Below are 72089 nucleotides of genomic sequence, written 5' to 3'. Positions count from 1 at the left end.
GTTGGTGGCGAAGTCTCCCGGGAGATCAGCCGCAAGTGCAGGCTGTGGAGTCCCGGCAGAGACGTCGCTGATGTGCGCTGAGGTTAGATGGTGTTTGTAACATTAGCATGAAAATAGATACACTCCAGCCACTTTAGATACAATGTAACAAAAACCCGTCCTCAGTGGCAGATAAGTGAAAGTTATAAGCGGATGATATGGGGTATAGCGATAGTTAGTTATACGGAGCAGGACTGGGACACTCAGTGAGTCCACGGTCTGCTCCAGTACCTTGACCTGCTTGTGCTCCGGCAGGTGGATGGCGTATCGTGGGAGAGGTGACGCTGGAAACTCCTCCGGCGGTGCGGGTGTTGGTGGCGAAGTCTCCCGGGAGATCAGCCGCAAGTGCAGGCTGTGGAGTCCCGGCAGAGACGTCGCTGATGTGCGCTGGTCAGTAGTAATCCCGGTGCTGGTTCTCTAGTGACGTGGGGGGCGGCTGGACACGTGTTTCGCCTACGACGGCTTCTTCATGGGCGCTGCATGAAGAAGCCGTCGTAGGCGAAACACGTGTCCAGCCGCCCCCCACGTCACTAGAGAACCAGCACCGGGATTACTACTGACCAGCGCACATCAGCGACGTCTCTGCCGGGACTCCACAGCCTGCACTTGCGGCTGATCTCCCGGGAGACTTCGCCACCAACACCCGCACCGCCGGAGGAGTTTCCAGCGTCACCTCTCCCACGATATGCCATCCACCTGCCGGAGCACAAGCAGGTCAAGGTACTGGAGCAGACCGTGGACTCACTGAGTGTCCCAGTCCTGCTCCGTATAACTAACTATCGCTATACCCCATATCATCCGCTTATAACTTTCACTTATCTGCCACTGAGGACGGGTTTTTGTTACATTGTATCTAAAGTGGCTGGAGTGTATCTATTTTCATGCTAATGTTACAAACACCATCTAACCTCAGCTTACATCAACCTGATTGCCACAGTATACTTAATCTTAATGTGTGATCAATAATTGACTGTGAGCTGCATACGTAAAACCACCACAGCTTACAGACAACTAAGAACAGTAATATCACTGGCATCTGGCAACATAAGAGAATTTAATTTCTAAACATCTGTACAATATATTGGATGACTTTCTGCTGTAATTTCAATTAGAAATTGTGCTGTAATTATTTATCTCTACAAAGTACCATCAGACATAACCACCACCCATAGTAAAATCTTGTGGAGACAACCCGGAGGTATCAAGGAGTACAGTGACTTTAGAGATCTATCTCTTTACTAATTAATAGCAATATTAATAATAATTTCTTGTGAGCATAGCAGTGACAGCAATAATCTCGGATACGCAAGCGGTTGACTGAGACCACTGGGGGTGACTGGGGTCCCCATACAGTATACCACCATACCTCACTGGCCTGCCCAACATCCTTCCGAACTTGGAAGCCAAGCAGTGAAGGGCCTGGACAGTACTCAGGTGGGTGACCCCTGGAGAAGTCCAGGTGTGGTATCTTGGTGTATCGGGTCAGGGTGTCACCATTCAGTGGTTTCAGAGCCGCCTACTGCTTGTGTTCCTTACTAATTAGCCAATTCAGGCCTATTATTGTATACTACATATTTGTTCGTGACGTGGGGCAGCAAATCCCCCCCATAAAAACAACTACCTTTGTGGGGATTCAACTCATTTTTGCAGCCTACGGTCACTCAGGCTCATGTACCTGAGATGACTATATGCACTGAATGATATATGAAAGTGTGACTGTAACCTATTTTTCTTTAGATATATTATACTAGAATATATCGCATACAATCACACAACAAAACCCAAGCAATTGAATACCAAATTCTTTTCAACGCGCCTATTATTTTAATCAAGAGTTTATAATAAAAGCTAAGTTTTAACTTAATCTCACTACATACCAAATTCATTTTTGTTTCAAGAGTGCGCCCACAAAGCGTTTACTGTCTTTTTCTTTGCACCTCTGCAAGGTAAAAAAATCCCCCATTTTCAGTTTAGTTACTGAACGCTGGGCGCACCACCAGCACCAGAATCACAAGCATCAGCCAAAGTGGTTTATTACGCTGGTACAAGATTATTTCTAAATTAATCTAATTTAAGCTGTAGCGGGTCCATCCCCCCTTGTTTTTCTGCGATTAAGATCTAGCCAAATCCCAGCACTAAGAAACTATGTTGACTTTCTTGAGGTTCTAGGATACTAGAAGAGGTTTATCCAGAACTTTGATTCAAGAGCTCTGCCCTTTACTTCCTCCCTGAAAAAGGCCTGTCCCAAGAAGATAGTATGGACTGTTTCACTTGAGAGGGCCTGGGAGGACCTAAGTACGGCCCTGTGTACTTATCCAGTTTTTCAAGCACCAGACTTCACTTGACTGTTCATCCTACAAACAGATGCTTCGACCACTGGACTTGGAGCCGTGTTGTCGCAAACAACAGACAATGAAGAAAAGCCTGTACTTTTCCTAAGCAGGAAGCTCTTGCCAAGAGAGACATGTTATGCCATAGTTGAGTGGAAATGCCTGGTCATAAAGTGGGCTGTTGAGGCTTTGAAGTATTACCTGTTGGGACGTGAGTTCATCCTAGTCACCAAGTACACCATTGAGATGGAAGCACCTCAATAAACAGGTTAATCCTAGGGTCACTTGATGGTTTTTGACCCTGCAACAATATAAATTCAGAGTGCAGCATCAACCCGGGGCTCAACATAAAAATGCTGATGCCCTCTCTGGAAAATTTGAAATACCACAATGACATCTGACCCGTCAAGGGAAGCAAAGCGCTTCTCCACTCATGGAGAAGTGAAGGGGGTGGGGGGGATATGTGGTGAAAGAGGGTTATTTTAACAATAAAGTGGTGTTTTTCTCTTGTCACAACTGCCATGTAAAGAGTTAAGAAGCCTTCCAGCCTCAGAGAGAGTGCTTTGCAGCCAGGTGAGAGATCCTGGTTCACTGCAAAGCCAGGAATGGGTCTCTGAGGTGTGTTTGGGGGATAGATGGGTGGGCTCCCAAACATATGGCTCCAGTCCAGGTTTTGAGACCTGCGCAGGCACAATTGGGACCTGGGCTAATTGCAGGAGAATGGAAAGAGATTTACACCTTGTTTAATTTGGTGCTGATGCCTGATAGGGGCAAGAAAGTAGCAATAAGTATTGTAGTGTCAGGGACTTGGACTGCCAGTCCCCAGAGCCGGAGGCACTGGGGCAAGGTGCACAAGGAATGTAGCATGGACAAATACCTTTCTTTGTTTGTTTATATGAAGCCTTGTTTGCTTTTTTTATACTGTTTTTATACTTTCCAAGTCCCCCGGCGTCCATGGCAGGCCTTCAGCATCGTCTCCAGAGTCTCCAGCGGTCCTAGGAGTGCTTAGCACGAATACACGCACGCGCCGGTGCCGTCACCGGCGTGCCTGGGAACTCGTGCAAAGCACTCCTGGGACCACTGGAGACTCCGGAGACGGTGTTGAAGGCCTGCCATGGATGAATTTTATTGCATATCCATATATGTTGCCTTATGTTAGATACTCATCTGGATATTATGGTGTCCAAAATACTTATTACTTTGTCTATGCATCATTTGCCTGTTCATGGACCCCTGTTTACTATATAGATTTTATATTTACATATTTGTTAAGGGCATGTGGGACCACATTTTGATGGTAGAGGCGTCGGGCATTTTGTCCAGTCCCTGTCCACATCATTTATATGTGTGTTCCTGTTATGCAGTTCTTGCGCTCCCCCCGTACTAGCGGTGAGTCCTGACAAATTGTTGGGATCGCTGCTCTCTATGGGGGTTTGATGTGCTAGTTTACTGCTTAGCAAGTGTTTCCATGGACACTGACGCCGTGTCTGGTTTCCTCCCAGTCCGGCGTCGTGTCCGTGATGTCTGCACTGCTTTTACATGCCCCCTCTATGTTACTATGGTGATGGATGCGGTGACCTGCTTTTTCCGGATCCTGCACCGCGTCACTTCCTGGAGATGCGTCTACGTGTCCTGCAATGCATACAGAGTATGTTTTTCATGTTTCCTACACAGCAGGGTCCTAATTACAGGCAAACAGGTGTGTTACATCTATATATATATATCCGGTCAGAGAGTAGGGTCACTTATGCTTCTGAGGACGGTGATAAAGCACCGAAACAGCCATCGGGCAACAGTGCCCCTGCTAATGGACCATCATGTATTCTTTGGTTGGATGTGGTAACCTCTTTACATATGGAATTTGTATTTTGCCTTTGGTGTGTCCACCACTACTTTTTTGATTTTTTTTTAAGTTTTCACTATATAAAAACACTTTTGTTTATTCTTTGATGTGCTGGCTTCTAATTTCTTCATATATGTATATATATATATATATATATATATATATATATATATATATATATATATATATATATATATATATATATATATATATATATATAGGAAGATAGGGCAACAGGGCGGCACTCCAAGGGCAAAGTCAGTTTGGTGCAGGGTCCATAAGAGAAATGCAAATACACTTACCCCCCCAGGATGAAGGAGTTCAGACCAGCACTCAGTAACGTAGTGAAGAAGAACAAAGGTTTATTTCAGGTACATCAGAAACAAACAGCAGCTGTCCCACTGGGACAGCTGCTGTTTGTTTCTGATGTACCTGAAATAAACCTTTGTTCTTCTTCACTACGTTACTGAGTGCTGGTCTGAACTCCTTCATCCTGGGGGGGTAAGTGTATTTATATATATATATATATATATATATATATATATATATATATATATATATATATATATATATATATATATATATATATATATAAAGGCAAGTACGGCGGCAACCGGAGGCTGACAAAAGAGACAAAAGCTGCAGAGTAGCGTGATCGAACGTTTTCGATGTTTAATACATCGTCATCCTGATTTGCTGGGGGTGAGCAAATTGGGGACCAGCTAGCATGAATTAATCTTGTTTAGTATGTTGTTATTGTGTATTATGCCCAGTTGATTTTAACATTTTTAGATCAAGCGATCTGATTTTATCTCTTGTTTTCTTCTTTTTCAGTTTTGTATACTTGGTTGTCATGGTGATGGGTCACTGATGACGCCCCACTGCCGACGAAGTCGTCTGAGCGGGACTCCGGGCGGGACGCCGGCACGGGTGAGGTATTTAAATTGTTTTGTTTACTGTATTCATTGTATCGCCTGAGGACAAAGCGGAGGCTTTGAAACGTCGCGTATTAAAGGATTTTTTGCATTGAAAGTGGAGTGCTGTGATTTTGAAAGTCTGCATTTACCCATCGACACGGGCACCCACGCAAGTATTATTGCAAGCGGCTGTGCTGGACATTACAAAACTTGTTTATTGGTTATCGACGGACTTGATCTGTGGATTTCCCGTCCTGAGCACCCCTATTTGTACTGACTCTCCAGGCTGGCTTACTTGGTGTAAGCGTGTGCCGTCACCTGACGACGCTTTTTATTTCATCTGGACATTTACTTTATCACATTCAACATGGATCCTGACCATGGGTCAGAGGCCACTGGTAGTGGCTTTAATCCGAGTCTATTTGCCATCGGTGATGTTTTTAGCTTCACTGACGCAGAAGCGGCAACTATTTTGTGTGACAGCAAGCTGGACGATCTTGCTGAGTCTGTAGCAGTTGAGGACTTATTTAGAGATTTGGCTAAGTTAAAGCGCCGTGAAAATGACTACAGATACCATAGCCTCTCTCTCAGCGACTACTATCGCTCAAAGAAAATCCCGAGGGGGCTACGGGTGAAAAATGCACCCACCATCGGCAAACATGATCCAATATTCTGCCGTAAATGGATATCGATTGTCAATAAATGTGCATTCGATTTAATGCTTCTTATAATCGAACATTCTTCCAAGGAGGTCACATTAACCCAACAAAAGGTTATTGACTTCGAAAGAATCCATAAATCAGCCCTGGAAGCAGATAAGGAGGTTGATTGGTATGCTAAGCTGAATGCACAGTTACAAACCTATAAGAGAGACCTTATTAAATTTAAAAATGAGAAAAAAAGCAAAGTCGACATGGATTATGAAACTCATTCTGTCTACCAATGGACTACACCCCATGGTAAAAGTTTCAAGAAACCATTCTTCCGTCGACACAAGTTTCAGAAAAAATCGACACAAGGCTCGTCGACTGAATTTAATTCATCTGAAAGTGATGGTTCAGTTCATAACATCAATTCTGCAAAATCCAAGGTCCCTTTAGGAGCGGCGACACGTGCCCGCACAGGCGGTCACGTAACTACACCCGAAGAGGTGGTCAAAAAAACCGCAAGAAGTCGTGGAAAAAAACCACCAATTCCGTAGATGGGGTGGTAGTGAACCTGTCCACATACGAGTTGTCGACTATTGAACTGAGTGTACTTTCCAAAGGGTTGAGTTTTATCCCATCCACCTCTTTTAACCAAAATGAGTGGGATGTTGAACACTTTAAACTATCACGCCAACTGCGTTTGAAAGAGTTCTTCGCAAGGCCAAAACCTGACAATGCTATTTCCATTCCAGTACAGAATGAATTTAAGGAGATCCCTCCTCAATTGCGCAAACTATTGCCTGCGTCTAAGTTTGATCCACAGTCTTTTAACGCTTCGGTGAAAACCTTTACCCGTCTTATCAACGAAGAAGTCATAGCAGAATCAAAGAAATTTACATCGGGTTATAATAATTTAAGCAGCTTGGAACGTACATCGCTGAAGGATCTGGCAGCTAACAAATCTTTACTCTTCCGTTCAGCGGATAAGGGGGGTGCCCTTGTTATCCAGGATAGTGACAAATATCACCAACAGGTCATGGTCCATTTAGAAGATCAGACTACCTACCGTACTTTAGATAAGGATCCTTCGAGTGACTTTTCTAAAGAATTAGGTAACATATTACAGCATGCAGTTAACACTGGTGTCATTTCTAGCGAAATCAAACAAGCCCTGCTTCCAGCGTATCCCCTAGTACCTGTTTTTTACTGTATCCCAAAGATACACAAATCGCTTGATAATCCTCCAGGTAGGCCGATTATTGCGGCCAGGGGTTCACTTATGCAATATTCATCAGTCTACTTGGACAGTATCTTACAACCCTATATCCGTAGACACCCCAGATACCTGTTGGATACAACTACATTGTTAATGAAGTTGAATGAACTGCCGCAATTTACCGATGATGTCACCTTTTTTTCTGTTGATGTAGTCAGTCTGTACACGGCTATCCCCCATTCAATGGGGCTAGCTGCTGTCAGACACTTTATTGCACAACAGAATGATTTTGATGGCCCTGATGTTAATTTTCTTTTACAGATTCTTGAGTTAATTTTGACCAGGAACTTCTTCCTGTACTGTAATAAGTTCTATATACAAACATCAGGATGTGCTATGGGGGCGGCGGTAGCCCCCTCATATGCTAACATCTTCATGTTTTTATTTGAGCAGGACCTGTTTTTTAATGACCCTTGCATATCTGAACGAATACTACATTATTATCGATATATCGATGACTTGCTAATAGTATGGAGGGGGGACCCTAATGATTTTAGTCGGTTTATTGATAGTCATAATAGCCTTAAAGGCCCTATTCAATTTACATATAATCACCATAAATCTAAAATCAATTTTTTGGATGTACAAATTGAGTTAATTGATGGTAAAGTCACCACATCATTATATACAAAACCTACCGACAAAAACAACTTGCTTGATTATTCCAGTTGTCATCCCCGCCCATCCGTTAGAAGTCTTCCGTATTCTCAATTTGTCTGTGTCCGGAGAATTGTTTCTGATGATGCATTGGCAGCCACCCAAATGGACACCATGATAGAGAGGTTCAGACTACGAGGGTACCCTGTAGAGGAACTCCTCTCTTCAAAAACCAGAGCCCTTGCCCTTAATAGGATAGACCTACTAAAACCTAAATCCCAGGATGGAACAATGACACCATTTATCCCCTGAGTTAGTACTTACAACACTATGAGTCCAACCATCAGTAAGGTTCTTAAGAAAAATTGGCCTGTCGTGAAGTCTGATAATGAGCTTAGACTTCAGACCACTAGGCTTATGCCTTGCTTTAAGCGAGCAAAAAGCCTACGAGACATCTTAGTTAAAACCGATTCTTCTGTTAATAGCTACCAACGTGATAATAAGGCTAAGGGGTGCATAAGATGTACTTGTGTGTCATGTGGCTTCATGCTAGCTGGTCCCCAATTTGCTCACCCCCATACAGGAAAGATGTTCCAGATTCGTCATACCCTGACTTGTAATTCCCGCTTTACAGTTTATCAAATTATTTGTCCGTGTACATTATCGTACATTGGCAAGACTGAGGGTCCTTTTAAGGACAGAATGGCAGCCCACCGTTCTGCCATTAGAAAAGCCCTCGCCACTGGTGCTAGTGACCAGCCAGTGGCTCGCCACTTTCTAACTAATAAACATAGCGTGTCGAGTCTTAGGTATAGGATGATTGACCACATCCCTCAATCTTTGAGGGGGGGCAATCGTGGTCTTGCTTTGATGAGATGTGAAGCCCGTTGGATTCAGCGTCTGGGGACCCTGACGCCCAACGGGCTGAATGAATATACAGGTTTAGCAATATTATCCCAATAGATTCTCTTATTTTCATTAATCTTGTTTAGTATGTTGTTATTGTGTATTATGCCCAGTTGATTTTAACATTTTTAGATCAAGCGATCTGATTTTATCTCTTGTTTTCTTCTTTTTCAGTTTTGTATACTTGGTTGTCATGGTGATGGGTCACTGATGACGCCCCACTGCCGACGAAGTCGTCTGAGCAGCGTGGTGACGTCATCGTTTTTGCGCCAACCCGGAAGTGAGCGGGACTCCGGGCGGGACGCCGGCACGGGTGAGGTATTTAAATTGTTTTGTTTACTGTATTCATTGTATCGCCTGAGGACAAAGCGGAGGCTTTGAAACGTCGCGTATTAAAGGATTTTTTGCATTGAAAGTGGAGTGCTGTGATTTTGAAAGTCTATATATATATATATATATATATATATATATATATATATATTTTTTTTTTTTCGGAGTATCCGCACTCACGGCCAGCCTTTGTTAGCACAAGGGGTGCTCCACTAAGTAAACATCCGCAGATGTTCCAATAATAGCATGGGTGTAGAGCTGTGTAAGATCCACAAGGAGCACTCACCAGTAAGATCACAGAGGTAATTTAATGGTACTGTTCAGGAAATAATACATCTTACTTTGTATATGCAGTCGACGTTTCGGCCACTAGAGAGCCTTTGTCAAGACAGGTCAGCAATGCACGTCCGTACAACACACTGGATTTCCTTGTGTTGTACGGACGTGCATTGCTGACCTGTCTTGACAAAGGCCCTCTAGTGGCCGAAACGTTGACTGCATATACAAAGTAAGATGTATTATTTCCTGAACAGTACCATTAAATTACCTCTGTGATCTTACTGGTGAGTGCTCCTTGTGGATCTTACACAGCTCTACACCCATGCTATATATATATATATATATATATATATATATATATATATATATATATATATATATATATATATATATACACTGTATATCTATAGAGAGGGTCATCATAGCATGGGCTTTATCTGGGAACAGTTTTATTATGCCCCCTTGAGGGCATGACTAAACTGCACCTTATTTCCCCATTGGAAAAATGGGGGAGGCCAATTATCTTTCTATCTCAGGTCAACAAAAACCCTACTTACAGCTCTGGGACTGATGCAGTTGCCCATAATGACTTCCCAAATTGCAGGTGCTATTTGCATTTATTAAGCAGGCTTTTATTATAAGCAAAGTGGCTAATATCTTAAGGTGCGTGTTGGTCAGCGACAGTAACATATTTGAAGGGTTTATGTCAGGTTTATGTAGCATACACTTTCCTACTTGCAGCCATTTATTTAGCCATCCAAAAACCAGTAAAATACAGTAGCAACAACATTCCTTCATTGATCCAAAAATGTTTTTTAATAAACCACACTGTAAAAAGAATAACATATGCCTGAGTATCTTTGCTACAGCAGAGTATTTGCAAACAGCCCATCACAAACAGTTCCCTAGTGCTGGCAACTATCATCATTGGCTGCACCCTCCCCTATCCATCTGTAAAAGGAATGAAGGGTTCCAAATGTTTGGATCCTTACATTTTTATCTTATTGCTTGGACATCAGATTTTTTAATAATGACTCTTATATGTTTCTTATACCTGTTGTTAATGCATCCATTGACTCTTCAGAGCCACAGTGGATACATTTAAGGGGTGATTCTGGTGGGTTTGCAAAAGCAAACTCCTTCTTTAATGGACAAAACCATGTGCACTGCAGGTGGGGCTGATGTAACGTGTGCAGAGAGAGTTACATTTGGGTGAGTTATTTTGTTTATGTGCAGAGTAAATACTGGCTGCTTTATTCTTACACTGCAATTTAGATTTCAGTTTGAACACAGCCCACCCAAATGTAACTCTCTACACATGTTATATCTGCCCCACCTGCAGTGCACATGGTTTTTCCATTAAATGTGTTTGCTTTTGCAAACCAACCAGAATCACCCCCTTAGTTAATTTCTATTCCCAGTTCCATACAATTTTCTTTCTTTATTAAGATGATTTTTTATTATTATTATTATTATTATTATTATTATTATTATTATTATTATTATTATTATATAAAAGTGCCATTATGAGGCAGACCTCTACTATTTACATAATTCTAAATCATTTTTTGCTTATTGATTAACTAAAATCACCATAACCAGGCTTGATCATGAGAAGAGAGCAGGAGAGTTCTGTAATGTCTCATGGGAGGAGATGCTGCGGCACTTGCAGTAGGTCCATTTATTCCATTTGACATTGCTTGCAGTGCAAATAGCAAATCTTCATGGTTTCACAAGCCCACTTTTCTGGGGATGGCTCAGTAAACTTCCATATGACTATGCTTTAGATCCACTTACTTTATTTTAAAAGCAGATTCCATTTGAATTATGACATTTATGTGGGTTCTATGGATAGGATGTCCAATGTTCTTCTCATTGGGGGGAAAGACAGAAACAAAAAGTCTTACTTCAAAACATGCATCTTCAGAAGAAAGGGCTTAATTTCTTAACCGATGACTTGGATCATTTCCCTAATGAATAATGAGGTCAGAGGAGGGTTAATTAAGCTTTGCATCCCTGCAGAAATCTAAGAAATATGTTGTTACATTAATTACGTGAAATGCTTCTGATAACCTATTTGCATATGCACAGAAGTGCTATTAAGAGTTATGATTGGCATATATTAAAAGTGTGTCATTCACAGTTGTGTATGACCAACCTCAATTTATTCATATATACAGTTTATGAAACTATTCATGCAGAATTGCAGGTGGCACTATGTTGTTGGTTGGCAGATCTGTACTATATAGTCTTGCCTGCACAGTATATTTTTCTCTTTGATTTTGATGCCATGTGGCCTCACAACAGGATTAAATCAAAATCGAATGCATTTAATTTCCGATCGATTATGATTGATTCTGCTTATACAGATGGAGCCGCTCTCTACCATTCTGCCAGCTCGCTATGGGGCAGATGTATTAAGCTTGGAGAAGAGATAAACTGGAGATAAAGTGAAAGGAGATAAAGCACCGGCCAATGAGCTGTGTTTGAAAATGAAAGTTGAGAGTTGATTGGCTGGTGCTTTATCTCCTTTTACTGTATCTCCCCTTTATCTCCAGTTTATCTCTTCTCCAGGCTTAATACATCTGTCCCAATATCGGAAAAGGTGGCGGAGCTGGTGGGGACATGCGAGCTTCACACACGTTGGTTGGCTGTGCCATTGCCGATAATGAGGCTCGCTCCATTGCCCCATTGTTGGCGGATGCCGGACCTGGCACATGGCAGTATTTGCACCAGGTCCTGATCCAAAGAGATTTTTACAGAAAAGAGAATGGATTGTCATATGGTGGTGCACCATTTATAGAAAAGAGTCATAAAATTTACCTTTTATTATTTTTATTTTAAAAGTGAAGAACACGAAATATGACAAACAACAAATAACATTAACACAAGTGAAAACAGTGTGCTATTAAAAGGCACGTGCGAGTTCCTGGAGCAAATTCCCTCTATTCAATATTATCAATTACACTACTAGCTTTCTCCTTCTTGACCTTTAAACAATTGTTTGAGGAGAGAAGTGTGTCAATCTTAAATAGGTTTGTGTTCTATATACAAATGTAACAGCCTGTCTGTTAGCTACTTGGATGCGGTGTTTGGTACTCAATTGGTTGAGATTGAATTAATTAGCTCAATTAATTACCAGTTTATCTGGCGTGGTGCTGTTTGTATTATTTGTATATTGATAATACAATTGAACTGTGTGTTATCACAGAAATGCAGTAATATCACTAATCTGTTACCCCTTTCCGTCTGAGGTCACTATTAAATCAGTGCTTACAGAGCGGGTTTTTAGGGTGATGCAGCACCTCTATTATATGTATGGGTTACTGCTAGTGAATCAATTCAATGCCCGGATAAACATTGCTACCTGGGCTAGGGTTATTAATTAAGCTGATGGTGTGGAGTTATTTCCTTACGCCGTTTATTGAGAATATAGCTTATAGTTGCGGTCGCAGGGAGACTCTTTAACCAGTACAGCTTAAACCTGCTCTATATGGACGGTATGCAATGATTCCCCCAAAAAAGGAGAGGCTGGTGGTAACAGTAACAATAGTATCACAGGTACTAGGTAGAACCCCGTGCTGTCGACCTGATACTATGGTCGCGTACAGCTAGCGGGGAGCCGTCCGTTCTCCGTATAACAGGTAGCTATCGGCGCGCACTCCCTGTCCTAGGGACAAGTGCCGCAAACAGGATTTCAGTTGCCGTATGTCTTTGAGTCCAACCCTGTGCCACTGTCAGCTCGTATTGCTGCTGGCGTGGTCTTAGGGTGACTAGTGACAAGAGGCTGCTAATACATTAGAGTCCTGAAAAGGACTAATAAATACATTTCATAGAACACAAAAAAAGGGGGGTAGGGAATTGCTGGAGGAACGTGCGCACGGCTGGGTCGGCCGGCGTACGCTTCGTAGGTCTTCCTCAGGGCCTGATCCAAAGAGAGCAGCTCCATCTGTATAAGCAAAAATCAAATAAAAAATAGACAATGTGTGTGCTCTAGTAGTTATGCTGGCCTTCTGTGATACAATACATTGCTTTGATACCATAACAAAATAGAGACACTTCATTATAAACACATTGCGATTTGTATCATTTACTATTTTCTTGCAAATTAGATAATGAATTGACACTTCTCTAGTTCAGTGCATGTTTGTACTCTAAACTAGTGCAATGTACACTAAAGCCACTTATAACTGTCCTTGTGAGCAAGAAGAAGGCTGTCTAGAATAATACACTGATTCAGTTGAGCTCTGTGGGAAAGTACTAGGATTAGCTGTGTGTGTGTGTGTGTGTGTGTGTTGTATAAAAGGTCAGTGATTTTCTGGTCTCCTGAAAGACCCTTGCATCTTTCATCCAGTGCTGCACTGACGTGTCTGGATTCAAGGGGAAAGCAAAAGAATTGTCAAAAGATCTGCGGGAAAAGGTCATTGAACTGTATAAAACAGGAAAGGGATATAAAATAATATCCAAGCAATTGAGAATGCAAATCAGCAGTATTCAAACTCTAATTCAGAAGTGGAAAATTAGGGATTCTGTGGAAGCCAAATCACGTCCAGGTAGACCAACAACATTTCAGCCACAACTGCCAGGAAAATTGTTCGGGATGCAAAGAAAAATCCACAAATAACTTCAGCTGAAATACAGGACTCTCTGAAAAAAAGTGGTGTGGTTGTTTCAAGATGCACAATAAAGAGGCATTTGAAGAAAAATGGACTGCATTGGTAGAAAACCAAATACGCCAACAGAGACAAGCCTCAAAACTTCTGGAACAAAGTCATTTGGAGTGATGAGACCAAAATGTAACTTTTTGGCCACAACCATAAACGTTACATTTGGTATCTGGCTTCCTTTTCTAAACTGGAAAATTACATGGAGTGCAGAAATCAATGGATTGCTATGGGCAGCTTCACAGCTTTCACTAGTTTTCATAAATGTCCCCAATTAAATTTCCTTTTCTGGCTGCTTACATAACCTTTTTTAGTTATTTCTGTTCTTAGCAAAGAAAAATGATTTTGTCTTTATTTCAAGTGTCATTTGTGGCTTTTGCTATTTAAAATTAATTGGCTTATTGATATAGAACATGTACCAATTTACGTAGGGTATTTATTTAAGCAGTTTTTCTCACTTAAAACCAAGGTCTTTCGTATGTGACAAAGGCAGTTACATTTTCCTCATTATTTTTTATTATTTTTTGTTAAACAAATACCCTCTCCTTCCCAGCAGGAACCCCACTTGCAATTACTGTATGCCACACAGTAAACTGTGATTCTGGGTGAGTTTGTATTCAGTGAGTTGAAGAAGCTAATTTGTTAAGAAATACTGTAACTATGAACAAATCCCATCAAACTGTGATCAGAGTAACCGGGGTTGTTCCACGGGTCATTATCCAAATCAGGTGTTTTATTTATAAAAATAAAATAAAAAATACAATAATAGTATGTGGAGCACATTAATACTTAAGATATAAGGTGCACTACTGTGCTGTATAAGGGAGACTTACTGTGGACATTTTTTGTAAGGGGTACTTACAGTACTGTGGACATATTGTGTGAGGGGTACTACTGCTTTTGTTATCTAAATATATAAAAGGCTACCTACGCCTCACCCTTATGAGGTGAAGTACCACTACTGACCACTAGAGGCCAAGTAAAGGACCAAATTACTTATTTGTGTGCTAGAAGATGTCATAACAGAAACTGAACGCAATTTTTGCAGGGACACTGGTCTGTCTCAAACTTGATAGATATGAAGAGAAGGAGCTGTGAAGAGAGAGGTTGGTAGAGCAGATAAGAACTGGGGGTGGGATGGAGAGTTTGTGGGGTAATAACTGTCACAGCTCAAAGGGAAAGTAAAAACTGTCATAACTCAAAGTAAAAGTACATCCGAGAAGCCCTTATTTTGATGGGCTTTTAACTAGTTATGGATATATGTGGCAATACTGCGGTGGGCATTATATGTAAGGGCAATACTATTGCAGGCTTTGTGTTAAAGTGACGCTACTATGCAGCATAGGTGTATGCAGAGTACTACTGTGTAGCATACAGTAACTTGAATAAGGTGCACTAATATGTGTCATAATGTGAATAAGGGGCACTACTATGTGGTGTAATATGAATCTGGGGCAATATGTGTTGTTTAATGTGAATATGATTGTGCTACTGTGGGGCATCATTTGAATTGGGGTGCTATTGTGTGACCACACCCTTCCATTCTGAGATCAGAAATTTCTAGCTTGCAGAGGGTGCTGAAAAACCCTGGCACTAGCTGGAGGTCCACCTAATGGGGGCAAGGGGAGATGGTAGGGGAAATGAGTTCTACCACCTCTTGAGGACCACTTTAAGCGCTGGTTTTACCAGATGTTCCCACAGAAACAAACTTATTACTGTTCTTTCAACAGGCATCTGAATCATCTGGGTTAATACCATGTAACCTGGTGGGCATATAGCAGCATAAATATAGCAGTTAAGAGTTACTGTATTTTTTCAATTGATGGAGATTTATTTAACAATATTGTTATTAATTTACATTTAAATCTCACAATTATATGCCTGATCAGGTGTATTGCATACCAATGGAAAATCTTTATGTGACTGTTTTTGCCAAAGTCTTCAAGACCAAAAAAAAGGTTGTTAGATGCATTTAAGGGATTTTGCAGCCTTTGTAGCTAAGATCGCATTCAGGTGACCATAGGTCAATGCACTGGGCAGAGAATAAAGACCCATTATGTTGATGCGTTATAAGAGTTGAGACTCCAAACACTTAACTAATTCTCTTTCCCATATTTAGCAGCGGTGATACTGATAAGTTTACCACTAATAACTGTCGTACTGTATGTGTTTCTCAGGCAAAAAGCGGGTTATATCTGTCCTGTCTAATCATTGAGGTAGACACTGTATACAGTGAGCCACAAGAACATCAGTGAGATCTCAACAGGTACAGATGGAGCCCCTCTCTTCTTTGCTCAGCTCTTGCCAGAGGGCCCCACTGGCGAGAGCCGGTGGAGAGGGACTCCATCGGACTGGGGCCCGTGTGTGTCTCATGCGCACGCGTGTCCCAGTCTCTCGGCAACTGGGCAGAGGGACCCTGCCCATCTCTGCTTCAGGGAGACTGGCAGGGTTGGGAAGGGGGGGTCGGAGCGGCGATGGGGACCGGCGATGGTGGTGGGGGAGGTGACGGGTGGCAGTGGGGAGCTCCATCACCACAGGGCATGCGAGCAAATCATTCATGCGCGCTCCCTGGTGGCAGCTGGCGGGGGCTGGCGATAGAATCGCTGCCCCTGCAAAGATGGAGCTTGCTCCATCTGTAGTAGGAATAAAGTAACAGGGAGTTATCTTACCTCCAAGTCACCCATTGCAGTGATCAGTTCATTTAAAGGGGAACACAGTGGGATTAAGAAGGAAAGGTATAGCCTTTGCCAGAGCCATATAATACCTACAAAGAGAGAGAGTCAAATGTCTTCTTTAAGGGGCATGGAGTGATTTTGTGCTCTTTTCTAAGTGATCTGACTAGATTGTTTAGAAAGTAAGCACAGATCGCTATTGCCCGCTAGTTATGTCAGTGCATGCAGTCAAAATCTAGTAAAATGTATTTGCAAGTGACTGCAAATCTCTGTGTGTACAGAATGATCGATAGTGATCTACATAATCCTGGACCACTTCCCTGGCTTTATCTTTGCTTAAGTAAAATCTCTTAGCAATATCGCTTAGCAAAATCGCTTAGTACACATATCCGCATCTGTATGGACTTTCTATGGGCATCAGGAAATCACCTTCCCTAAATAGCTTAGCAAAAACGCTTAGCACACATCTCTACGTACAGTATGTATGCCCTTAAGTTGTCAGAATGGGTGAGAAGTAACGTACAGTTGGAGCAGACGAAATTAAAGATCTGTCTCAGCCAGAATGCAAAATTTTTTTGAATTGCAGAGGCTCACAAGCCAGTCCATATCTTGATGTTACCTTCTGTACTTGAGAGCTGAACTGCAATTTATTGTCAGGTTATTCATAAATACTAGTATACCAGGCTTTAAACCCCACTTTCCGAACTCTCAGTCAGCAGGAGAACAGGAGTAGCGATCTACGGGATACGGTCGTATTGTCGACTCGACTTAGGTCGATAGTCATTTGGTCGACACCGTAGGGTCTACAGGCAACAAGGTCGACAGGGCTCTAGGTCGACATGGATGAAGGTTGACAGCTGTCTAGGTCGACATGGGACAGGGTCGACATGGTTTTAGGTCGACAAATGCATTAGGTCGACATTGGTTCGGTTGACAGGTCACGAGGTCGACATTGTTTTTTTCACTGTTTTTTTGAGCCGACATGTGCCGACAGGCGGTATTTCATGCCCTATCATCCACTAGGGCGTGGTGGGAGAATAAAATAGTGTGCCAAGCGCAGCGAGGCACCATGCCCGAAGCATTGCGAGCGAAGGGAGCAATGCGAGGGGCTGCGGTTTATTTCCAACTGTGTCCATGTCGACGGTATCGACATTCGGGTAAAAAACAGTGAAAAACCCATGTCGACCTCATGACGTGTCGACCTATCACATTTGTCGACCTTGTCCCATGTCGACCTAGTTAGATCGCTTAGAAAATGCCTGGGGATCGCTATGTGTGTAGGCCCATTTAGGAGTTGATTGGCTGGTGCATTATCACTTTCCACTTTATCTCTTCACCAAGCTTAATACATCTGCCCCAGGGTCTGTAAAGTGCTGCAGAATAACCGATATAGCTTGGACTTGTATTTTAATAACATACTGTACATAGAAACCAGAATAAGGTCCTATATTCATTATTTAGAGGTGAGTCAACAAACTTTTTTAAGATTAACTTAAATTGGTCACCAAATGGTTATCCTTTGGACAAACTATATTTTATTTTAATTTGTTTAACAACTTAAAGACAAAAAAGTAGCTGTTATCAAATGTATCATTTTAGCAAGTTAATACCATGAGATACTGTAATTACCGGACAGTATGTATGCTTTTATAGTGTAATCCAATGGTTCCCAAACTTTTTTGAATCACTGTGCTCTAGAGTATCAGATTTTATGTTTATGACAACCCTAGGATAAATGATTTGTGACCCATAAACAGGCAAAATAGGATCAACTCCATTAAGAAATACATATTTTTTCATTTACATTATTATGTATTTTTGTTCTTTTTTATTTAGAATGCATTTGAAGGAAAGTATAGCTATAGAGTAGCAAATATTATGTGACAACAAACCATGATGAAACCAACAACTAGTTTGAAATAAATAATTGCTGAATAGTATGTTTTCTCCCAATTCTTTGATACTATACATGTTTGTTGTGAGCTTTGCGAAATAAAAGATTCATTTTTTTTTTTTTTTTTTTTTTTTTTAAACGGGGCGTATTTTTGGTAACGATAAGTAAGGTGGTTTGATCTTCACACAAAAATTATCTTCTACAGAAACAGGAAGCAAGGTTTGGCTTGCTGCCAGCTCTTAACTCCCAATGTGTTCTTCTGCTGAAGTGCGCCAGTGACTGCCTCTCTTAAATTTGTGTTGTCTCTTAAGAGGCCATTATTGAGGTGCGATTTTCTTCAGAAAACAGAAATTGATGTGTAGTTTAGGGTTTCTCTGTATTGTAATTACTTTTCTTGTATCGTAAAAGTATGCAGAAATGGTTACTTCAAAAGCAATATTTTACATGTCAGTGATTTTCTAGGGTTTTAGCTGTCATTCTCTTAAATACTAAAAATGTCACATTATTTAAAAAGCTCGCTATAGACATGTCCAATGGTAAAAAATGCAGTTGTTTTAAAAATGCAGAAAGGCAGTAAAATAAAATCAGAAATGGCTAGGCATTATGTCTTAAGCATTTATGCATGGTTATTTCTTTATGATAATAAATGTTAAATGCCTGCTGTTTGTAAAACCATTTAACCATCTTAGGATGAGTCTGACATTCTCCATCTAAATTGTAACTTATAAATCTTATATATGTTCTGTAATATTGAGATTGTACCATTCAGAAGCATTTACTGTTGGTTTAATAAAAAAATAAAAAAAATAACTATATAATACATAAAACAATTCTTAGTGCCTGATCAACTATTGGGTGTAGGAGGAGTTTACCAGGAGTTGGAGGAAAAAAGAGGACAAGTATCAAGAGCAAATCAAACTAAGAACACATTTAAACCCCTTTCAGACATACTCAAAATGTTCCACATCAATGCGCATCAACACTGGATTTTGATAACTTTGTTATGTCTCAAAGGCACCAACCCGGTACTGTGTTCCCCGGTTCCCAACCCTGCAATTGACCTGTTTTTTTCCCTGGTCTTTCTTCCCGGGTTGGTGACCTGGGTTAAATTTGAATGATGCAACCCGGCAATTTGCTCTCTGGCTGCTTAAAAATTATTTTAATTGACTAGGAAGGGCCACATGATGTTTGCTGTTTTTATCAGTGATAGCTGGAGAGGGACTGAAGCCACACATAAAAGGACACAGTGGAGAGAAGTGTGCTAGTGAAGAACCTTGTTAACCAAGACTTCCACACATTTTTGACTATTTAAACGAAAAAACTTTTATTCTTTAAATTAAGCGTTTCAAAAGACTGGCATGGTACTTTTTTATATGATATATATGATACATGGAATGTAAATTATTTACAATTGTAAGCCACACCGTACCGTCCGTATAAGGCTGACCCCACTTTGCATGACCTTATTATTGTGTTCCTGCAAACCATCCCTTTATGATGACACTGCCTTAAAAACTGGAAAAAACATCTTATGTTTGAAAGGGGACAATCCAGTATATGCCAGATCTGAGAAGTAGTGTGAAAGGGGATCTCAAGAAAATCCCAGGTCTAAACAGGGAAATTCCCAGGTCATGTGTCTGAAAGGGGTATAAGGGGTAAATTTACTAAAGTTTCTAAAAATGAAAAAAAAAGGTGAGGTTGCCCATAGCAACCAAACATTCAGGTTCTGTCTATAGTTTTCTAGGATGCAATATAGATATGATAGACAAAATCAGAATGTCTCTGCCTCCTTTGCGTGAGTTTTCATTTTATACCCTAGTTCACTTATAAGGGGGAAATCAATTATCCACAATATAGTACCATGACTAAATTATTTCCAAAGGTGGAATTCATCCTCGGAGGCATGAGAAGCAAATTCCCAAATAAGCACCATGTTTTCGTGGCTGCGGTCACATATACACATGGATCTGTGTGCTTATCCTGGATCCTGTATGTTTTTTATGAAAAACAGGCTTGAAAGTAACTGCGGATAATTGAATTACCCCGAAAAAAACTTGCCGGTAAATGGGAATGTACTATGATTTTTCACCATGGAAACAGATCACATACAACTGAATTCCCCCTATAGTGTTCTAACTTTCTTAATAGTATATTCAGGGGCTGATGGTTGGAGAATGTGCGTGCATTAGAGACCCAGTGCATATGTGTCTCCCTACAGCTGCAACATTAGTTGTAGTGCCCTGTAATCCACATCATGATTGACATGCTGCTAGTTTTGAGGGGTGCCGTATGACTCATTGACAGTCGGGACTATGACAGCCATTTCTCCGACATCGGAATCCCGACTGTAAGGAGTTCGACAGCCAGAATGCCGATTTACAGGGGCTATATTCCCTTGTGGGAGCCCACGACCCCAATAGAGGGAGAATAGAATAGGTGGTGAGCACAGCTTACCACCAAGCCCACAAGGGGCGTCAATGTCACTCACCCCCTATTCTATTCTCCCTCTATGGGGGTATGGTTTAAATCACCGACAGTCGGGATTCCGATGGTCGTTTCTCCAACATCCCAACTGACAGTTGGGATGTTGGAGAAACGACCATCGGAATCCCGACTGTCGGTGATTTAAACCATACCCAGTTTTTGAGGGTTTGAACTGCTTTAAAAAATGGGGAGTCTTGGTAACATTTGTGTCCACCTTTGAATTAGGATCTAAGTATTGTATTTAGGATTCATATTTTATGTTGCAATGGAATTGATTTAAAATGGCAGATTAAGCATAATGATGCATAGTGTAAAGCTGTGTACACATTAGACAACATTTGTAATGATGTGAACATGTCTGTCCACGTATTACATACAGAATATATTACTGATTAATCTGTAATATTACCTATTACATATATATATATATATATATATATATATATATATATATACACACACTGTATACTGCCACTGTGAAATTTTCTCATTCTCTACTAATACATCCTAAAGTAGCTACAGTACACTTGTATGTCACATCAGCCTCTTGTTTCCATAAATGGTTCTAGGGCTCTTTTGCTGCTTAAGTGTCTATGGTGCTGTCATGCTTTCCTTGAATATTGTGGGTTATTCAGCTTCAGATACAGATGTGCAAACATTGCTATTTGGCACGCGCATGCATGCCTTCTTAAACTGCAGTTCCATTGCGAAAAATGCAACCATAATGGAGGCTGTTTGAAGGGGGAGGTGCGGAAGCTGCATGATGTGTCGTGTGAGGGGTGGGGGTGGGGCATGAACCTGGTGCTCTATGCAGTGGGGTAACTAGCTTTTGGGCGCCCCCCCACCGTTAAAGGGAGGGCGCCCACCCACGCACCCCGCCGCACCAACCCCCACCCGCCCCGCCGCACCAACCCTCGCCCGCCACACCAACCCTCGCCCGCCCCGCCGCACCAACCCCCGCCTCGCCGCCCATGCAATCCCCCCCATCCCCCGCAGTCTTTCATACGCTCAGTACGCGCTGGTCCCGGCTCCCTTCTTCTGCTATGAGGACCACCACAAAATGTCTGCCCCCATGCAGCAGACAGTTTCAGAGAACTTTCTGCTACATGGGGGCGGACATTTTGTTGTGGTCCTCATAGCAGAAGAAGGGAGCCGGGACCAGCGCGTACTGAAGACTGACAGGTAAAGACTGTGGGGAATGGCGGCGGAGCGGCGGGGTGTAACTATAGCACTGCAGCCCCCGGCGCCCGCACATGCACAGCGCCCCCCCCCCCCCCCCCCCGCGGTCGCGGGGGCTGCGGGGCTATAGTTACGCCCCTGGCTCTATGGTCTCTACATAGATTACCTTTTCATAATTTGGGATGGGGAACAGACACATCACCATCACATTTAATTTCTAGACATTACACTTAAAATTTTAAACAATAAAATCACTACTCACAATTATATTAAAGACACTAGCACTAAAAACTATTTACATTTCACAACTGCACACCATCTTCCATGGATCAAAATGTTTCTAAAGGACAGTTCCTCCGCCTAAGGACAAACGGTTTGGACCAAACGACATTTGACACACAAGCCTCTTCCATGAAGTAAGCTTTCGTGGATAGAGGGTATCCGTTACCTCTAATCACACAGGTGTGTAAGACATAGCGGATGAAAGATAGAAATTAACTCCTGGGCAAATATCCAGAGGAACCTCAGAGTCCCAATCATAGAAAGGGTTTATTTCATATACACTTATAATGATTACCCCATGGATATCAGAAAGATCATTACCAAAAACTATGATATCTCAAACAAGATCGCTCACTTAGCACTATTTTTTCATCAAACCCATGTTTTAACTTTCGGAAGAATAAATCCCTGAAGAACCTTTTAGCCCCCAGTTTACCCAAATCTGATAACCCCCGACAACTGACTCACACTGGCTGGAACAAAGGAAGGTGTAAGGATGTTTTAACATTTAAAAATGTATTTCAAATTAAATTTGGTAGTAATAGATGTATAACTTGCAACTATAACCAGAATAAAACCAAAAAAAAAAAAAAAAACAAGATAATCAGGTGTATAGAATAAAAAGTTTTATTAATTGTGACACACTTATGTTGTCTACTTATTCAAACGTAGTTGCAATTTGAAGTATATATGGAGAACCGCCTGTCCCTTCAAACAACGCTGTTTAGAACATCGTAGGATCATTCTCAACAATTTACAAACCCACAGTGTTTCAAAACATTTTTCCCTGTATCATGATGGGAATCCAAAAGATTTAAGGTTAATTGGTGTTGATCACATTCCCCAAATGGGGGACAGATATCTGAAATTATGTAGACAAGAAACCCTATGGCTGTTCAAAATGAATTCAATTTATCCAGATGGATCTACATTTATCCAGTCTACATGACTTTCGGTCGACAGGTGCAAGGTCGACATGGTTTTTTTCACAGTTTTTTTACCCGAATGTCGACACAGTCGACATGGACACAGTTGCAAGTGAACCGCAGCCCCTCGCTTCGCTCGAAATGCTTTGGGCACGGTGCCTCGCTGCGCTCGGCACACTATTTTATTCTCCCACCACGCCGTAGTGGATGGTAGGGCATGAAATACCGCCTGTCGGCATATGTCGGTTCAAAATACAGTGAAAAAACCCATGTCGACTTCGCACCTGTCGACCGAAAGTCATGTAGACTGGTTCACTTGTACATTCTGTATGTCGGGATTTTGACCCTGTCGGGATTTTGAATGTCGGGATTTTGACCCTGTCGGGATTTTAAAAGTGCACTTTAGGAGGAGATAGTGGGGGCCTTGAGGAAGGTCCAGAGGTGGACCGAAACGTTGGCCCGTGGCCCACTGTCATGCACATTGCACTTTAAGGTATCTATGATAAAAATGGATTAAAAAGGATTCAATATCCGAAACTAAAAGTCTGGTGAGTGTCCTCTTGGATTTTTGTACACTATATTGGTTTACTGGATTTATCTGGGACACCTGAGCTGGCACCCCGGCAGCTGTGGTACCATTTGGAGGAGAGTGTGATCCACATGTATGGAATATATATATATATATATATATATATATACAGTGGCGGATTCAGGGGGGGGGGGGGCACCCGGGCACGTTCCCCCCCCCTGTCATTTATTTTGTAGCTGAGGACCAGGGCTTTCCAACGAGCCCAGCCCCGTGTCTCTAGCCCCCTGGGAACCGGAGATATCGCCTGGCAAACCTGTAACATTTTTTCCCCATAGGATAATATGGGACCCGTCAATTCCGACCCACACCCGGTTCCGACGGCTGCCAGTTCCCGCCCTGGCATTACAGAAGCTTGTGGTTGATTTCATTCAATTCCAAATCGCTGGGCCTTCAATATGATACCAGGCTGGTCCAAATTGGTTAATCGGTTCCAGAGATATTGCGTGTAAAGAGATTTTTTTTATTTTTTAAATGTAATTTCATGGCTGTTCATGTTTTTGAGGGCAGATTACTCTGGAACCAAATGTTCCAGTTTCACTGGACCAAAATCATTCAAAGCCCACTCAAAAGTTCTTCAATATAATACTTGTCTCATTTAAATGGGTCAGTTGGTTCCGAAGATATAGCCGGTTAAATTAGATAACTGGTTAAAGGGGGGAGGGGTGGTTTTCTCTCCCCCTCACACCAGAAAATGCAGGGACTAGACTGGTGTAAAAGGGGCCAACCTGGGAATGCATTTTCTGGTGTGAAAGGGGTATTATTTCAAATAGCCGGGACCTGCAGTGCTCTGAATACAGCCAGGCTCTGCCACTGTCAGTGGCTATCCATGTATCCATGACCATGTAATCCCACATGGCAACGAGCATGGAACCTCTGGCAATGAGCATGGAACCCTTGGCAATGAGCATGTAGATAAGCAGCACTTATGTAGCATAATTTTTAATAGGCATTATGGTGTTTGGCATAATACATAATGGACATAATGGCGTGTAACTTAACGTGTAATGGACATTATGGTGTAAATGTTTAATGCGCGCCTTTGGTGGACAATGTCCCTGTTTATGAAGTGTATTGTGAATTTTGGCTTAATCTGTGTGGCATTATGTGAATTCTGGCTCAATCCATGTGTCATTATGTGAAATTTGTCTCAATCCGTGTGGCATTATGTGAATTTTGGCTCAATCCATGTGGCATTTTGGGAATTTTGTCTCAATCCGTGTGGCATTATGTGAATTTTCTCCCAATCCGTGTGGCATTATGTGAATTTTGGCTCAATCCATGTGGCATTATGTGAATTTTGGCTCAATCAGTATAGCATTTTATTCATTTGGCTCAATCCGTGAGGCATTATGTGAGTTTTTACACAATCCATTTGGCATTATGTAAATTTTGGCTCAATCCATGTGGCATTATGTGAATTTTGACACAATCCATGTTTCATTATTTGAATTTTGGCTCAATCCATGTGGCATTATGTCAATTTTGGCTCATTCCATTTGGCATCATGTGTAAGGGGCAAGTATAATGGGGTCTAGTATTTTGTTGCATAATGTGTAGAAGTTGTATATGGTGTTGACACGCCCCCTGTTGAGTGGCCACACACCCTTTTCTGGAGTGCACCTTTGGCGCGCGCACAACTACATCCTTCACTTTTGTCGCCATGGTGGGACTGTGTACTTTAAATGCCAGGGCCTATTTTTAATTCCATTCCCACCCTCTCCTGCCGCTCTCTTAGCATGTACACTGGCACCACTAACACCGCCCCTCCCCCACCCAAACCCTTTTTTATCATGGTGCCCCCCCTGTCATTTTATCCTGGATCCGCCCCTGTATATATATATATATATATATATATATATATATATATATGAACTAAATATTTGAATAGGAAGCAAATTAGTAGGATTGTTCAACACAAGTGTGTGTGATGTGTGATTACCAATTGCAAAAGCGTATATGAAATCACCCCCTGAGACCAGCTGCATCTCCTTGAAAAAGTTGAAGCTAATCAGCGAAACATGTCAGTGGTTTCAGGAGCATTCACCAAGGCACCATCTCATCTTGGATTCCTCATTTAATTCGTAAACGGCTGGCACGCATCCATCTCACCACAGAGTGGGCATCCACTTGGGCACCATCCACAAGGTCCATAGCGGCAGACCAATTCAGCATTGAACCGCAATTTCTGTGAGAACAACTGGACCCAAGCCCAGACGAGACCTGAGTGTGTTTCCGCAGTGATGAGATTTTTCCAATTTACACAAGTTCCTGCCATTTTCATTCGTGAAATAACACATAAGATTTCAAAATATCCCCTCTATTTAAAAGTATCATGCCTTCATCAGGGGCCTTCTTCTAAGTGACTGGTTATTCTAATGCCCTAATTGGGATTTAATACTACAAATGGTATTTCACAAATAACCATCTTTTATTCTATATTTTTTATTACATTGTTTAATAAAATGTTCATTTGAACCATAAAAACAATTCCACTATAGGTATAATTGATGTTAATTTTATGCTAACAACACAACGCTACTTTATTTCCTGTCATCTCCAAGCAACGCCCCCTGCACCTGTGTGCAGTGTAAATGGTGCCTGCCCAGGGATATTCTGGGTTGGCACCGCAGTCTAAATGGGGAAAATCCCAGATCCGACCCGGACTGGAATCATGTTCCAAATACTGGGTCGGATCCGGGATTATGGTGTAAAAGTGTTATAATATGTGTTTGAAACATCCATGACTTTGTGCTGTAGGGAAAGTCAATTGCTCCTTTGTTGTCACATTCTTTGATAGTCTTGTCCAGACATAGAAGACTTAATTCACACAAAGCTTTTTAAAATATTGTGCTTCCTTGGCAGTTTTTTTTAAGTGCCATGTTTTCTGTCTCAGTTGTATATGGGGCATCAGTGGGCTGCTGTTTGCTTGGCCAGCTGACACCTGCTAACACAAACAGGTGACCAGAGTATGAACAGGTTGGGAACAAGATGCTTGAAGTCAGGATGCTGATGGTCAGAATACCAGCAGTGCATATTGATGGCTAGGGGCATTGGCAGCTTCAGAGGTAGGGCTGCAACACAGTTTAAAATTCAAATAGTGTAGCAACACCAACTGCCAGTGAGTCAGTTTAGAATGGCAGTTGTTGTGCCTCCCCTACAATGTATTTGAATTTTGAACTTTGAACTGCAGCCCCCCCTATGGAGCCACCCCAAATATGGGGTAAATTTACTAAAACTTCTAAAACTGAAAAGAAGTGATGAGAAGTGCCAATTGTAACCAATCAGATTATTTCTATAATTTTCTACTGTTCAATAGATAAATGATAGACACAATTATTATTATTATTATTATTTTATTTATAAGGCGCCACACGTGTTTCGCAGCGCCGTACAAAGGAACAATTCAGGGAGACAAAACTTGGCATAACATTGAATAAATAACAAAAATACAGTACAAATAAAGAGTGCCACAGATCAATACACATTACAGCTTAAATGTAAGTAGTGAGGACTCAATCAACATACAACTAGAGGCTTGAGGCCAATGATGGAGATGAGTATGCAGACGAAGATGGTCACTGAGTGTTGGAGTAAAGGAGAGCTGTGAGTGAAATGTGAAGAGAAGAGGGCTTTGACAACAGGAGGGAAGAGGGCCCTGCTCGGAGGAGCTTACAATCTAGTAGGAGGGGGAGACAGACAGATTACAAGAGGTGCAAGCAAGTGGGTGATGGTTAGATAGCAGGATGTAAACAGGCAAGGGGTCGGAGAACCAGCTGGTTTATGCAGTGGAAGGGTATGCGTTGATGAATTGGTGAGTTTTCAGTGCCCGTTTGAAGCTTTGCAAGGTCGGGGAGAGTCTAATGGAGCGAGGGAGTGCGTTCCACTGAAGGGGTGCAGCACGGGCAAAGTCCTGTACTCTAGCATGGGAAGCAGTGATCAGGGTGGAGGAGAGACGACATTCGTCAGCCGACCGTAGCGGGCGGGAGGGTGTATGAATGGAGATGAGGTTAGAGATATATGAAGCAATGGAATTAGAGATGGCCCTGTATGTGAGTGTGAGGTGTTTGAAGAGGATTCTGTAGGGGAATGGGAGCCAGTGCAGATTTTGTTGAAGGGGAGTGGCAGAATTAGAGCGGCGGGAGAGGAACATAAGCTTGGCTGCAGCGTTGAGGACAGATTGGAGAGGAGCCAGTTGGGATCGAGCGAGGCCAGTGAGGAGAGCATTACAGTAGTCAAGCCGTGAGATGACCAGTGAGTGGATGACCAGCTTAGTTGCACTCTGTGAGAGAAAGGGCCTGATGCGAGCAATGTTGCGTAACTGGAACCGGCAAGAATGGGCCAGGGCTTGGATGTGGGGTGCAAAGGAGAGGGAGGAGTCAAGAGTGACAGCCAGGCAGCGGAGTTGGGGAACGCGGGAGATGATGGTGTTGTTAACAGTTATAGAGATATTAGTAGGGGGCATAGCTCTGGGTGAGGGAAAGTTAATAAGTTCGGTTTTGTCCATATTCAGCTTCAGAAATCGCTCAGACATCCAGGTGGAGATGGCAGAGAGGCAGTTGGAAACTTGAGAGAAAACTGTGGGGGAACACAATCTGATTGGTTGCTATCACCTCTTTAAGTTTTGGAAGCTTTAGTAAATTTACCCCTTAGAATCCCAAAACTGAAAGGTACTGTAAGCCTTCTCTCTCCCTAATCCTCCCTACCCACATCTTAACCCTAATCATCCCCTCACAAAGCTTAACCCTAACTCCTCCCTCCCTTAGCCTAACAGTAACTCTCCAGTTAGTAGCGAACCCATACCTCCCTTCCACAAGATTCCGGCTGTCACAATAACGGCAACCGGATTTTGAGCAGTGTGGTTTATGGTGGTGGTCTTATGGCCACTGGCATTGTAAACATCAGAATGGCAACTACATCCAATTTAAACAGAAAGCATTCTTATACATTTCAATGTTGCTAAATGTAAGACCATACATCTTAGGAGACATAACCAAAGTGCTACATACAATCTAAATGGGGTAGAGTTAGAAGCATCAGAAATTTAAAAGGACCTTGGAGTACAAATTGATAATAAACTTGGGTGCAGTGCTCAGTGCCAGGGAGAAGCAAATAAGGCCAATAATACTAGCCTGTATAAAAAAGGGTATGGAAGCAAGGGACGACCCTGTAATTGTGCCATTCTATAAATCACTAGTCAGGCCTCATCTAGAGTACAATTCTAGGCCCTGAAACACAAAAAATACATTATAGAATTGGAAAACGTTCAGCAAAGGGCAACTAAGCTAATTAAAGGGATGGATAACGTGTTACGAAAAATAGATTAGCCAAACTAGGAATGCTAATGCTTGAAAACTGATTTTTAAGAGGTGACACACTTGACATGTATAAATATATCAAAGCCTCAAAGGGCAATATGAGGAACTGTCAAGCACCCTTTTACATTAAGGTCGTTGACCAGGATGTGAGGGCATCTGCTCAGACTGGACAAGAGGAGGTTTGTACCCTCAGAAGGAAAGGGTTCTTTATGGTGAGGGCAATAAAAGTGTGGAATTTACTGCCAGACAGCAGACACAATAAGAAAAGTTTGGAAAAGTACTTGATTGATAATAACATTCAGGGCTATAAGCAACAAGCTTTGGTCTAGGTAAGAGAGTAGTGGGCTAAATAATGCCAGCATAAAACACTAGCTAAACTGATGATGTAATGAAATTGTACAATCCCGGGGAGGATTTCACAAGCTAGAACTTTCTCTAATGAGTTTAGTTAAAATAGGTTAAACTTGATTGACAAACGTCTTTATTTAACCTTACCTACTATGGGCCAGATGTATCAAGCTTCAAAAGTGATAAAATGGAGAGTGATAAACAGCCAGCGAATCAGCTCCTACCTGCCATGTCACAGGCTGGGTTTGAAAAATAACAGGTAGGAGCTGATTGGCTGGCTGTTTATCACTCTCCATTTTATCACTTTTGAAGCTTGATACATCTGGCCCTTAGTTACTATGTTATCTGGTCTCCAATGGGCATCACAGAAAGATTTTGATTTAGAATTTCAGTATCATATTTTAAGAACTCAATTTCAAAACAGTTGAACCCTTTAAATATTTTAGGATTCTTGGAACTGCAGTTCAATGTTGTATCATATGGTTGATGGCAAATTATCTAACTCAGCTCAAAGCATGTGTGATGTCTAGACGACTTTCTAAATTTGCATACAGTAGACTTCCAATGGTGTTCTGATAAGGAATCTTTGTCATGCCCTATATGTCTGTGTCACTTATTGATTAAATGACTTTTGTTAGTTTAATGACATTGCCAATAAAAAGTATTCACGGGCTTTGCATCTGAAATTGCATACTTTAGTGAGTATTGCTTCAATTTATATATGCTGACCAATTGAGAAGTTTTTGTACTTCGGTCTACAGGTGATGTACAGGCCATAGGTCATTAAAATTGACTTCTGCACTGTGACTTGTTTTTTTCCTCTCCCAACTTTCTGGTAACAGACAACAATGATGAAAACCATTTGCTATATACAGTAGGCGTACTACCACCTGCATTAAGTACAGCATAGATGTCTTCCTCACAGGCATCCTTAATTAGGTGATAGGCAGACTCCGTGATGCCCCCTTAGATCCAGGCACTTTAGGCACACCCTGCCTAAAGCTGCATAATGGTAGAGCTGGCCCTGATCCCTTTCCATACTTTCTGTGCTGCCATTATCGGAAAATAATGGGCGTGTTTTTGACTACAATCTCTTTTGAACTTTTCCAGTCACAATAATATGGAGAGACAGAGAAAAGTCTTGAATGTTAAAGGTTTTATGAAACAAAAGAATAAGAGTTTTTGTAATATTGTCTTTGGTCTTTAAATCTGCCAAAATCTATTATTTGTATTTTATTTAGTACAATAACAAGCTATTGGTGTCAAAAAAAACAATTCACTTGGTATTTGTGTCTATAACATTTGTAATTGCCTCTGGTGTTTGCAGTTCCCTCACACCACAGTTGCAATGTTATATGCTCAGTGGGAGGAATAGATTGTACTTTAGCTTCCTTGCTTTCTTCCTTAAATAGAGCATTTTTACTATCAATTTCTCCAGATAACTCTTGTGCTTTAAATATATTCTCAATAGAATAACCTCTGAAAAGCCTGCTGCACACCTAGAAATATAACCACCATTAGGGGCAATTTTACACATACAATGTGCTGTAACCATATATTTTACTGCTTTCCAAAGATGAAAAAAGTCTCAACTATAAACAGGTTTTTTTTTTAAGTAGTTAGGTTAATAACGGAGTAAAAACCTTTTTTTTTTTCATGAAATACCTTCAGTACTTAGATCTGGCTTTTTATTATGTCTATTGTGTGTTACAAGAATAGGCCTCCGAACAGGTAATAATAGTTATAGAGCTGATTGCTTTCATTCTTCCAGTTTAGTCCAGAACAATACCCTGTGTGTGTCTGTTCATAATATTCGGTTGTTCATGATGTACAGTAGTCATGATGGAGTGGATCTCTCAGCAGAAATGTGACTGTAAAAGTAAACTATTTACAGAGCTGTTACAAACCTATCTTTAGGGCCTTAACAAGCTGTATACACTAGGCTTGTTAAGCTGCAGAAACTCCTTTTTATATAAATTGGCTAGCAGTAAATGCTAGGAAAATGGAGACCAAAGTTAAGGTGTAACAAAAACGGCATTACTTCTCACGCGTTACTCCTGCCATGACTGATATCATACATTTAGTGCAGCGTGACCCATTTCATCCAAAATTTAATTTTCTGTTCTGTTTTTCTCCATTTAGTTTCATTTTCCTGTAACCAGGCCTGAATTAAATAATTGATGTCATCTTTGCTACCATCCATAAAAACACAAAAGAAAATGGGAAAACATTGGTTTAAGTAGTGAAATAGGTCTGGTTGGATGATTTTCCATTGAATAAATAACACATCCCTTCACTAAAACTTTACCAATCAAATATTAAAACTGCTTTTTTCTTAAATACAAAGATCAGGGTTGGCAAGAAGATCTCAGTATATTTTAACGAGAAGCAAGTGTAATAAGTTGAAAAAGATGTCACTGTATATACATGGATGTTTGCAGTTAATAACACAACTTGACTAGAAACTTTGGAGTTTGCTACAAAGTTATATATGGGTTCACTTTAAGTTACAGCTCTAGGATTATTGTGAGAATGTTAAATAGTTGTCGAAAAGTGATGACTTGTGTACAGTCAGTAGATTTCCCAGATGGAGTAACTGGCAGTAAAGTGAAAGTTAAAAGGAAATGTAGAGATGAAGGGTCTGATGTATTAGTTTGGGGAACATGTTTTCACACTGTTCATATTTTTAGCTTAGTGTACAGTATTAGTTGTACAGAGTACATCTACTGAGTTTTTGGCTGCTACCTTCTAGTTTGGGTAGCCAGGTCAGCACAAAATGGTATTTAAGTGGAGAGGGGTATAGTGGTGGAGCTATAATTACACATTTAGTGTTATTACGATCATTGTCCCTTTCATTTTGCCAGGTAAGCGGGCGGGTGCAGGGAATTTGCAGGAGGCTTACTTGATGTACATTTGTCCTCTTTTCCAGGGGGCGGGGAGTGCCACTTAGTTTTCAGAAGTGTTCCAAAAGAGCAGGAATGTATTGTGCAGAATGGTATGCTGCGCACATGCATCTCCACTTGCAGCTGAAGGATGTGATTGGTTGGTAATGCGGCATTTTCATGTAGACACAGCTGGTTTAAGAATAAAGAGGGCCTATAAGCAGGCTCCATGCAGGCCAACTCCTCTCTGATGGCTCAGTAGACCATGGCAGGAGACTGTGTGCTAGAGTCTCCTGTGCATGCGGATGTCTCCTGCAACATAGTGCCAGATCTATGTTCCTGGAGACATCTCTATTGTGCAAGTACAGATCTCCGAAAAAATAATGGTTTGGTACTGACTCAGTGTTTTGGGCCTGCTCATCATATACATCTTTTTTCCTTCACTGACCACAACATAGAGTATATAGAATCTGATAAACATCTCCATCCACAGCAATGTCTCAATAAAATTAAGTCTTTGTACATCAACAGCCCAAGGCAGTGGAATACTTGACAGCCTTCCCTAAGTATAAATTCTAGCAGTGCTATGCTGTGCTATTTCAGGCAATTTGTTGGAAACAGAGATTTACTTACAGCACAAGACCATCTCTTGTTCCAGAAAATATTGGGCAAGAGATACTGTATGAAAAATTACTCATTTCGAAACAACTTCCATATTCCCATTCTGCCAAGGTTGTAGGCAGCCTGTTTGTTGAATGTATTCTCAAATGTCAAGTGAACTGAAAACATTATGGCTGCTAAGGGTAATCAGATTGTTTCTTTATGGAGAGGCTTTTCTACATTTTTTAGATTAACTCTTTTTTACAGTACTTACAACCACCAGAGTGATGCCCAGACAGAGGGAGCTATTGGGTCTCAAGAATAATACTTACACACAATGTTTATTATTTCCATTTATGTTCCATTGCATAAACAATATGTGATCTTGGCACATATTTCAAGCTTTCCAAGGCATGTGTTGAAGTCAATGTTACAAGCTTGTGCATGTGTCTGATAGGCACAGCAAATACAATCTGAATGTTTGAGCTCAGGTATGCAGTATATATTCAGATGTAGGGTATGGTAATCGTATAGGTGTTCCTGGTAAAAGGTGGGTTATGAAGCCATTCCAGGCATGTCATGGGCATGTCATTGAAAATGACTACATCGAACAGGAGCCATACTCGGATAGCTGATTGTGCACTGATGGTGTGTCTAAAATCTACACCAAGATAGTGCAACTAGGTGTTCTAGCTGTGTGAAAAATGGCCTGTCTGAATCTGACTTAAAATCAGACCAACATGGGGAGCTATGCATACTACAATATGTATGGTAGCATGAAGGTCACAGATTATTCTCCAGTCAAGGATTAAACCGGAGAAGCGGCATCCTAATCTTTATAGACACCAGGTGTGGCAGTTTCTTAGCTGTGAGTTGGACAAATGGGGTGTGGCTTTGTGTGTTGGGGGCATTGTCTCATGGTCTGACCTTTACCTCTGTTTTTATCATTGAGGGGGTCTGTGAGGCTTAGTTTCAGTGCTAGCTCCTACCCAGGGACAGGAGCCGGGGTTCTGCACTTATTGTTACAGTGCAGCAGAGGGCTCCTGTTACTGAGCAGTAGTCAACAGTGGCACCTCCTCCCTTCCCATCGGGTGACACTCAGGTGTGGCCCACACCCCCTGCACCCTCCATAGTGATGCGACTGTATCAAAGATTTACAAACATGGTCTTCAAGGCACCCTAACAATCCTTTTTAAATCAGAATTTAATAACCATTTTAGATGATAAATGCAGTCGCAGAGAATAGCTTCAATATTTTTGGACAAATGCCATAATTTCTTTTGTTGAAAAACATTTTTACAAAGATATTTGGAGGACTCTAATACACTGGGTGTTAATACCACAGGATTAAAATAAATAGAAGAATGTATGCAGATGACTGTTATTGCAAATGTTGAGTTATAAAAGGCAAACTCAGGGAGCAAAGGCAAACTCAGGGAGCAAAGAAAGACTTAATATATTCTCTCAAATATAACATTTTGTGGATGTACAGTAGATGGATGACGACAATCCCAAACTTCTAATCACAGAAGCATTAAACATATGAGCACAATGGAATTATGTTGTGGAGAAAAACTTAAAATGCTGTATGAATCATTTAAGAGAAATGCCGTTTACTCAAGGTTATCCTGCCTTGGCTAAGAGTTATTTCTGCGGGATATTTAGTAGATTCATTTAAGTAGATGACATTAAATGACTGGTATCATCATGACTGGTGGCAGCAGCTGCAACTCTAGTATTTGGTTGCTGCTCCTGCTCTTCTCTCAACTGATCGTCATGATCCATATTAAAGAACACACACACAAACACACATTGTACCAAAACAGAGCTGCAGGAGTGTGAGACACTTAGAAAATAGACATTTTCATTCCTCAGTTACTTCACAAGTCACTGCAAGACCACTTACCTCAATAGAATACCACATCTTTCGTAGGACATCCGCTAAAGGCCTCATATCTACTCTGTACCTTTCTCTGTAACCCCAAACTTCTAATATTAAAGATTCATATGAAAGGGCCTGGGAATCTGATATAGGGGAGACACTAGAAGATGAGGAATGGTCAGATATTTACTCTAATGTTGCCTCTAGTTCGATATGTGTGAGGATGAAGGAGAACGCATATAAACTGCTCTATAGATGGTACTATGTCCCAGTTAGGCTTAATAAAATTAATTCAGAGATTTCCCCCCCTGTGTTGGAGATCTAAAAATTCAGATGGCACTTTTCTACACATCTGGTGGGATTGCCCTGTTTTGGCCACGCTTTGGCAGGAGCTGGCAGATCTAGCTAATTTTATCTTAACTCTGAGAATTCCTTTTAAAGCTTACTGCTTTCTCCTTTCTATGGATATCCCAGAAGCATCTCGCGCCCAGAATAAATTATTTACTCACATGGTTCTGGCGGCTAGAACCTGTATAGCGGGTCACTGGAGATCTTTGACTGTTCCACCATTAGTGGAGGTCATTGCTAAGATCTGGCATATCCATTCAATGGAGTACATCACTAGTATCCTAAAAGGCTCTTCTACAAAATTTATCAAAGTATGGGAACCCTGGAACACGCATTTTAATGTACCTCCTGCCTTCCACTAAAACTATAGCTCCAAAACTTTAACATTCTTTTTGTTTTCATCGTGAGATGGTCAGGGCCAGTCGGGTGGGGTTCCTCCCTTTCCAGTCCCTCCCTTCCCTTTCTCTTCACCTTCCTTGTTTTTCCTCTTTGTCTTCTCCCCTCTCCCTCCTTCACTTCTCTATTACTTTGCATTCTCTCCTCTTTCTATTTGTTTTAGTTCTGTTGTAGCTCTTCATAATATTTTCTTTACTTCTCTCAACTCACTTACATCATCTTTATTTTGGTTTTCATCATGTTATTACCCTTAAAAACCAAAGAGTTGCCTCTATTTAATGTTGATTGTGCATTATTGAACTTTGGAACCTCTGCGAAAGCAGTGGGGTACAGCACCTATGCCACACACCAGGGGTGATAGAGTCCAGAAATATATAGTCCAGAAGAATTATCACAAACTCAGTCCGAGTTTTCAGTGCCAAACGTAACTCTTATTAGAGTTATCATGAGTTTTAAGACCAACCAGAAAGCTAGTTTCATTATGAGAGCTGCATAGTGTGTGAGAGAAATACACTCATTTTGAAACAGCCTGACCATAAGTCCCTCCACTAATGGCTAAACTCTCCGCTTCCCTGACCTAACTTTAACCTACCCCTGGCATACTTCGGCATCCAGGCAGTTGGGATTCCAGCACCGGCATCCTAATTGTTGGGATTCTAGCACCGGTCTCACAGCAGAAATTGGGATGACAATGTCGTTATAGTGAACACTAGACCATTCCATATAGTTAACACAGAAGAAAATGTAGACATTCCAAACATATCATTTGCATAAATACAATGATTTATTCTTAATATTTAACAACATTTCATACCCCTAGCTCCATTCTCAGGCCAAGGTTCTGAAATTTGGAAACATATTGTAATTGCAAATAAACTGTTTTGTTTATGCAAATAATATGTTTGGAGTGCTGTTGTCTTTTTCTGTTTTAACTAGGGTGGCCAATCCCGGGATCTGGATCGGCGGGATCCCGGGATTTGGCCCCCAAAACGCCGGGATTTCAATCCCGGGATTGGCATTTCCAATCCCGGGATTTCGGGATTAGACTGCGCATTTGCAGTCTAATGCCGGGCAGCGTCTGAGCGGGTGCTTAGCAGCTGCCCGGCTTCGCCCGTCCCGGGCAGTGCGGCTCTGCGCAGCATGCCGACGTCAGAGGTCACACTGCGCAGGCCGCATAGGATGTCTCCATGCTGTGAGCTGTGACTGACCCCGGCACGAACACCTGCCCAGCCACAGACCAGACTGCCGGCGCCCACCTGCCCAGCAGCGGACCAGCCCGCTCCCCATCATCAACACAGCTCGTCCTCCCACCCGGCTCCATCTCCCCTGCTCGCCCACCCACCCGGCTCCCGGCTGCACCACTCAGTAAGCAAATATGCGGGGCGGCCGAGGCATGTTTTTTATATTAGGGAAGACAATCCCGGGAATCCCGGGATTGGGCATTTTTCAATCCCGAATTCCGGGATTGAAAAAATGCCCCGGGATTGGCTTCCCTAGTTTTAACTATTAAAATTTCACTCATCCAACTTTGCAACCCGAATTGAATATACATTTCTTCTACTATGGATGCCAATTCCCATCTCCATCCTACGCCCACAATCCTCTGTCCCACTTACATTTTTCAATCATTTATGAACACTCAATTCTTAAAGTTGAAGCAGGTAAAATGGTCTAGGGATCTGAACAACTTTGACAAGGGCCATATTGTGATGACTAAACTGGGTCATATTTCCCCTGAGACATAGGCATTGGTTAACATCTCCCACAGAGCTGCTGAGCAGTGGGGGGGGGGGGGGGGGTTCTGACAGCTGGCCAAAATGACAGAGCTCACTTCTGCTTCTCCAGTTAAGAGAAGCAGATATCAACAGCTATAGGAGGTGATATCAGTGCTGAATAAGTCACCCAATGATAAGTGAGGAAAGAAGTTGGAGGAATTCCAAATGCGCAAAATAGCAGCAAGTTATGGTAAGGATTTGGGGAGGAAGCACCAGACCTCCCGTGAATATGGAAGTAACAAAGTGGATAAACCCTTCACCAAATATATGCGCTAAACAATGATAAGACTCCCCTGTACATAGGCCCGTATCCGGGTTGCTTCTTGGGGAAGTTCGGTAGTGGCGATATGGAAGACAAAAAAAAACAGAAAAAGGGCTCCGCCCTCGTGTGATACTGTTTTACAATGTGTACACTTAAACGATCAACTTGGTTAGAAAAGTTATAATGTACTGTAGATAACATTAAGTGTGGATGGTCGGGGAATTCCCCCTCTCTATGAACTCACACTTTTGAGTATATATTCAAGCTTATCACATAACATCAGGTTCAATCCTTTTACTCTGTATGGATATTCCAGTATTAACGGGGATTCCCCCTTTCCATATACTCACTATTTGGTGGTGTAAATACAGCGTATCACAGGTTCTCTCTCCTGGGTATCAGATCCCAAAGAAAACTTCCACAAGTAAGCGAAAAGTGTTCTTTATTTATATTGAATCAGATAAAACAAGCAGGCTGTACCACCATTCCAGGGCTGACTGGCGTCTCAAGGGTCCAGATGGTATCAATCACGGGGCCCCGTAAGAAAAGGTCTGAGTGCTGTCAGGTTACCAGAATGGGTCCAGCTAGTGCTTCCTTAAGTCACTTCCAACGCATTTCGATCTCACATGGAGATCTTTTTCAAGGAATATATACTCAAAAGTGTGAGTTCATAGAGAGGGGGAATTCCCCGACCATCCACACTTAATGTTTTCTACATTATAATTTTTCTAACCAAGTTGATCGTTTAAGTGTACACATTGTAAAACAGTATCACACTTTTTTTTTTGTCTTCCATATCGCCACTACCGAACTTCCCCAAGAAGCAACCCGGATACGGGCCTATGTACAGGGGAGTCTTATCATTGTTTAGCGCATATATTTGGTGAAGGGTTTATCCACTTTGTTACACCCAATGATAAGTGACCTTTCCTCTTAGTAATACCTAAGACAGTGCTGCCTTTGGTATCTATGGTAGCACTAGTGACTGAGGTGCAGCTCCAAAATTCTAGCCTGCTAGCACCAGTAGGCTGAAGGCAGAGCAAATCTGGTGCAAAGTCAGAACAATGAACCCCCCTTGGTTAGCATAACTAAACTGCATCAGAACATTATTAAATTGTACAGGACATTAAAATGTGTACCCTGACCATGTTTCGGGCATGGTGGCTAACTCCTCTCTGCTTCACTTGCCACGAGTGACTATTGCCAACAGAAGTCCACATGGATAGAAGTACTGTAGCAGCAGCAGCTCAGGAGATTTCCTGTTCTGAATTTTAGCCACAAATCTCTTTAGTACATATTAAGAAGTGAAACATACAGTATAGGAACTTTCTCTGCCTTTTTTAAAATCTCTCTGTAGTACATGGATCACTGACTGTGTTATGTTACTGGCTGATAATCAGGGTAACCTACTGTACAGTATGACTCAAGCTATTTAAAAATGTCTGAGTTACTATGAGTAGAACAGAAACTGGAGTTGATACATTAGTATAAGTATTCAAAAAAGCTAAATTTTACCTAACCAAGGTATATTGTTACTTTAGTAACTAAACCAATTAACCATGTTACATTGGAAAAGATGATGTAACACTATATACTGCAACTGAAGTGGAAAGTAAACTCTGCACATTGTGAGACTGCAAAGCAGAAGCACATAAAAACATCCTCTCAGCAACTTGTCTTCTAGCAAGAATGAACTGTTTATGAAGAGCGAAGTTAAAAAACCCCTCATCATTGATACTCAAAGGATTAAAAAATACATAATAATAGTACGGTTCAATAAGATGTCTTGTTTACAATGTACGTATATAACTTACAAAATTTATGAGTTGCAACATGATTTCTATGCCACTTTCAATATTATTAACTGATGAGTAAAAACGATGCATTGGTCTAATTATTTAAACCAGTGGAATTAGTTTTAGTTCAATGATGTCAAATTTCAAAGGCAAAGGTCAAATTATGAGGGTAAAACAGTAGCTTAAAATGGGTACATCATTATGTAGGGTGTTTTAACATATTTTAATTGACTATTTTTTCTATGTGTGAAGAGATAGCAATTAGTATGTAATAAAGAGTATTACTCTGTTATTAATTATAACTGGATTCTGAACATTTATTATTGGTACGTATAACCAGCTACATGTTCATCGGAAGATGTTGTGATTAATTCTATGCTGACAAATGAGCTAATTAATAAGTGGTGATTTTCTTTCTGTTTATAAGCAGGCAGTTTAAACATTAAGCTGAAAAATTACTTCTTTGAAAAAACATTTTTCATTAAGAGTTATTTCACTGCGTTTTTTTTTTTCCCCAGCAGGCCCAGGAACCAAGGTATTTTGGCATCGACACATAAACTGTACTGGCACAAGCCTCAGCACACCAGGGCACGTTATGGAGATCTGGGCTTAATTTACTAATAATGCAACATGTCAAAATGTTTTATAATTATATTTATTCTGGTAATTACCCCACACCTACCAAGAAAGGCAGTTAGGACAGGCTTTTAGAGCTTTCAGAACTGGGCTGGCATTTTCTTTGTGGGAAATGTTATATTTTATTTGCTGATCATCATCATCAGAATTATCTTGAGCTAGAAAGAAATCGAGCTCAAAAACGTATATAATGCACAAAGGGTGTGGAATGCCCTATAGGCTTTGCTAAATGTCTCTTCCCTATTCGATTCCACCTTGTAAGCATTGAGAAGCACAATCGAGGGGTACAGAAAATCTGCATATAGACTTATTGTATATGTACTATCAATTGTAGCACATGCTTACTAATGCAAAAAGCATTTTGACCTTATAATTTGAATTTTTACACATTTCACCCCCATCTTGTTTAAGTAATCTCACTGCAAAATTAAAAAGTGATTGATTTTTGCGCTACCTAAACTGGACTCATCAATGCCCCTACTCTGTACTTACAGTTTCAGGGAACATTTCTTTTCTGCACAACTCCCATAATTTTATTGCCAATTTTTGTCCAAATATAAATGCAGTTATCTTGTACCATAAACACATACAGCAGAATGTAATACAGTCCGAGTTCGCCGAAGGTGCGGGATGGTGAACTCAGACCTTTTGTGTTTTAAAGCGGCAATTATTTTAAAGGCAGAGCTTTGCCTTCTAAAGCTGGGTACACATCTATACAATCCCTGTTTTCTTGCGACCGCTCGGCCAACTGTAGACGAGTTGGACCATCCACAAACAACACCCGATATGCACGTACACACCTGTACAATTTTACTTGCGACGTCCGATGTACTCCCGTCCAAACAGTCGCAAGAAAACGATTGTACCACCGTACACACTCTCTCGATTTGGGCTTTTGACACGATAGATATAAACAAAAATTATCATAATGGGCTGGGTTAAGGGCATACCTAAACAAAGAGGCGTGAGGACAGAACTTAAACAAAAGTGATTTAATTTTTTACATCAGTGCTGACTGTGCAGAGAACACGTATGTTCATTCATTCATTCCGTTTGTTTTCTACCACTTTCATAATGAGCTTGAGGAAAAGAAAGGTTTGTGCTTGCATTCTTGCTGCTATTGCCACAACATTGCAGTCGATAAAAAAAAAAAAAGAGGAACAAGAATTGCAGCTGCTGGACGAGAGACTGGCTTCTGCGGTGAGACAGCTTCTCCCATATGTCATTGGAACAGGAGATACGGGAAAAAAACCCTGATGACTTCCGGAATTATCTTCGTATGGATGACCCTACCTTCATGGAGCTGCTGGCACTAGTCACCCCTTTAATCCAAAAAGAGCACACTTATTTCAGGAGGCCTATTTCATCTGAGCAGAGACTGGTAGCAACGCTACATTTCCTGGCTACTGGGAGGACACTTGCGGATCTGAGGTACAGCACAGCTATAGCCTCTCAAACTCTGGGATTAATAATACCTGAGACCTGTGATGCCATCATCCAAGTTCTACAGGAGCAATACATGAAGGTAAATATATGCCAAATAATATACATGCACCCCATCTTTATAGCAGTTCGTCGTATGTCTGTCACTAGACACCCTGCCGGCTGACTAAAATAGACGCTTACCACCCGTATCTGACCATAGTCACCCTGCCGGCTGACTAAAACAGACGCTTACCACCCGTATGTCTGTCCCTAGACACCCTGCCGGCTGACTAAAATAGATGCTTACCACCCTTATGTCTGTCCCTAGACACCCTACTGGCTGACTAAAATAGACGCTTACCACCCGTATCTGACCATAGTCACCCTGCCGGCTGACTAAAATGGACGCTTACCACCCATATGTCTGTCCCTAGACACCCTGCCGGCTGACTAAAATAGATGCTTACCACCCATATGTTTGTCCCTAGACACCCTGCCGGCTGACTAAAATAGACGCTTACCACCCGTATCTGACCATAGCCACCCTGCCGGCTTACTAAAATAGACACTTACCACCCGTACGTCTGTCCCTAGACACCCTGCCGGCTGACTAAAATTTAGACCCGTACCTGACCATAGTCACCCTGTCGGCTGGATTTTAGACACGAACACCAAATAATATTTTTAAAGTAACATCTTTTATTATGAACTTGACAAACTTTGAAACATTTAAAATATAACTATAAAAACTTTATAATAAATATAGAAAAACAACTATAAACCAGATCAAATTTTCTTAAAGTGGCTGGTAATGGAGGGGATTATCTGTAGCCATCACTGTTTGGGAGGGAGATGGTGTTTCCATGGTTCCATGTTGCTGCCATGGTTGCCCAGAAGTGTGATACTGGGGATAGTGGGGATAATGACCTGGCTGGTACATTTGGTGGTGTGGTACTGGGGCAGGGTTGATGGGTTAGAATGGCATAGGAGGGTCATCTGTTAGGTGAGTTTGTCGGGTAAGGGTCCCTACACTAGCCCAGTACAGGGTGTCGTTGATGATCCACTCAGCCTCTGTCCTTTTTGCAGGATCTAGTTTTCACAGTTTTTGTCCAACTGTGTTCCCCACGTGGTTCTGCTTATCCTCATCCAATGCCATGAGTCGATTGGCAGACTTCAGAATCTGGCGAGTCATCACCTCAGATGTATCTGGTGTCTGCCTTGGCCTTTTTACGGCCTCTCCTTGGTGGACCTTCAGGCGGCTGCGTGGCTTGCTGAGTGCTGGTTGTGGGTGTAGGCGTAGAGCAGAGGATGGGTGAAGGCAGCTGTGACGCCATATCTAGTGTCTGTGCACACTCCTCTCCACAAATAGAGATTCTGTAAAACATAATGTAACAACAAAATCACTGATTTGTTTTTTTAAAACTTCTTTACTTCTATATTTCAGTTCCCTACCACTACTGAGGAGTGGCAAGCTATTGCCCAAGATTTCAAGGATCTTTGGAATTCCCCCAATTGTGGTGGTGCCATCGATGGAAAGCATATCTCCATCATGCCCCCAGCTAATAGTGGCTCTTTTTCTACAATTATAAGGGCTTCTTTAGCATTGTTTTAATGGCTACTATTGCCAATGCCAAATCTGAATTCATCTTTGTGGACATTGGCAAAAATGGCAGGGTATCTGATGGTGGGGCTTTGGAAAAGACCATGTTCCATGACAAACTTAAAAGCAATGGACTTCATTTACCAGAGCGGACACAGAATGTGCATGGTTTAAACTTTGTTTTTGTGGATAACGAGGCCTTTGCCTTGCACGCCAATGTTGTGAAACCCTACCCCCAAAGGTCCCTTAATAGAGAACTTTGAATTTTCAACTACCGCCTGTCATGAGCTAGGCGAGTGGTTGAAAATACATTTGGCATACTAAGCAATAAGTTTAGGATTTTTCATAGTGCCATAAATCTGCGGCTAGATAAAATAGACAAGGTAGTTATGGCCTGTTGTGTGCTGCACAACTATCTAGGCAGAAAAACACAGTCTGCACACCCCAATGTTTCAAGCATGGATGAAAGTAAAACAGTTGAGGAGCCAGTAGGATTAACATGCTTGGAGACCAATCTTAATACAAGAAATGCTACTATGCGTGCAAAATTGAGCAGAGAGGAGTACTTGCAGTACTTTAATGGTGTAGGCGCAGTGGATTGGCAGGATGACATGGTCTGCTAAATTGCTATGACATGCTACAATTGTACTGTACTTTATTTGTACTTTTCATCTTAATTTTCAATAAATAATTCAAATGTGTGTAATCTGTGTACTTACTGTTCCAGAGAGGGTTTCCTCAAGAAATTCCGGGGTGCATGGTGTGGCGCACGGGGCAGCGGCAGCCGGGGCCACAGCAAAATTGCCGATGGAGTCCCTCGGCAGCTCTTGGTCCACTGTAAATGCCAGCAGATCATAGTACCAGAGCTTGGGCACATAAACTTGGTCCATACCGGCCCCTGATTTCTTGGATCCCTCGACCTTGTTCAGCTCCTTTTTGAATACTGTCCTCATGTTGGCAATCCTTCCCCGCACCCACTCAATGTTAGCAGTGGGGTAGTAAGGGAGGCAGCGCTGCTGTGCAGACACCTTCAGAGAATTGGGGGGGGGGGTGGATAAAGGTGGGCAACCCATCGTTTCCTGGGCAACCCACGAAAACACTGGGTGCAAACACTGGGTGCAAACGCAGGCGCTCGCCTAGTTCTCAGACTGGATGGTGAAAATATAGGTCAGTTCAGACTTACTTATTTGCGAGCAGGGGAAAAAAATCAATCAATGGTCGGCGACCGTCAAATGATTTTGCCACCGTATGCTACCCTGTGAATGGATGTTTATTCAAAACATCCATTCACAAAGCAGTGGGGATGTGTGGGCCTTGGCATTCACTCGGCCGGTTGGCGGGTGGCGTTGGATGGCTCGCTAAGCAGTGATTTTTCAGTGCTTAACGAGCCAACCAGAATCACCCCTTAGGTAGAACAGTGTCAGAAGCTGCATCCTAATCTCCGTAGCTGTGTAAAACAGCAGAAAGCTGCAAACAGTCAAAAACTTCAGGCTAAACACTGGTAACTGGTTGGCTATCATTGCAGCAATATAAACAGGTTCTGAACCAGGTGCGACCCAGCTGGATCTGACCCAGGATTTTTGTGGATAAGGGGTATAAGTTAATTTTGTGCATGCGCAAAAAAGAAATGTTACTTATATATGATCCATACTGTACATAGATTTAATGAATTTTGTGCTATTGTAACACTCGGGTCTGAGGTTACAGAGATTTAACTTTCAGGAACGTCTTCAGTGAAAACTCATATTTCTTCACAGAGAGGCAGGAATTAAATAGGTGATAGTGAAATAAAGGGGTTTCATTACAATTTCAGCTTCTTTAAGCAAGAATAGCAATTGAAACCATTCACTTAGAATACAGGTGCTGGAGTCCGAATAAGTCTGTTTGTCTCTTTAAAGAAGCCCTTGGACAGTTAAACAGACTCTTTGTCATTAAGGCTCTAAATCCTTGGTTTTGCAGCCACAATCTCAAATATATATATATATATATATATATATATATATATATATATATATATATACATATATATCTTTGTGGTCGGCGCGGCACTCAGCTTTCTCAGGAAAGTAATAGACAATACAGTGTCTGTATATCAACGTTTCAGTGCTTTATTTTATGCACTATCTTCTAAAGATAGTGCATAAAATAAAGCACTGAAACATTGATATACAGACACTGTATTGTCTATAACTTTCCTGAGAAAGCTGAGTGCCGCGCCGACCACAAAGATATACCTGCTTTCCTGAAGCTGCAAGGGCACCTGTGATTGTTACAACCTGATGATGGGAGTGCCGGTCCACCCCCCAGTCTATATATATATATATGTATATATATATGTATATGTGTATATATATATATGTGTATATATATATGTATGTGTATATTTATATATATGTATATGTATGTGTATATTTATATATATATATATATACATACATACACACACATACTGTACATACACACACACACAGTATATAGAGTCTTTTCCAGCATTCTCAAACTACACAATCAAAGTCAAATAAATGCTGCAGATGCAACCTTTAGTATCTTGCCTTATTTTCAGTACTTTATCCGGATTGCACAGTGTCCAAATGTTAAACCAACAGTCTTTGCATGGAATTCTCTTTTGCAGTATCAGGACTAAACTTTGTAGTACTATAACACAAACAGCAATAGCTGAAACTTGCAAAGGCTGGGTGACCAAATACAGACTAGTCACATAAAAGTTCTGATTCAGCTGCTTGACTGGAAATGTCTTTACTTGCTGGAACTGTATTACAAACAAATGCCTTGCCATCACTGGTTAATTACTCACAGCAGCCAGGGTGCTCATCTCCTCTCAGCACTATAGCTTCACTCACTGTGGCTATGGAGGGATCAGATCAACTCCAGGGCCTCCCAAAGTCTTTCTCTGCAGCTTAGCTGCTATCTTCATGAGCGGTCAGTGCGCTTGCACCTTTTAACGCTGACTGCTCCAGCAGCTATCACTCAGCAACCATGCTTCTACATATGCTGGCTGACTTAGTCATCTCTTTACTTTCACTTTCTAAAGACTCCTCACCTCATCCTGTGCATGTGTAGCCAGCTTCCTGAGCCAATCAGTGCACTAGGAAGTGCATGCTATACATGTGGACACATGAGAGAAGAAGTTAACCTCTGCAGTACATAGAGTGTCCCTGAAATGAGGCAGCAGAATAAATAAAGCACATGGATGTTTTCCATAACAAAACAACATACACATTCCTGTACATTGCTTCCAAAAAACAGTCCCAGTTTGTCTTTTTCCAATGAAAAATATGACAGTTGGGGGGAAATTATTGCAATGGGAGGTCTATTTCACATGGGATGTTGCAATGGGCAGCCAGGGGTGCCGAAAGGGGGGTGGGGGGGCAGGTACAGTTTACCCGGGCCCAAGCCTGTCAGGAGGGCCCTGGTTTGGACACACAGGTTTTTTTTTATTTGGTGGCGAGTGCGCCGGGTCTGAGTGTGCCTGAGTCAGCTGTTCAGCGGCAGCATTGGGAGTGTGGATGTGGGCCAGTGTGAGGAGCAGCATCACAGAGGTCCTTCTGTTTTGTTCTGCTCTCCGACTCCAGGGCCTGCTGAAAGCCAGCCACATGACTTGGGAGTTTACCGTGGATACTTAGGGTAGGTAGTCCCTGGGTGCCAGGAGGAACTGAGTTAGAGAGAGGCCACCTCCCGTGGGAGTACCACCCACTCCGCAGAATACAGCCCATCCCGCTCCACACATTCCCATCCCAACCGCCAGCAGCAGCAGCAGGTGCCAGTGCCATGTCTCCAGTCTAGCAGTCCCAGACCTGGTTCCCCTCCCATGTCCAGGTCGCTGTGTTCCAAGGTGGAAGGTGGTTGGCTGGTTGTTCTGTGTCTGCTGCCTCCCTCCATGCTGCCTGGGCTGAGATCCAACTCTGGAAGTCCGCATGTAACCCCTGGCAGAGAATGTTAACCCCTGGCAAAGAATGTAACCCATGGGTGAGCATGTAACTCCATGACAACGAGCATGTTAACCCCTGGCAGAGCATGTAACCCCTGGCAGAGCATGTAACTCCGGGCAGAGCATGTAACTCTGGGCAGAGCATGTAACCCCTGGCAGAGCAGGTTAATCCCATGGCAAAGAGAATGTTAACCCCTGGCAGAGCAGGTTAATCCCATGGCAATGAGAATGTTGACCCCCTAATATGCAATGAGCATTACGGTGTGTGGAATAACATGTAATGGGCATTATGGCATGTGGTAAAATATGTAATGGGTACTACGGTGTATGGCATAATGTGTACTGCCCACTACGGTGTGTGGCATAATGTGTAATGAGCATTATGGCATGTGGTATAATATGTAATGGATGTGTGCATTATGGTGTAAATTTTTGTCCCTGTAGCCACCTTGGAAGTAGTGGCGTAACAACGGGGCCCCAGGAAGTTGTTGTACCTGGGCCTAGGATTTCTCTTGGCGGCCCGGTGGGCAACCAATCAGATACTATCAATTATCTACTAGAAGGTGCTAAATAGATAATAAGTAGATTCTAAATGGTTACCCGTAGCAACATCCAATGTGAAATAGAACTCCCATCTTAGAAAATGTTCCCCTTGGCATCCACTTCTGAGTTCATATATACACTGGCACTAAAGCTATTATTATTATTATTATTATTATCATTTTTATTATTGCTGCTCTATTCAAATTAATTTATCATACATGTTTTTTCATTCATTAATTTGATATTTGCTGTTGCACAGTACAAAAGCATCTGATGCAGTCCCTTGTAGTCAATCATACAATCCAATGATGCAGTCCACTGACTCAGTCCAAGCACTTGGCCTGTTAATTAGAGAATTGGCATTATGCATATGGTTTTAAAAATGACATTTTCCATACAGGACAAACGTGAGGCAGCATACAATTGAACAACACCATTTGTTGATATTCCTATTCAAATTGGGCCTTATTGCAGCAATAGTAGAGAGGGAATAAAGGGAGCAGGAAGATCATAATGATTTTCAGTTGGAATTACAGGCTCTGCAACGAAGGAAATCAAATATTTAAAAGGTATAATTGACCTTTATCAAACAGTGCACCTGATACAAGTTAATTTGGCCTGCCAGGCCCCCCTGCAGGAACACAGCAAAATGATATAAAAGAGGTGGGATTAAGGTCCATCAGCAGCCTGAATCACCATACACATATAGACCATTCATGTCTAGCTCCACCTCCCCCTAACCCATTGATTGACTGAAGCACAGACCAGTCATAGCAGCATCACAGCAGAAGTTTTTCCCAATTTAGCGAGGTGCATCATTGTTTACCCCATTTGATTCAACGTCTCTTAGTCTTATTAATTAGACTGTTGAGACACATGTATGTTGTCTAATGGACATGATATAGCATTAAAGAACTTTTAAGGTTCCATTTACTAAGCCTTTGAGAGAGATGAAGTACCAACCAACCAACTTCAGCCCATAACATGACAGTTGGAAGCTGATTTGCTGTTATTTTATTTCTATCCATTTGAACTTTTTCCAAGGCTACGTACGTATCTGTGTGTTTTTTTTGTGTGTGTGTCTTTTCCAAAGTACCTTTAGGAGTTCTAAATCATCATACACAATATTGTATACTGTATTCTTTTGCTAGAAGAATAACAGCTTGTTTTAATTTTACAGTATGTACTACTAATGTAGTTGTTGCTTAATGGGCTTCTAGATTTTTGTTATTTGAAAATGTACACCTCTTTGTAGTGCTTCCAGTCTGTTCACGTACAGCATCTCCATCCTCCAGGTGATGTTTAACACTGTTTGCTACTTCAGACATGTCCCAGACTACAGATTTACCATTTGTCAGAAAATCATTCTCCATTGTTGAAAATCTAATACATTAAATTTTAAAGACATGTTCAGTAGTAGTTGTTATAAATTCCCAGTTTTACATTTTGCAGCAAAAACTTAACACTATTAATTTATCGTCCTCTGTCTTTAACAAACATCATTATCATATAGCTTGCTTGGATTATGCAAATTGGAAGCGGCTGAAGATATTTCTCTTTTTGAAAGTCACCTTGATTTATATATACAGTCTTTAAATAACATAAACAAAGGTAATTTTATTATTACAATAAACAAAAATGCCCAGGGTATGAAAGATACAGTCTCAGCTGCACGAATAAAAGAATATCAAAACAACAGCATAAAAATGTATGAGCTAGTAAGACGGTGTAACAGATAAAAGACAAAAGAGAGAAAGGACAGAGATCTGTATACCGCAAATAAATTAATTACTGCATTCTATACTGTAGTTTAGATATGCTGAACCTCTTATATAATATATCGTAGATTGACAAGTATTAAAGTATTATAAACGACACAGAAGTTCAAGTTACACAGTACATTATTTCATTTTTTCCACAAATATATATAACAAGCTTTCCTTATTGCAAATGTGTGACGCATTTATTATATACATGGGTAATTTTACTGATACTGTATGCTATGAATTTTTTTTCTTAGTGTATGCAACATTTTCTGTATACATAAAGCTACCCAGACATTTGTTGAAAACATAGTTTTGGAACTACTGTATAACCTTTTCTGGACACAACTGCAATTGATAGATCTACAGTGTCTAGGTAGACAGTCAATAGGTCTACCCCAAAAGTTTGACATTCCACAGGTCGATAGGGTGAAAAGGTTGACATGAAAAAGTTCGACATGCAATAGGTCGACCGGGTCAAAGGGTCGGAAGAGTCAAATTGTCGCCATAAAAATCTTAGACACATGAAAATGTCGACAACAGTTTTTCATGATTTTTTTTTAAATCGGCTTGTTCTTATGTTACCATCCATGTTGGCATAGAAGGAGAATATTATCGACATTGACATCCTTTTTTTAAAAACCTCATGTCCACCTTTTAACTTGTCTACATTTTTGAAGTCAGCCTTTTGACCCTGTCAACTTTATAACACTGTCAACCTTTCCCATGATGACCTTTTGACCCCATCAATCTTTTGATCTTGTTGACCAATTGCATGTAAAACTTTTGGGGTTGACCTACAGTATCTAATAATGTGGTTTTGAATCAACCCAAAATCTGCTTTATAATGCTATTGGAACACATATGGGAAGAGTAATAGTCATAGGTTTCAGCAGTGTAATAAAAAATTCCAATTAGGTGCAAGTTGTATCCTGTGAGCCGTTCTCAAAGTGAACTCACACTCAGAGAAAAGTCATTTTCTAATTCTAAATTTTTTGAGCTGATCCCAGTGAGTGTGGAGAAAGTAGGGAACACGTATTTTAAAAACATATTTTAAGGTAAAAATTTCAGGACTTGTTTTAGAACCCCTTGCCACCCCCCTTAATCCCATCCACACCCCTCTAAAGATTAATAAGGCTTTTGAAGTTTTCAAATAACTTAATTGGGCCAATAGTAATATGTTACTAGGTGGTTAAAAAGTAAATGGTCTCAAATTACTCCAAAATAAACTTTATGGTTTTCTTTTATGAACCCACAATTGAATGAAAATGAATATTATTTTATTAATTTAAAAAAGTGTCTTTTAATGATTTTTTACCTTAAACAATTTATAATCAGCCATTTTATACAATTTAACCATCTAGTACTTTCCTTATGCCCATTTTCCATATGCCTTCTGTATGACTCTACTATAAATTTAGGATCCAGGAACGGCTCCTCTCTTTTTCACATTGTTCTCCCAGGTTTCATATTATCGAACATTTGTACCCCTTCACTGCTAGCACCATGAATACAAATTTCTATTTGGATCTTCTAATTCTCGGGTATGTGCATTCATGTGAAGTGTGGGGTGTGACTTTCATGAAAAAAACTCACAGGAACCAAACTGAATTGGTCCCATATTATTTTGGGCAAAGAATACTCAAGATAATAACAATCCCTTCCTGTATCTCTGAAAAGGCCATTAATACAAGATTTTCTCATGACCTAAGCATTTGCTGTTGAGTTTTCTTCACAGTATTATAAAGTTGCAAAGTAAATAACTTCAACAGAAATATGAATTGACATTTCACCGATTAAACAATAGAGTAGCAAGCAAGCAAACAGTCCAAATAACAGATTATCTCAACAAAAACAAAAAACAGTCGCCTTGTTGACTGTGAAAAATGCATTTTCATTAAAAAAAAATGTTCCAGCTGCTACCACAGTGACCGAGGGTTTCCAAACCAAATATGCAAATATGTAAAGTGAAAACCATAATGTAATAGTTCATTTGTTTCTATATCTGATGGCCGACAGCACAATTTAAAAGAACAATCAACTGCCGCTGTAAGTTTATTTCAGCAATACAGTTCTCTCAGTCAAGCAAATGCTTTCTACCGTTATGACTAAAAAGGAACCTGAAGACCATAATTCCACAAAATGTATGGGAGATTGCAATAATAAAATTATATTCAGTTTTCCAGAGGCGTATTGGATACTAGAAGTCACCCTGCAGAAGTGGCCTGACATCAGAGGTATAACCAGACAAGTGGCCCTATCAGCATCACTGGATGGCAGAGTTTCTGTACCTCAGAGATGGAATAACAGAATGAATTGGGACAATGCAGTGTAATGACAGCGATGGGCTTTCTGCCATGCAAGGTAACATGTCAGCAAACAAAACAGGCCTCAAAGGTACTTCACCCCATCAGGGATCTTCTCTGCGGACTCTATGGCTAATATACCTCTACTCTGTAATAGAAAGACTCAAATCAAAATTCCAAAAAGTCCAACCCAATGCATTGGCTATTGTTTGAAGGTTATGTTCTTCTTTTTGGTTCAGTAATTCCCAAGGGGTACAACCATCCCCTTTATGAGCTGCCTTAGACATATTACATAAAAAGTGACATTTCAAATACTTTTTGAATATAGGATACATTTATTAATTTATTTGATAAGCACTTCATTTATTTCTTCTATATTTGAAGGGGCGGTGGATAGTCTTTCTTTTTGAGTCACTTTTCTTTCTAATACAGATCTCCAAAGGTTTGACGTTTGTAAATAGGAAAGAATGGTAGCACTCCAAAGTACACAAAAGATTTTGTAAGCAACAGTATTTTTTAATACATTTAATATACACATTGCACCTTCACAAGGGCATGATGGGTCTAACAATTTCCAAAATGGAACAGGCCCGACCTAAACAATTTTTATTGTGTGTGATAGACACTATACTGTATACAGTATATCACACAATAATATACCAACACCTTTTGTGCATAGAATTATTTACAGTAAACAGAGGGACTAGATCGAAGGGGTTAATATTTCATGAAGGATTTATATTCCAAAAAATAGAATTTTCTGAAAGAAATATCTATACCACAATAATAAATAAACTAAAAAATATTGGTCATCATCAATATTTGTCAAAATGATTATATTCTAAGGCAGTGGCTGTTTTGCAGGATATGACTTGGCTGTATTGACTATATATCTGAATTACTGTACATGCATACATTACCTATGTGGATCAGAATTGAAAATATGCATTAGCATTCTAGACTATTGGTATTGATATGTGTTCCTGCTCTAGTGTCTTCTGTATGTTGTACTATTTACGTGGTTTTATGGTTTTAGTTTGATGCTCCTGATACAATAAACATAATTACAAATACTAAACAATGGAAAAATCAAATGCAATTTGACTAGCTGATACAACAAACTGTTTATAATATAATTAAATGTCAACACTAGGTTATCTCTACATCTTAGTATAATTACATATAGGCCAATCTGTTTACCAATACCAATTTATATTAATAGTCTTTTCTGCATAATTTTGAGTCTGTTTAATAAATGATTATTCTCCAATCACCTTGTGTCCACCTTTACTGAAGTTTGTATAAAATAGTTGTCATGGGCTCTCCTATATTGATGGGAAATTCTTTATGTCTTATAACGACATTTATTGCCTGTAGATAATCCGTGGAAGTTTGCACGTTTTAGTCTAACTCTAATTGATGTTGCGCAATATGTTCTTTTACCTGGACAACATTTTGCTTCTTTAAATTGGATGCCTATCAAATACGTGTGTGGCTTATAATTGTTGTTAGTCATTTCCTTTAACACCATCATATTACATAGCACTGTATATAAAATATTTATCATTAACATCAATTTCTTCCCATAGGAACTTGTACTTTATTACACACAGTAAGGTTCAATTTTATTCAGTATTCAATTAACCTATCACTAGGTCTGTGAATGAAATCCATAGCATCCAGAAGAGACACATGCAAACACAGGGAGAACATACCTTACCTAAACAGGCCCCATGGCTGAAATAAATCGCCTGATCTCTGCACTGTGAGGAAGTAATGCTGACTACCATAACTACCATGTCACTGTTGTGCCTATTTATTTAGAGATCTGCCCTTCCTTTTCTTTACAGCAGCTTCTGTGATGTCTATGAATCCAAGGCTACTGTTTGCTACCTGATCCAGTGGTTGGTGGTGATGATGGCTTATATTCCCCTGTAGGCACCACTATTTTGATATAATTTAAAATGTAAAAAAATGAAATAAAAAATAAATAAAACAGCAGTATATATATGCATTTAGTGTTACTATGGTATTACTTGTAATATCTTATTTAATCTACTATTGAAGCTCAAACAAAGTTGGTATTTTTTATGTACTGCAGATATCGATCAAATATGACTTGAATCTCATACCTGGAGAAGTGGGGCAAGGGAGTGCGGCATTGGTAAACATAGGTTGAATAACGAGTAATGAATAATTTAAGTATTTATGTTTATGTATTTAGAATTCAATTTGATGTGGATACATTGAGGATATTCTTTTTAGGGACAAGTCTGTCTATTACTGGAGGGCTGGTGCTGTGATACGCATTGATGATGATGTTGGTAAACATCCACAGCACAATTTAGACAATTGTGATTAGCTGTTTGACCCATCCATCTGATTGGTACACCAAAGTACTCTTTGGTGTCACTGTTATATGAATTTGTAACAATTTTTTTGAATAGATTAATTCAAACTTTCAGTAAATTTACTGCTTGATAGGAGATTCCAATTTGATTTTTAGGTAAAAATACATTTATCTTTGAATAATTTTAGTAGTAATTTTTGTGTTTGCGGTACTTGTGTAGTTTCACGGCGCCACCGCGTGCACAGTGAAACTTTGAAACTTGGCAGTCTGCCAGACTCTGTGTTTACTGTGCGCGCTCTAGCTGTTCTCAGCGCAGCACGTGGCTGCTTTCCTTATGTAAGCTATGTTATCAGCGTAGCGCTGGGCAGCAGCAGCGCATGCTGCCCAGCGCTGACAGGTCACTTGTAGTTCCACAGTGAAATAGGCAGTCCTGCGCACCGCTGACAACCTGGCAATTTAGACGCTAAAGCGTCTAACTCCAGACTCCCTGAACTGGACACCCCGGCAATTTAGACGTCTAAATCCAGACTCCCTTCAAACTGCTAAGATGGGGGCATCTAAATTTAGACGCAAAAGCGTCTAAATTTAGTAGGGTCTAGGGGTACACTATTAAACCTGTTCACAATGACACTATTCTACGTAACAGCTGTCGACCTTGTTAATTCCACTATCCTCGCCAACCCGAAGCGTGGTGAGCGCAGCGAGCCCGCGAGGGACGGCGGTACACGTCCTACGACCTTTTCATACCCCCACTATCCTCGTCGGCGTGGAGTTGATTTTATAAAGTGTGGCGAGCGCAGCGAGCCACCGTGCCCGAAGAGCGGTGAGCGCAGTGAGCCCCGCGAGGGGACGCGGATACCTTCACATGTATCCGCGTCCCCTCGCGGGCTTCACAGGTATCTGCGTGCGCTCGCAAAGCTTCGGGCTCGCTGCGGTTGCCACACTTTATAAAATCAACTCCACGCCGACATGGATAGTGGGGGTATGAAAAGGCCATAGGACGCGTACCGCTGCCGCTCGCCATGCTTCGAGTTGGCGTGGATAGTGGAATTAACAAGGTCGACAGCTGTTACTTCGACTAGTGTAATTGTGAACAGGTTTAATAGTGTACCCCTAGACCCTACTAAATTTAGACGCTTTAGCGTCTAAATTTAGATGCCCCATCTTAGTGGTTTGCAGGGAGTCTTGATTTAGACGCTTTAGCGTCTAAATCGCCGGGATGTCCAGTTCAGGGAGTCTGGACTTAGACGCTTTAGCGTCTAAATCGCCGGGGTGTCCAGTTCAGGGAGTCTGGATTTAGACGCTTTAGCGTCTAAATTGCCGGGGTGTCCAGTTTACGTGCCCCCGTTGTCAGCAGTGCGCAGGACTGCCTATTTCACTGTGGAACTACAAGTACCACAGTGACCTGTCAGCGTTGGGCAGCGTGCGCTGCTGCTGCCCAGCGCTACGCTGATAACGTAGCTTACATAAGGAAAGCAGCCACACTCTGTGCTGAGAACAGCTATGCGGCACGCGCACAGAGCGTCTGGCAGGCTGCCAAGTTTCACTGTGCACGCGGTGGCGCCGTGAAATTACACAAGTACCATGTTTGCATTTAAATACATTATATATTGAAAATGTGGACTTTCATATTTATTAATAACTGCCAAGACCATATTTTCTCTTGTGTATATAGCACTTCATTACATTATTATATTGGGTACACTGCCAAGCCACATTTCTATGCTAGTTAACTTAAGTATACACACTTGTACAGTATGCCTAACACATATCTGGCAAAAATACATTTCTTTCAGCTGGAGACGTCTTGAGATAGATCCACAATATTAAAATTTGCCTATAAGTACTTTTTAAAGAAAAAAATTCCATTTTCCCTAATGTCTTTTTGAGCACAAATGCTTTCAGTTATAAATGTGTTACAAATTACAAGGGGGAACACTGTGATCTAAACCTGGCTTTTTATTTATACTATTGGGGTCTGCTGGGTGTGCCCACACACACACTTATGTTGTTACGGATCTGGCTCTTCATGCTAAACCTCCGCTGCTATTTTTCTATTCAAAGTGGAGCTTCTACACGATGATCTCCAGCTGTCCACTGTGGTTCACCACTTTCAAAGTGGACACCGGTACATGCTGCAAGCTTCACATCAGTAGTATTCCCTCCATACAGTTTTTACTTTACATGGGATGAGGATTAGATAATAATAATAATGATCCTCATCAGCATGTTATTTATATAGCAATTTTTCACAATTCGAACTTAAACTTTACATTTAAAATACAGAAGATACAAACATAGCCTAACAACTACACATTTGGGTAACAGATGCTGCCTTTTATATTGTAGCTGCAGGATGCAGCACATCCTGGTAAGTTGCCTCCCACCACCTCCTGCAGCTGCCGGCTCCCTATTGTAACATATGGATTGTGTAAATGTACACATCTGTATCTTTCTTAAAAACTAAAGTGACAATAAAGAAATGCTTGAATTTCAGGTAAGTCTGTTTTTGAAAGATTCTAGAGCAGAAGACACTTGAACTATGTGAAGAAGTGAGTTTTTTAGGACATAAATGAGCATTAGTGAAATGCTTCAGCAAACAGGTAAGTCTTGAGTCTGTTTTTAAAGATTTATAGAGTTGCGGACTGTCACTCAAGTTACACTGAAGAAACAAGTTACATAAATAGTTCCACAAAGTAAAAATCTGACCCCAAATGATTTACTGGATATAGGCAGGCAGGACAGTAAGGAATCAAATGCTGCTTCAGGTACCCAGGACTCTGATTATGTAGGGCATTTAAAACCAGTAAAAATGTATTGCAATAGATAAACCATTTTGTCAGGTGCACAGTGAAGGAAGTAAAGAAAAGGTGCAGAGGCATTTTAAGAGAGAAGAAGTCCCAAGCACAGCCTCCTCTGGCTAGGAGCACTGCCGGAAGCAGTTCAGTGTGTAGTATGGTCTGAGCACTAGATCGCTCAGGCCCTACTGCGCATGCACGGATTTAGAGAAAAATGGCATGGTGGTAATTATGGCTAAAGAGATATGGAGTGTACCATGATAATGAGTAATGTCCGGCAGATGAGACGCAGGGCAAAGAGATGTTTTCCGGCTAATGAGATGCATACCACTGCTCATGTAACTTCCGTCAGATGGTACGCAGGACAAGAACCGGTTTCTGGCTAATGAGACGCATACTATTGCGCTTGTCATTCCGTTCTGCTCCACTATTGGTCCGGGGAGGGAGGATTAGAAATCTGCTTCTGGGTACCGTGACCACAGTTGATTGCGATCCGTGCTGCGTGGGACACCTTTAGATTTGTGGACTCAGATAGAGGCTGTGGAACGCACACTGAGGCATTATTATGAAGGTATGCCCACTTACATAAAGTATGATGTTATATATTCATCTGTTTGCACATACTTTATGTGTTTTTCTTCTGACACAACGCTTTTATGGTCTGTATGTATTAGAAAGCTGGAGGTGCTGTATAGTGTCCGCAGTAGCGATTATTTTGACAATAATGGTGCTTCCTGGTATTTTGGAAGGAGAGTGGCCATGTGACACTGAATTTGGATATTCAAGGACCTCTGGAGTATAGGGTAGTTGCACGCAGAGGAGGCAACAGAGGGGGGTCTTGAGAAAGGTCCAAGGTGGGACCGAAATGTTGACCAACACCCACTGTCACATAATGTTTACATTTACTGGTATGTAATTAAAGAGCTTCTGCTAGCAAAAATCCGCGGAGTGCCCCATGTTTTATCAATTTGGATTTGGAAAGACCTGGATTACTGGAACTTTTTTTGTTTTTTTGGAACCCCGGTGGATGGATTTAACTGGGAGAGTGCTGTCCATACGGATTGGATAAAATAGGGAATCACATTGTGTTTCTCTGGACTGGCACCCCTTGATAAATGAACAAAAGCTGTGATGTCATATTGGATGATTTAATTCTTGCTTATCAAATATTGGATGAAATTCTGTTATTTTTTCTGTTTTTTGTAACTACTGCTGTGGTTATTTAGACTCATTGTTTTTGACATATGTGTATTACCAGGCGCAATAGTTTTTGTGGCATATGGTCAACAAAAGGTGGATTTCAGGAGACATGTCACAATTACCAGGTTTTCTTGTTGAGAAGGCATTAAATGAGAGCAATTTTGTCAGTCTTACTGACGATGAGGCTGAGAGAGCTTTATTTGATCAGGTGGATTTTGATCGATTGCCAGCCGAAACCCCACTGGATTTGCATCATAAATTAACAAGACTAAAAAAAGTGAGGTGGACCTGATCCTACAAGGAAAGTTCCTCTCAGAATATTATAGAAATAAGCGCATTCCAAGGGGGTTCCGGGTCAGCAACGCTCCCACATTGGGTGAAAAAATTCAGCATTTTGCATTAAATGGTGTGGTATACTGAACAAATGTTCTGCTGACCTGTTAATATTAGTAATAGATGAAGTTGGATGTGAACTTAAAAAAGTAAAAACTGAAATAAAGGATTTTGAAAGAAAAACAAAACCACTTTGGGCAAAGATAAAACTGAGGATTGGCTGGTAAAAAATAAAAACACTAGTTGAGAAGTACAGGACTGACTTGATTGTGTTTAAACGCAAAAAGTGGGACACTGTTGAATCGGATTATCAGCATCACTCAGTTTACCTTTGGCTAAGTGGGGAAACTCAGAATAACAGATTTAGATCAAGAGTAAGAAATTACAGGAGGGGTCAGGGATCTGGTTCACAATTTCAAAATACCTCGGGCAGCCGACCACCCATAGGGTAGGGATCAATCTTCAGCGTAATTTTTTGGTAGACCCAGACGTCAGACCCAAGGTGGGAGGCCGTACAGGTGGCAGAGACCGCACCTGAGTAGGGGAGGGGGCACAGGAAACCGGGGACAGAGGTAGAACTTCTTATTTTTAATCTATCTGACCATGAATTAACATCTGCTGAAGAAAGGTTTAAAATATGTATCTTCTTGCGGTTTCAACAAAATGGAATGGACAGTTAGCATTTCAAGATGGGTCGCAAATTGAGGCTAAAAGATTTCTTCTCAGGGAAAGAGAGATTTCAAAATGCTGAAACATCGCTATGTTTCCAAAAATTGAGTACCTTCGACCCCCAATCTTCCAACGCCAGTCTTAAAACGTATCTGCACATGGTAGATCAGGATGTGAAGGCTGGTGTTGGTAACACACAAACCTTTGATAATCTCACACGTGCAGAAATAATGGCATTGAAGGATTTGAAAAGCAATACATCGGTGGTCATCAGGAGCGCCGATAAGGGGGGTGCTATTGTGCTCCAGAACTTTGAAGAGTATGACAACGAGATTAGGAGGCAATTTGGAGACACTAATACATAGTTGAACATTTACTTCAATCCCATGCCATTAAGAGCTAAATAGTCTTTTACGATCAGCACTTAACATGGGTTGGATTGATGAACAGCTTCACAAGTTTTTGGTAGTTGAATACCCAGTGTACCCCCTGTTATATTCCCTAACAAAAATTCCCAAAACATTTCTTGACCCCCCAGATCTATTTTACAGCCTTTGGCACAATTGGTAGATTTTCATCTAGAACCATGTGTTCAGGCAGTACCAAGCTACATCAAAGATACTGTTACGACTCTCTGGTGGAATCTGGGTGAGGTGACAGCTGGCAGGAAGGAAGAGGTCAGGCGTGAGCCCGTGGCTGGGACCGCTGTTTAGGACGGCCACAGCAAAACCCTACACTGACTCTGTTGAGTCTCCCGGGCAGATGGAATTCCCCTGCAGAGGTTTAGGCTTCGCCTGTAGCCACCGCGTTGGCAAGAGCCAGTTACGCCGGCTCTAACCCCGATGCAGCCAGGTGTTAGGATAAGACAAGGGGTGAGCGATCGCCAGGGAGTATCTCAAAAGGATGATCTGACTACCGGGCCTAACTGGGAAAAAAACCCTGACTGCCGGCACCTGGCCAAGAACAGGGAGACGCGACCCAGTCGCAGGCACACAAGGGAGATAGGGAATCTCGGACGGAAACACTAGGAAGACAGTGATTCCCCAAAACCAGGTACAGAAGGAAAAAGGGAATTCCCCTACCTAACAGGAGCTAGGGCGACAGACAAACCCACAGTGTAGAAAAAGATAATAACAAACGGACCCACGGAGGGGCGCAGCCACGGCGGGCCTGAGATGTGAAAGTGAATAATAACCAGGCTCCAGAGGAGCACTTACGTGACCCCAAAACAAGGAGGGGAACGTTGAGGAGACGTGGGAAGAGCCGGAAGCACGATGAAAAACCGGGGCCCAGAGCGTCTCTAAACAAGACTGATGAACTACAAGGACAAGGAACAGGAATAATCCTGGGACCGGGAACGCAGAAAGCTGTGACAGCAAGAAGCTATAACCGGCGTCTGTGCCCAGCAGACGCCGGCTATTTATTTGTATTGCGCGCCGCCTGCCTGACGTCAGGCGTGCGCGAGGTCCCCGGCAGGCTGGGCGGAAGTTCGGGGACGTTGCCCAGCAAAGCCCCGACGCCTGTCTCCCGAACGAGGCTTGGAGCGCTGCTTGGCAACGCCCCCTGCCTCCGGCCCCTGCAATGGAGCTGCCGTCCGTCCGGGAGCCGCCATACCTGGACGGCGGCGCACAACAGATACAGGTGACTTCTTGGGGGAACTTTGAGATTTGGTAGGATTGACTGGCGTTTGTATATTGGCTACACTAGATGTGGCTTCGCTATATACCGTGATACTGCATGATGCGGGTGTACAAGTGGTACAGCGAGCATTACTACACGGCTCTTATTGTGGCCCTCCAATTGAATTAATTTGTTACTTTATCTACAAGGTATTGACACTCAATCACTTCCAGTACCAGGGCAAGCATTTTATGCAAACGTCCGGTACTGCAAAGGGATCGAACCTGGCACCGGGATCCGATAATTTGTATATGGTCGAGTTTGAAGAAGTCCACATTTTGTGCAAATATGCCGCAAATATAGTTCACTATAAAAGGTTCATTGTTTGTGGTCTGGTGGGGGATGGAGGAGTCCTTTCTAAGTATGGTTGAAGATCTAAACCGACTGGATAGCCCGAATAAATTTACAGGTAAATTTGATGCTGTCCAGATTGATTTTCTGGACATCATGGTGATAAACAAGAACTGCCATCTAGAGTATACCTTATATAGGAAGCCAACAGATAGGAATGCCCTGTTGTTGGCAACCAGTCATCACCCAGAGAAACTTAAATCCAATTTGCCGGTCTCCCAATTTTTGAGAGTGATGTGTAATAACTCTGAGCAAGCACAAGCTGAGATACAGCTAACAGAATGTGCTGAGCGGTTCAAAGCGAGAGGATATAAGCCTGGTGATAGTGAGCACAGTCTAATGAAAGCCAAAAAAATCAAAGAGGCTAAAGTAACCAGAATAATCTTTCCGGCACAATGTCTTCTCCTGAATCCTGTCTTGATCACAGATATCGTGAACTGACAGTTGGATTTCCAGTTTAGTTGCAACCATTTTCTTAATAATCTTTCCTAGACAAGTAAATGCATCCTTTAGTGATCCGGTTAAAATGCCTGTCTAAATTATTGCAAATACAGGGCCATTTATGTTCATACACCAAATTAGAGGCTTGGTAGAGGCAAGGTCCAGATCATACATGGTGGGACACAAAATTCAGGTAATTTCAGAAACCTCCTTTTTTTTAATCCAGTGTTTCAATGCTGGTCCATGAAGACAGGTGACATAATTTGCAGGTTTAGGGAATTGCCACCTCTTCAATGGCATGATGGAAATTCCTCTGGATAGAAGAACATTGGGGGTTATTCTGGTTCACTCGCAAAGGTACAATCACTCTCTAATGGACAAAACCATATGCACTGCAGATGGGGCTTATGTAACATGTGCAGAGAGAGTTTGATTTGAGTGGAGTTTGTACTTCAAACTCATATCTATATTACAGTGTAAAAATAAAACAGCCAATATTTACCCTGCACAGAAACAATAAAACACCCAAATCTATCTCTTTCTGCACATGTGACATCTGCCCCACGTGGGGAGGTGTTACCATAAATATAAAACAAATTTAATAAATAGCACACATGGGAGTATCAGAGCCAATAAATTGATATACTAAAGATGTATAACAAAAATATCTCCATATTAGACACTTTCACAGTTTGTATCAATCGTTCAAGTCAACCAGTATATGCAGTCTGTTTCATCACAGGTGATTTATATTATTAGTGCACCAGACAAAATGCTCTTTTCAATTCAAGTATCCAATTTAATGACACAAGTATTAATCCTACTTTCAAAAGACCTAGAGCCTGAGTCAGATTTGTACGCAATGCTAATGATCACCTAGCTGTGCATTTATTGGTAGACTGTCAAGGAAAACTATCGATGCCACCTGCAAACATCAGCAAAAATATAGTGCGATAGATTGTTGGGGGGAGGGGGCCCAAACTGGTATTTTGTCTATGGCCTCATAAGGTACAGATGGAGCCTCTCTCTTTCATTAATCTTTCCCCGCTGGCGAGCGCTGGTGGAGAGGTACTCAATCAGACTGGGACACGCATCCGCTTCAGGGAGACAAGCAGGGTTAGAGGAGGTGGTGGCAAGTGTCGGCGACCGGCGGCAGGGACCCGGGGGGAGCTCCATTGAAATGGGGCATGCACGCCCCTTCCAATGGCTGGCAGGACCTGGCGGCTGGCGGGGCTGGCGCTTCTATGGCCAGCCCCTGCAAAGATGAAACGGTTCCTTCTGTATAAATGTGCCTCTGGCTGTAACTTGTATTACTCTCCCAAACCACCGCTGTCCATATATTTGCAACAATTAATATTAGAAGACACCTCAGATTTAGTAGCTTTCTGCTTTTTAGATGGTTATGGAATTCCTTGGTGACTTCTAATATTTTCTATTTGACAGTAGAGTGGTATATTACCCCATATATATTCTAGCTTACAGGAAATATTATCTCATGTATATAGTGAAAGGTGGAACTGTCCATGTTCATTACTTTGCTACTAGAACAATGCTCACTGGAAGATTGATAGTTTAAAAAAAATGATAGAACCTGGATTCCAGCCAAAGAACCTCTGCTATATTATAAAGTTAAGGCCCATACACACACAAAGATGTTTTAGTAACGACCCATCGTTAACTACCATCTTTCATTTTCACCCTTGAAGTGAAAATGAACGACCTCAGCATTGCTGGTGATCACTGGTGCACGACGGCTGACAAACGACCACAAACGATGCAGGACCTTTTCTATTGAAAAACAAACAATGTTAACGATCATAGCCAAATTGACCTGCATGCATTGACGATGGCTATGGTCTTTAACGACCCACGGGTACGCGCATCGTTTGTAGTCGTCCATCATTCACAGCATAAACAGTAGACGATGTTAAAAGATTCACCTCCTAAACGACCCTGAACGAAGTCGTTCTGGGTTGTTCAGGAGGTGATTTATAATGGAGTCGTTCATCCTCATTAAGAGGACATCGTAGTGTGTGTATTGGCCTTAAGATTTTAAATGTGTACATCAACTTTCAATGAAACTTAATCATTTAGCTTTCTAATATTCCATAGGAAATAGCAAATTTGCACACTTATTTGGGCCTCATGTAAAGAACATAGCTTTTCTTAGCATTTTAAATTGACATATATATTTAAAAATAATGTTAGTAACTTTTATTTAAAGAAACTTATATGTAATGCATACAGATGTCCATTAACTCATGGTTGCATTGATCAGCGTTGGGAAATATTAAATAGAGCAGCTTTGTATCTAGAGATTTTTTTCTGGCCTGATTTGTACACTCCTTGGCTAAACAGCTATGAGCATGAATGGAACTCATTAGTAAACCGAAGATGAAGAGTCCCATTGGCCCACAGCAGCCAAGTTAAATTTAAATGAGTACCCATTTATACATTACACTTTTTAGTATACATAACTGTATTGGCCTTTCCAAAAATAAACATTGTTTTTAAATTCCCCAGTGAACTTAAACACAATGTAGAGGTGCGGGCAGCTTCACACAGCTAGGAAATGGTGTTAATTTATGGAATGTAGATTCAGCAGAATGTTATTACGAATGTTATTCTTGTAAAAATGCTCCAAGTGATTAATGTGACACCATCGGTTATCTTAACTTTTATATTACTGGATAAGTAATTGAAAGCTTATTTATTGTATATTAATTTTTCAGCACAAAAACATTTATTTCCCTCAGTAAATTTTAAGCTATGGCTACTGCAAGAGCTAGCGATAAATGTTGTATCTTTAAGGAAACAATTATTTTTCCCCAGCAGCAGAAAATGAAATATTAACAATATAACAGTATGCACAAATGCATAAAATATGAATGCCTTTACCTCATTAACATTTATTTTTCTAATCGATATTATATATGGTTGCGTTAATCCTAAAAAAGAAATAAAGAAGTATATTTAGGGCTACCGTATTTGAAAAGATCGAAAAGAGGACGCCACGCATTGAGAAAGCACAGAGTTGAAACGGTTTAGGGCAAACCAATTTTTAGTTATGCCATATTCTATTAAAGTCATTTCATGCCCCAAAGGCAGAGAGTTTGTTATGAATATGACTACACTACTTGTTAAATTACCAGGGAGTCAGGTCAGCGGAATAGTGAAATAAACAATATTATTTTCAGGGTCTTCACACTGAGTGAACATTGCATTAGGAATAATAACATAAAAAAAAAAAAAAAAGAGAAATCTGCAATTAAATTTGATGATCATTAAATAATACACCGTGTATTTTAAATGCCAAATAAATAATACACAATATTATACCCAGCTGTAGTAACATCTCCATTAATATACCCAGCAATTCCTGTCTCAACAACATGTAACTGTACAATGGTGGTTGTCCAATGTACAGTCCGTGGACTGTATACCCAAAAAACATTTTGGATTGCCAAGCTATTAGAAATATTTTTATATAAATATAATATATAAAATGTCATTTTGCTTGGGTAACCACAAGCTGTTTTCCTTCAGCAACTGGTAGAGAATGTACATGGGATTAAGGGTAGGTGCATACTAGAGTGACAGCCAATCACCCTAATGGTCCGGTTGAATTCTCTACAGCTTGGACCGAGCAAGATTGCCCATGCACACTCCAAGATGTAATGAACAACATCCATCATTACACAGCACAACCCACATAATATATTGTCTGCTTGACCTGCAGCATGACTGACCGGAAGATGTTGTATGTGACCCATGGGAGCATATAATTGTGTGTGCAAACATGAACATGTAAACAATTTGTAATTTCAATATAGAAAATTGTCCCAATATTGTTCTAGTGTGTACCCAGCCTAGCTGACAATGGATCGAACATTAAGTCATCACTTTCTGGGCTCCTTAAAGTAATTCATCCAGTGAAATAGCCATAAACAGAATGTTTACGTTCATTAACATCAAACTCTTCTTTGTTACGCTGAAGATAGTTCTAAATCCTTTGAGTGTCAATATTGCTGAGAGAGATGTGCAAAATATCTGATGAAAATGCCAGGGCTGTAGCCGAGGAATATGAATCACTTTAGTTATTGCCGGTAAATGATCTGAAGTCAAGTAATTGAAGTTTTGTTAAACATTGCACCAAAAAAAAGAACTGTAACTGTGAGTGACGCTGGCATTTTAAGAGGATATTTTGCACATCTCTCACATAAACATTGGCACTCAAAGAGTTAATGACATTGGCTGTGTGTTTCAAGACACCTCCCTGATGGTATTTCATAATGGATATGCACCTACCTGTTTTTCTCACAATTGAGGACACCGTTAGTTCTAACCAAATCCCCAACTTCATTTGCTGAAATGCAGTCCCAAACATACAAGGAACCTGCATCATGCTTCATTGTTGTACCACTTTCCAGAACATTGGCAAACAAACTGTCTTCTGATGCAGGCAAATATTTCACATTTTGACTCATCAATCCAGAGCACCTGCTGTAATTTAACTGCACCCCAGTTCATAAGTGTGGCCTTGTTTCCACGTCAAAGCTATGGCTTTTGATCACAATTCATCCATGATGATCACTTCTGGGAAGAATTCTCCAAACAGTAGATACTGTAGGTGCAGCACGTTTAACAGAAAATTCAGTTCTTGTGTATTATCAGGGCGCCCGCGAAATCGGCCGAAAATCGGCCGCAAACCGCATGCAAAAATCGGATGCGATTTTGCGGCCGATTTTTTGCGTTTTCTGGCTCATTTGCATGCTGTTCCATCATTGCACACCTTGCACACCCCCGATTTCCATCGTAGTGCATCGCATCGCATGCATTATAGCGGCATGCGTTGCATGCCATGCGATGCATGTGATCCGATTCGATTTTTAATTGTACAAGCACCCTGATGGGTGCTTACAATGTTAAATGCACTCCCATTGTCAACGCCACCCCCACTATCAACGCCAACCCGAAGCGTGGCGAGCGCAGCGAGCCAGCGAGGGGCGGCGGTACGTGTCCTCCAACCTTTTCATACCCCCACTATCCACGTCAGCGTGGAGTTGATTTTAGATAGTGTGGCGAGCAGGGGTGTGGCGAGCAGGGGTGTCGTTGACAATGGGGGTGCATTTAACATTGCGAATCGCATCGCTATGCGATATTTAATTGTACAATCAGGGGCATTTTCCCGAAAATCGCATCGCATCGCATAGTACCTGGGGGTGTGCAAGGATGGAATAGCATGCAAATCGGCAAGAAATAGACAAAAATCTGCAAAAAATCAGCCGAAAATCGGACGCTAAATCGCACCGCAGATCGAATCGGCCAAAAAATCGGATGCGATATAGTATACGATTTACATTACAGTGGGTGCTCTGATAATACACAAGTACCGAAAGTTCTATTACACATCTCTGGTGTAATCTCATATTCCTCATCTGCCATAATGAAACATACTGTACAAAGATCTTCCATTCACTGTGACCAAACAATTGCTAATATCTAACAGTCGGTTACAGCACCACTGCACAACCACTGGTTGATAGGAATGTCATTCGCAGCCTATTGTGTAATACAAATTTGATTATAAAAAGATGTGCTTAATAGCAATAAATGTTAATTACCGTATATACTCAAGTATAAGTCGACCCGAATATAAGCCGAGGCACCTAATTTTACAACAACAAAAACTGGCAAAACTTATTGACTCAAGTGGGACCCTCACTCGAGTATAAGCCGAGGGGGGATTTTTCAGCATAAAAAATGTTCTGAAAAAGTAGGCTTATACTCGAGTATATATGGTACATTCTCAACTGTGTCATGTGAACCTTCCAAATTGTTAGGTATGACATCTGGTGATGTGGAGGCCAAATTTTTTATAAATTTCTCATGAATTGCAGTGAGTTTAGCTTCCCTGTGATAGTAGGGAGTACAATTTAAAAGCAATAACAGACTTGTTTTAGTGTAAAAATAAGAAACTGCTGTTACTTTGTGTGATGCTCACAGTGTGATGATGACATTTAAGCCAGTTTACTCTCACATATATGTATGTTAGGACTAGTACAATTGTCCTAATTAGTAGAAAATTGCCATGTTACTCTACGTTGCAGTATCTGTGATAGTACATCAAATGGTAGTTTTGTCTGTCTGGCCTGTCAAAAAGCAACAGGAACTAATATTTCATTGATATCTCTTTGCTCATGTTCTTACTTGTATTTCGGGAAATAAAGTACCCCCTACAGAACATAATTATTGTAAGACAACTGGAAGTTTTGTCATTTTAGATATCTGTATAGTCAGTGTCTTAAAAGTTGAAATATCCTATTTAAGTGCTATACAAGGAACATTATTTAACCCTGGATGTAGTCTTCTCGTGAAATATTTACAGCACATGCAATTTAAAATTCAGTCAGATCCATGCAGGCTGCAATGTGTAAAAAAAAAATAGAAAAAAAAATAAATAAAAAAATAAACCGGCGTGGGGTCCCCCCCCACAGCCGTAAACAGCACCAGGCTGAAAGAGCCGGGGCTGGTAATAAAAAATCAGGGAACCCCGCAAATAGGGGTTCCCCGATTTTTTAAAACCAGCCCCAGGCTTTAGGTCCGGGGCTGGTTCCCAAAATACAGGGGGACAAAATGAATAGGGGTCCCCCGTATTTTAAGAACAAGCCCCAGGCCAAACCAGCCAGCAGGGTAATGCAACACCCGGGGGACACTTATTATATAAGGTCCCGCGGCCAAAGCATTAACCCTACTGACCCATGCCGTTTTTTTATTTATTTATTTTTCTATTTTTTTACACACTGAAGCCTGCACGGATCTGACTGATCCGTGCAGGCTTCTGCCAAATACGACAGGAAAATAAAGTGTATTTTCCTGTCGTATTTGCCCGGCAATTCGTGGCCGTTTCACACTAATTAACGGCCGTATTTTTAATACGGCCGCTTAGTAAATCAGGAATCACCATTCTTTTGAATGGTGATTTCTGTAGTATTCTATCGATGGTGTAATCATTCGTATTTGTAAATACAAATACGAATGTCCCATCAATACGAATACGAAAATTCATATTTTTGGCATAGTAAATGCCAAATATACGAATACGCCCCCAAAAATTGTATTTTCGTACGAAAATACGATTTTTTTTCACAAATTTATCTTAGTAAATTTCACCCTATGTGTGTAGAGAGGATGTAAGTACAGGGCTAAACATATTTTTTTTTAAAGAAGCAAGGCATGGTTTTGCCTTGTAAGTCGTTGCCCCTTTAAAAAAAAGTCAGAGTCCGGCCATGATTCCACACGGCCACCAAACATGGGCGTCATTACATCCCACCCTCATTGTTTTAAAATCAGATCCTAAAATACTGGAGTTTTAAACATATTGGCACCTGCAGAATGTCAGCATGTTTAAATTCTGGCATGGAAAAGGTCAACCTGTGAAATGTCTACATTCTGGAGGTCTAGGGTTAGGATGCGGGAGAGGAGGATTAGGGTTAAGGACTAGCGGGAGGGTTATTATTCAGCTAAGGGAGGGAGTAGGTTAAGGTTTGTCCATAGGGGGCAGGTTAGAGTTAGCAAAATCTCATGTATATGGATAGTGATAATTTCGGATTCAAAATCACAAACAAAATAATAGCCCAGAGTAGCATTCATAAAAGGATATAAAATTCTATCAAATGCCTTTTTGGCATCTAAGAAGGAGAATAAATGGTGTCCTACATTTTCTGGAATGAACGAAACTAGTTGGATGACTTGTATGGTCTCTTACTTGTCAGCCTGGGTTGAAGCCCATCTGGTCAGCATGTATTAATCTGGGAAGAACTCTATTAAATTTCTCAGCCAGAATTTTTTAAACTAAATTAATATCAATATAAAAAAGGGAAATTGGCCAATAACTTGAGCAGAGATGAGGGTTCTTACCCAGTTTAGGGATCAAGATACTGTAATAGAGGGTTCTAATGTTTGAGGGGGAAGAGGTTCATATTTAACCAAACTGTGAAATAATCTTCACAAATGAGGGAGCAAAATGGAATAAAATTTCTTGTAATAGACCAGAGGAAGAAAATATATCCTGTAATTTTTATATGGAAATCTCACAATTGAAGGACTGTTGAGTGTTTAAGTTTGTTGAGATGACAGCTGGCAAGGAAGAAGCTGGTGTCTACAGTACATTCAGAGAAGGGAAAGTGGGAAGCAGGATCAGCATTATATAAGGAACAATAAAATTCCTCACATTCCTAAAGAATTTTATCAGGATTGTGGATAAGTGACCCATGTTCAGATTTAATAGACATATTTTTAGAGAAGAGTGATAGGCGCCGCCGTTGTCCCTTTGCCTCCAGCAGCGCTGCTGTCACTGACAGCGCTGGAGGCTTTAGAATGCAGCAGGCAGCGCCATCTTCCCTGGCATCAGCTGGGTGGGCGGGAAGTAAGTGTCGAGCCCGTTGCTAGGCAACGACCTGAACTTCCGCCCTCAGCTCCCAGCCAGCCATCAGCTGATGTCACATGCCGCGGCGTGGGGAGGTTGAAATATAAGGCCGGTGTCTGCTGGTCACAGACGCCAGTTATAGTTCTGTCCCAGCCATTTGGTGGTCTGCAGAGTGTTCCCAGTTCCCAGACGCATCTGTTCAGCGATCGCTGTGCCTGCCAGTTGTTTCCAGTTGTCCAGCTTGTTCCTGGTTCCAGCTACTGCCTGTCAGTCTCCCTGCCTCTTGACTTCCTGTGAATTTCCATCATCCAGATAAGTCAGGGGTAGTGTGCAGTAGTTAACTCTTCGGTATCACCTTGTGCATTGTTGCACCTCAGCTATTGTTTTTGTCTTAATTACGGTTTCAGGGATTGTTGTAAACTGTATTTTTGGCTCTGTCCTCTGTCTTCTGACACTGAAGCTCAGAGGGCTGATTTGGTTATTTCCCTGCTTCAGGGAGACTCTCAGACCTGGGCCTTCGGTCTTAGGGCAGATGGATCAGAGCTTCAGATGGCAGATTCTGTTTTTAAGGCTATGAGTGTCTTATACGATGATCCTGATAAAGCAGCTTCTGCGAAGGCACACCTCAGAGCACTCAAGCAAGGTTGTCGTAAAGTTTTCCCGTTATGCCATGGACTCTACCTGGAATGATCCTGCTTTGCGAAGCCAATTCTGACTTGGTCTTGCAGAACAGGTTAGCACACTCTAACACTTTATTAACACTTATGTTTTCCCTATCACATTGTATTTATTTTAATCACACCTTCACTTCCTTACATAGCACGTATGTGCTTCTTATTAACCCCTACTAATTTTATTTGTGTGCTGCCCTGGAGTACTCCCAGCGTGTGCTGGCATGTTGGGGGCCCACACCCCAGACCCATACCCAGTATTAGGGACCCCCAGTGACACAGAGACGCCTTGACATATGGCCTGGGGGCTTAGCCCTATATCTGCAGATATATGCAACCAAGATCTCTGTATTATCTGATTATCATGTAGATATTTCTCACTCAGTGTGCAATTAGGATACAAAATGTTCCCCTCCCTCTTGGCACCTGAGTGACACACCTCTGATTGAGCAGCTTACCAACAAATGTGTTGTGGCCTTGCAGAACAGATCAAGGACTTCCTGCTACAATATCCGGCACTGGCCTCCTTAGATGATTTGATGCAATTAGTGATCCCGCATAGAGCAACGAATTCGGGAGAGACGCTCAGAGCAGGAGTTGCCAGCAATTCCTTGTACCGATGCTGTTGGGGAGATTAAGATTGATAGATAGTATGAAACCTATGCAGCTTGGCATTTCCCGTCTGTCAAATCAAGCAAGGGCTCACCCATGGCCTCTACTTATACTGTGGAGGTAGAGGGCATTTGGTAGGGACTTGTCCCGAGCATCCTCGAAACACCAAGGCCTAGAGGATAGAGGGGGAATGCCAGTCTCTTTTTTCTCACAATAACTCGCTACTTTGTCTGTCTCGTTAGGTCCCGGGGTGCGGCACTGGGAGTCTCTTGCATTTATAGATAGCGGAGCTGTGGGAATTTCATAGATTCTCAGATTATCAGGGATCATGAAATTCCTCTAGTTCTACTTCCTACCGAGCTTTCAGTACATGGCTTAGATGGTAGTTGTTTACCCAAGGGGCTGATTTTCCATCGCACTGTACCTCTGGATCTCAGCATCGGGATAACTCATTCTGAAAAGATAGAGTTTTTTTATTATTCACAGTCCTCTGGCACCCATAGTGTTAGGATTACCCTGGTTAAAGAAGCATAATCCAGTTTTGATTAGCAGACAGGGGAATTGTTGTAGTGGGGTGGGACATGTACTTCCTCTTCTCTTACCCTTCCCTTACGGGTCACCAATGTGTGTACTCCATTTCTCCCTGCTCAGTACTCCTCCTTTTCGGATGTGTTTTCTAAAAAGGAAGCGGAGGTACTGCCGCCTCAAAGGTTGTATGATTGTGCCATTAGCCAAACTGCCTAAAGGTCGTTTGTATTCTTTATCGTTGACTGAGGCCAAGGCAACAGAGGAATATACAGAGGAGAGCCTTAAGATGGGATTTTTCAGGCCTTCAAAGTCTCCTGCGGGGGTAGGATTATTTTTTGTTTCCAAGAA

The sequence above is a fragment of the Crinia signifera genome, chromosome 6 (assembly GCF_055691185.1).
Source record: "Crinia signifera chromosome 6, ASM5569118v1, whole genome shotgun sequence".
NCBI classification, from domain to species: domain Eukaryota; kingdom Metazoa; phylum Chordata; class Amphibia; order Anura; family Myobatrachidae; genus Crinia; species Crinia signifera.
Note: the sequence above shows the minus strand (reverse complement) of the source record.